The 71,694-nt window shown below is 47.2% G+C and overlaps 1 protein-coding gene and 1 long non-coding RNA gene across 12 annotated transcripts; both read left to right on the top strand.

The window, feature by feature from the left end:
- The first annotated feature begins 437 nt into the window (after positions 1 to 437).
- gria1a (glutamate receptor, ionotropic, AMPA 1a) lies at positions 438 to 60,036 on the top strand. Of its 11 annotated transcripts, none has more exons than XM_023821324.2 (16): positions 438 to 1,344; positions 1,721 to 1,855; positions 19,154 to 19,393; positions 29,122 to 29,306; positions 30,852 to 30,905; positions 35,046 to 35,204; positions 35,346 to 35,513; positions 36,152 to 36,256; positions 36,345 to 36,455; positions 40,069 to 40,275; positions 41,988 to 42,430; positions 52,892 to 53,090; positions 53,220 to 53,467; positions 56,272 to 56,386; positions 58,216 to 58,480; positions 59,475 to 59,610. In XM_023821324.2, the coding sequence occupies exons 1-15, from the start codon at positions 1,263 to 1,265 to the stop codon at positions 58,468 to 58,470; spliced, it is 2,706 nt and encodes a 901-aa protein (XP_023677092.1). In that variant the 5' UTR covers positions 438 to 1,262; the 3' UTR covers positions 58,471 to 58,480; positions 59,475 to 59,610. The 11 variants fall into 11 exon arrangements, 9 of the variants coding, with proteins under 9 accessions (XP_023677092.1, XP_023677091.1, XP_023677094.1 ...); XM_023821323.2 differs by lacking the exon at positions 56,272 to 56,386 and adding an exon at positions 55,641 to 55,755 and having other exon boundaries at positions 441 to 1,344; XR_002839421.2 differs by lacking the exon at positions 59,475 to 59,610 and adding an exon at positions 55,641 to 55,755 and having other exon boundaries at positions 443 to 1,344; positions 58,216 to 58,350.
- Positions 60,037 to 69,903: 9,867 nt separating this feature from the next.
- On the top strand, positions 69,904 to 71,575 carry LOC140593345 (uncharacterized). The gene is made up of 2 exons (XR_011993656.1): positions 69,904 to 70,372; positions 71,003 to 71,575. It is a non-coding gene; the product is annotated as an uncharacterized lncRNA (long non-coding RNA).
- Positions 71,576 to 71,694: the final 119 nt, after the last annotated feature.

Genomic DNA, 71,694 nt, shown 5'->3' on the forward strand with positions numbered 1-71,694 from the left:
GGCGTGTTAAATGAAGGATGAGAAAGATGACGGAGCGACAGACAGGTGGGGAGTGGAGCTGGAACACTGAGGAGGTCAACACTGAAGGAAAGGAGGTCTGATGAGAGGTAATGAAACCAATCAAAGGAAGAGAGTGCGGTCGGGAAAGATTTTATTATAAAACAAAAATGAAAGCCCAAAGAAACACAAAGGGGAGCGATGAGTTTGTGATTACAGCGAGACTGCGGGGCTGTAATCTCCAGCACACCGTGTGTGAAGGATGACATTTTTAGATGTTAAATTTTAGAGCCCGTCGATTTAATCTCTTCAGTCCACAAGAAAGCAATGAAGTTACCGTAAAACTTCCAGGTGTCACGTACGGTTCTGCCTTCCCGTGCTCCACACATCCACTCACATATTAATAGTCACATTTATCGGTCCAGTACATGAACATAGCTGGAGGTTAAAATAGCACAGAACTAGATATTTCTGGTCGTTATTACACAGTCGCGGTGCTGTTTAACTGCGACCTATCTGCTGCGATGCTCATACGGGAGTTTGCCGTGCACTGACAGGACGACGTTAATAATTTAGCATCAACAATGCTGTTTATATTTGTTCACATGAGTAATTCATGTTGTTACATATGCTATAAATTACAATGCATCGAGTTAGGATCGTGATGCGCTCCGATCAGCCGTATGAATACATTTTAAAACACATGGAACCTATCGTCCTCTTTAACATGCCTTTCCTATTATCTACTAAACTGCAGCATATCCTATATAAAATCCTTGGGTGTCGATGAGCATCTTTCCAAGGCTGCGCAAATGGTACATCGTTGGAACATTTTTCCAAAGGGGTAAAAAAAAAAGCAATCTCGCCTCCCGTTCTGATGCTGTAACGGCGTAAGATCAGCCTTAATGGTGATAACGAGAGGAGGTATGTGCTGGCATCAGCGTGCCAATGAGGGGGAAAGCCAGTGTGACTGAATCCCTTACTCGCCCATAATGCGGGCACCCCTGAGTCCCTCTGTCTCTAGGGAGAGGAGCTAGGTCTGGCAGCCACGATTTCTTGGTAGCCCCAGCCAAGGGCATTAGTATTAACAGCGTGAGAGGAGAGGACGAGGGGGTCCCGAGAAGACCTCTCCTAATCCATCCGATCGCTTACTGCCTGTGAGCGCACGTTGTACGGGGAGGGACAATAAGTTTAAAGAAAAAAATCACGGACAGATCTATGGTGGGAATCCGGCTATTTTTCCCTTCGCCAATGCAAAAGGAAATATGCAGCGAAGCTTCACCCTGCTCTGCACCAGTGTCCTGGGGGTGTGCTTAAGTACAAGTTTCCCAAGTAATATCAACATAGGTGAGTAAAACACAAAATGGCAGTTTTACAAGTATGGTAATGGCACGATTTTCCAGCGTTTTAGCCGCTGCGATGATGAGGACCTCCGCCGCGCTTTGTTCACTTTATATCGGCGGATCGAGTCGTGCCTCTAATTGAACGATATCTAGGCTGTTTTATTACCAAGCATGTGTTTAACAAATTTAGTTCATTGCAGATCACGGACTGCGGAATACTATGTATGTATGAATCTATGGATACGTGTTTTGTCCATTGTGGTAATCCTATATATTTTGACGATAACGAAGTGACGCGCACTGAGTGTCGGGACAATAAGACTTTATGTGTAATTCTAAAATTGTGCATATTTTAATGATTTATTTTTATTCATTTTCAGGGGGCTTGTTCCCCACCGGTTCACACGAATATGAGGTGTTCCGATTTGCGCTCTCCCACCACCAGGAGATTCCTAAACTGGTACCCCAAGTGGATATGGTCAATATCAGTGATAGCTTTGCAATGACATATGCTTGTAAGTATAAACCTGATTTTTTCTTTCTTTCTCTTTGGTTAAAGGCAGTCTACTTTTCAGGTCTATCCTACTGCATGAAACTCACTCACGCCCAGACACATGCAAATTAATACAGTGCAGTGGCGACTCCACTAACTATTGCTATTTCCCATTTAATCTGTTGCTTTTCCCGAGTCGCCGTAACCCTATTATAGCAATATTACTGTTCAGTGATCTTGCATCTGATCGGCAACGTCGTATTCTCTAGGTACTTTGCTGTACATGGCTGTAATACTATGTTATTCTACCCGCAGAGCGCAAAAGCAATAGGGAAATACTGTTTTTACATGCACAAGCCACAAAGACCGAAATGTCGTGTCATGGCAGATAGTATTTAATTTCGTTTTCTTTCCGTTTTATGCAATAACCACCTTTGCACAAAGCGATGTAGCCTGTTTTTGACAGCCATATATGAAATACGCAGTGTGAGCTGTTTCCTGACACTTCGGCTGTTTGGTCCGTCGGCTGGTACTTTCCCATGTATTTCGAGAGTGTTTATGCTTATAATTTCCCCCCGATTTAAAGCCACTTAAATTGATATTGATGACAACCCTTTGTTAACCTAATTGCGATAGTCGTTCTCGTTTGCTCAGCCAAGTAAAATCATTACCTATCTGAACCCGAGAAGGTTCGTCAAGCTCGATTCCGTCGGTCTTTAAAAGCTTTCCACCGTTTAAAAGTCAATACTTTAGTGGATTTAAATCAACCTAAAATGGAATAAAACAGTGGTGCAGACGCATTGCTGCTGCTTATTATCACCTTAATAGTTTCTGGGTTGTGTGGAGTACCTGGGAGCGGGTTATAGCCTATGCGCGTGAGGAGCTGCCTTGTCCTCGCGGACTTATTACGGTTTTCTACTTATTGTAAAAACGACATGCCGAAGGAAAATTGCCCTTCAATCTGACATTTTTCGGTCTTTTAACATCTGGGACAAATTAACCGTGTGTCATTTTTCAGTGCTACTCTGAGATCTCACTGAGCATTTTCCTTCTCTGTTGCACATTTTCCACTTTAAACTGTAATATGTTTTAGGATCGATACTTAGTAATTTGTACCAAGGGAAATTAATCGATTAATATAATTAGATCCCTCAGTATCGCACAATATACCGTGCCGTAAAGTGCGCATTCTGCGTATAGTAAAACCTGATGCAGATTTGCTGTGTCTTTATTTGTGTTTTCGGGTAAATGCAATTTGTATTTGTTCTTTAAAGATATAGACAAGCAATAAATGGTTAAGTTTTACGAGATTTGCCAAGTGACAAGATGAGACGTTCCCCTAATCGCGTGCAGATCTCAGGTGTAACACCTGTAAATGAGTTCCGTTGGTGGTGCCAGAGCATCGTCCAAGCCTCAGAAGAAGAGTATTTCAACACAAACGGTAACATAATACTTAAAAAGTACAAACTGCATATTCTGAAAATATTCAAGCTGGAGGTTTGGAGCACCTGTCATGTTGGTCTCGTTGAGAGCCCTTGCAGTTGTTCAGACGGTTTATATAGCCTACCACAAAGCCAGCGAAGATCCCCGCAAAACCATGAATGACTCAGCATGCAGAATGCGTTTAACGTTATGTTACAAATGCAGTTCTCTCTAAAAAATGCGTAATAGCGTAAACACGACACACATGCGGCACAGTGGCAGATATACGTTTGCTATTTGTAGTGCGACCGCATCTCCAGTGCACAATTGTGCAAATAATGCATAACTAAATAATGCATAATGATTTCAATAATACATAATAATGCGTTATAACTAGTACATTTTAAGCCAAGCATTGTGATTAAGTAGGATTTTATATTTTCCTGGTTTGCGTATTGTGGAAGCCCCAGAATCCAGTCAGCATTATAACCTAATAAAACCCATAAGGGAGACAGCGGGTCAAAACCCCACAACAACGCAGGGCCTGCTTGGGGGGCTGGGTGTATGAGGTGTTCCTGCCATCAATGGGGTGTCCTGCCTCCCGTGTCCGCCGGCGTTAATCATCCAGTAGGTTTCTGGGACCGCTGTATATGGAGCAGTAAGTTCAAGCCGGAACTCAGATACCAGGAGTAGATTTCAAACAGTAATATGGACCAACTGACCAGTCCAGCGTGATAACTGAATTTCTTCCAGGAGCTCCGTCAGGCTTGGTGCCTTGCAGGGTTAGCTGACCTGCAAAAAAACATATATCCATTCAGATGGCTGTTGCATGCGTGTTACTGCAAAAATGGAATGCAAACGTGGCGTAAAACAACCTTTCCTAATATGTTGTGTTGAAAAGCACACGGAGCGAGATGGAGTCCGTGTGCAGAGCTGTGATACTGTCATTTGTGGTAGTACAGTGTGATTACCCTGGTCAGTGCCCACCTGTGGTAGGACAGTGTGATTACCCCGGTCAGTGCCCGCCTGTGGTAGGACAGTGTGATTACCCCGGTCAGTGCCCGCCTGTGGTAGGACAGTGTGATTACCCCCGTCAGTGCCCGTCTGTGGTTGGACAGTGTGATTACCCCCATCAGTGCCCGGCTGTGGTAGGACAGTGTGATTACCCCGGTCAGTGCCCGCCTGTGGTAGACAGTGTGATTACCTCGGTCAGTGCCCGCCTGTGGTAGGACAGTGTGATAACCCAGTCAGTGCCCGCCTGTGGTAGGACAGTGTGATTACCCCCGTCAGTGCCCGCTTGTGGTAGGACAGTGTGATTACCCCCGTCAGTGCCCGGCTGTGGTAAGACAGTGTGATTACCCCGGTCAGTGCCCGCCTGTGGTAGACAGTGTGATTACCTCAGTCAATGCCCGCCTGTGGTAGGACAGTGTGATTACCCCCGTCAGTGCCCGCCTGTGGTAGGACAGTGTGATTACCCCCGTCAGTGCCCGCCTGTGGTGCTGGAGCTATGTCACAGGGGCATATAGCAGGTGCTTTAGGCCAGAAGTGACCCTGCTCGCTCTTTATCAGTGTGTTGGCCAGCCTGGAGAGTCTCAGGGCCTGACTGACACTCATTTGTCCTTCTGCATGGCTCTCCAGGGGACTGGTAGAGCAGAATTCCTGCCAAGGTCCAGGCAGAGACAGTGGGGGGCAGCGTCAAGCATCAGAAAAACATCTGACATGTGCCTGAGTGCAGAGGAGATGGGGGTCGTGCAGGGCACCTGGCAGGAGGTGTGGCGGTAGGGCGGTGAGCACCCCCTTTTCCAGACAGAAAACGCATAACCAGTAATAACTCGGAGTATGAGGCAGAGGAAAAGGGGCTCTGTGTGAGTGACATCCGGTGTACGTACAGGAGGAGGCGAGAGGTGGACGAAGGGCTGTGTGGGAAATACCCCCGTTAGGGGTTCTGCAGCTACACGGAGAGATCACTGGGGTTCCCACTTACCACCTGTAGGGGGGGGGGGGACTAGCCACATGCCACCGGAGGGGCGCCTTGTTTGTTTATCTGTGTGTAATTTGTGGAAACATAAATTCAATTTAGAGCCAATTAGTGTTCTAATTAGGGTCAGAAAAGCACTGATATAATTAGAAGAAGATTTTGACGTGATACTTCCATATGAGATGCACGTCACAACGTAAGTTTACAGACATATACACATGCTAACATACATGCATAGATGGGCATAAGTTCGAGCTGTAACCCCCCCCCCCCCAATAATCAAAACCACCCCCCACCCCCAATTCTCAATCCAAAGTTATGCCCTCACATGCATAAGTAAACAGGTGGTAAGATATTAACATGTATAATATAAATGTATATAGGACTGTATTACATGGTAGCTGGCACACTAATATTTAGCATGTGAATGAGGAATGGTGCGCGTGACCAGGCGCCCCTCTTCTCGCGCGCACCGGCAGTGTTCAGCGGATCCGTGAATGGCCGCTTGTGCTGAGGTGAAAAGGAGCTCCGGAAGCCAGCGATGTCCCTGCCTCCCGCTCGGCGGGGCTCTTCCTCTGATCGCCTCCGCCGCCCCCCACTCCCCCCTTCCCGGCACCTGCTGGGTTCGGTCGGCCCCGGGGGGAGGGGAGCAGAAAAAAAATAATTGGAGAAGGCGAGCGGGGGCGGTTAGTGGTGACAGGGTGGGGGCGTTCCTTTGGGAATAGGGGCCGGAGAAATCCAAGCGGGGAGGGGGAGCGAACGGGAAGGTAGCAGGCAGACCTCAGAAATTCCCCTTCATACCCGAGTCATAAACACTCGTTTATTTTTATTTTATTACGCGGCTGCATCACGCTGCTTTATTTGCGCTCTCCGGCTACGGTGTTACGGTGTTTCCGCAGACCCTGAGAGCGCCCCCCCCCCCTTTTTACGCGACGTTCTGGCACCACGTCGGAGTTTAAACAGGGGTGTCATTAGGGATTTATGCAAATGAAAATATTAGTCACAATGTGCCTCAGTAAAGAAATTACATTACCATAATCTGCCATTGAGTATAATTAGAATAGGGCATAATAAATAGAACTACTTCCGTCGAAGCAAGCTGTTGGACAGTTTCCAGCACGCGGCTCATTTTGCTGTGCGCTCGTGTGCGCGCCCGCGTGTTTGTGACGCGCTGGGTTAAATTTGCGTTCCAGCCCTAATGGGAATTTGACAGCGTTTCCCATTCAGACACCGCAGTGCACATTATGTGTAAAATGACTGATTGACAGATCCACGAGGTAAGGTAATTAGCCATTATTTCTGTTAGCCGTTTCCTGTGTAAAGAAAAAAACGAAAATGATATGCATGCATAATAAGCAGACCATTAAAAGGCACAGAGGGCTCATGAAGGGAATATTAGCCAAAATAAATCCTCCCCTCAGGAGGTGGTTTGGGCCTGACGGCCTGACAGGAAAACCACACACTCCATCACAACACTTGGCCCATTCAGCCCTGATAATGAGTTGTGATTAAAATAATTAGTTCTGTTACAGGGACAATCTCTCTCCCACACACAGAGATTCTTACAGAGGCTTTGGTGAGGGGGGGTCTACCTGATGCTGGCCATTAATTCATGCGTTTGATAACATTTCTCGGGGGGGGGGTGAGATGAGGCGAAAGGAAAGAGTGATTATTGTGCATGTGGATAAACATACAGGAAGCTCTACATGCATAGGGACATAGATGCGTATATATCACGTCTGCCCCTGTACAGATTCTTAAATCGCACTCTGACAGTTCTGTGATCCTGCAGCAGTTGGCGGGGGGGCTGTGACAGAAAACCGTCCCAAAAACGTGCCTGTTTCATCTTTCTGCTGCTGCTAGACCTGTGAGAGCCACGCCCAGCCCTTGCTGTGGACCTGTGGAGCCCGTGTTGGTTTTGCGCAGCCCATGGAGTCCTTCCTTCATCAGACGCTATTATTTAATCTATTATTTATTGGGGTGGTATCTAAAGCGATTAGTCTCTGCGGCTGGGCGCTATGAATATGCATTATTAAAGGCGTGATCCGCAGAGGGGAGTCCGGCCTCTGCAACGCTTAATCTAAGCGTGTTGGGCTGAATGTTTCATAGGGGCAGCACAGCTTTTTACCGGGGAGTTCTAATCCTGCAGTTGGCTCTGTATGCCGGGGGTGGGGGCGACCATGGCTGTTTGTGTTGGATGTTGAGTTGTGGTGGGGGGCAGGGTGGACACTCTACCGTTTTACCTGCGGTCCCATCTGGGTGTCGGTGGCTGAATGGCAGCGCGGCCTGACAGCTGTGGGGTCAGTGTAGCCTGCCAGCCCTGTGACTGACACGTGTAAAGGTTCGCAGCTCTCTGCTGGTAACTGAAGGAGCGAAGTTCTGAAGGCAGCCTCGTCTTGCCCAGCGGTGTTGAAGTCCAGAGCCAAAATGCTGTACAAGGAAGCTTTCCTAGCAAGGATGAGGTGGTGTGGGTGCATCCTCTGGTTACTACGTGACTGGTGCTACATGGATGCCATAGAATAAGGTGTGGTTTCTGTGTGTCCTTTGTTTCCATAGTTACAGAATAAGGCATGGTGTGGGTGTGTCCTTTGTTTCCATAGTTACAGAATAAGGCATGGTGTGGGTGTGTCCTTTTTTTCCATAGTTACAGAATAAGGCATGGTGTGGGTGTGTCCTGTGTTTCCATAGTTACAGAATAAGGCATGGTGTGGGTCTGTCCTTTGTTTCCATAGTTACAGAATAAGACATGGTGTGGGTGTGTCCTGTGTTACCTTAGTTACAGATTCAGGTGTTGTGTGGGTGTTTCCTGTGCTTCCTTTCATCCATCCATTTTCTGGAACCGCATGTCCTATACAGGGTTGTGGGGGGTCTGGAGCCTATCCTGGAGGCTATCGGTAGTCAGAGAACAATCATACATCATTCACCAATTGCCAATTTGTTAATTCCAAATAACTTCAGCATGGTTTTGGACTGTAGGGGGAAACCGCAGAACTCAGAAACCCCATGGTGACACAGCGAGTACATGCAAACTCCACACACATGGAGCCATGGCTGAGACTTGAACCCCAATCCCAGAGGTGCTAACCACAGTGCCACCGCACTGCACCCTCCTCTGTTTCCTTAGTTACAGATTCCGGTGTGGTATTGTTGTGTCTTGTGTTTCCTTAGTTACAGATTCAGGTGTGGTGTGGGTGTGTCCTGTGTTTCCATAGTTACAGTATAAGGCATGGTGTGGGTGCATCCTATGTTTCCTTAGCTACGGAATAAGGTGCAGTTTGAGCATCTCCTCTGTTGCCTTAGTTACAGAATATGTTGTGACGCTCTTGTGTTTCTGTAGTTACAAAACAAGGTGTGGTGTGGGCATATCCTGTGTTTCTCTAGTTACAGGATAAGGGGTTATGCTGTAGTAGTACACATGTATGAGGATGACACTGACATGTTCAAATGTATTAAATGAAACACAGCAATGTTTGTTTGCCTCCCCTGTCCCCTACCAGCACTAACTTTACAGCACATTGTAACTCCTGTTTGTTTTTGTAGGAGGGTTAAAGAAAATGGCAAAATGGATAGTTTGTCTGGTACTTAGATGAGCATTGAGGGAGAAAGTAAGAGAGAGAGAGAGAGTGTGTGTGTGTGTGTGTGTGTCCGAGACCAGGTGTGCTTCTATGGGTGCCTGTGTTTGTCTGTGTCATATTGTGCATTAATCTGTAAAAGAAAAAAACATATATGCCAAAAGATGTACATAAGTTGCTGCAATTTTTACCTTCCAGTGAGATTATCAGTAGTGTACCCTAGTCCATGTCCTGAAAAGTCCAGTTTAGGATGACATGGGGCTGCATGCCTCCAGAACCCATAGACTGCAGCAGGAGACACTCCATGAAGATAAAACTGTACAGCTGCACAGCCAAGGATGTCATTGGCTGCAATGAAAATGAGTACCTTTGTCCCTGTTCTTATATATTACAGCTATTTGTTTTTGCCATTAATAAATGAATCAGTGAATCTATATTTAAGTCACATGATTCATCTCTGTGCTGATTTGTAGAACAAACTCCCTTTATGGAAATGAAGGTTTGGGGGTTCAGTCGGGGCCGATCAGGAGGCCGCCTGTGGTTTGTTAGTGGCGTGCCGGTGCCCCGCCCCTGCAGGTGGTGGGTGAGGCCTCACGCCCTGCATTCGGACCGCATGTTCCAGCGCAGAGGGAGCGCGGGGGTGGCACTGGGAAGCGGAGCGAGGGCTGTCATGCTCCTAATTACGGGATTAATTAGGCGTTACGCGGCATTGTCTTTGCTGCGGAGGGTGCTGGCCAAAGCTTGCATCACTTTAGACTGATGCCAGCATCTGCTCTCTCTGTTCCAGGCGGTCGCCGAATCCGCCCCTTTTCTGTGCTAATCTCCGTAAATGAGGCGGCTTGCGGGAGGAAGGGCCGCGTTTATCCGTGATTTGCTGAGGGCACCGCAGCTGCGCGGGGAGGCCTTCATTATCCTGCCCCGCGTGGCCCTGAGTGATGTCATCACAGGCACACGTGCGCGCTCAGCCATCCCTGGCTATCAGCCACGGCCAGTGGAAACGGCCAGTGGAAGCTCTGTCACACGCACCATGTTCCCCACGGGTCGCACTTCCCCCTGCCACCTGCGGGTGTCGGGGCGGCGACGCTCTCTCCCAGCCGCCCCGGCCTTAGTAACGACGGCTGGCTGTGGATTGTCCTATTAGGCTGATGCTGTAATACAATGCAGGCCTGTGTCACTGGCTCTGAATCAAGGCTAAACAGGGCCCAGGGCGTCAGACAGACATCGCTGGAGATGGCTAATTATGCGACGTGATTAGCTAGGACATGATGAGGGCAGGGCACGCTGGATGGTGACGGCCATTAGACTCCTCCAGGAACAGGAAGGACTCGCGGGGGGGCCCGTCCGGTGGTGATGCCCAGGGCCTTCCTCAGAAAATCTGCAAGTGAAATTTAAAAAAATACAGGAGAAGCAGATGTAGCAAGAGGCATTATGGGATGGGGCACTAAACGAACTCTGTCTGTGAATTAGGCTGACCTAGGTCTGCCTTTGTGCAATAGATATGAAGAACTGGGGAAGGTAACGTGTTCTGTATGTATGAAGAAAGTTAAAGTAGTAAAGTATTAATACTTTAAAAATAATGTATTACTGGTATCAGGTGCAGGAAAAAAACACTGTCTTTAGAGAGTCCCTGTAAATAATTGGATTGGGAGTGTCTTTGCCAGTGTAATTTCAGTGACGTTAAGATTGATGCGCGACACATTTATGACAGGTTTATCCATCTGAGGGCCTGAAAGAGAGTAACAGGAATGCCTTAAGAGGCATTCCATACATCTGTGGGATGTATGGAGGATGAATGCAGCAACCTCAGACAGAGCGTGCCCCCCGGACCAAGTAATTGCTCTTCTCACACACAGGATTATGGCCATTTAGGCTGTGATTTTGATTACTGATTCTCTGTGCTGGGTGTGGTGTACATTCCGGGTGGGGCCGCGGTCGCTGGGGGCTCAAGCACACTCTCAGGGGAGTTAGAATCCCAGATTTACTGGAAATGCTGACGCATCCGATTGGAGAATCATCATCGCCGTGGTTACAGTTATCATCATTGTCACCGTTTGTGAGCCCTGCCTTTTGTAGACATGGAGAGTGTTTTCAGAGGAGATGAGATGGTGGCCTGCAGCCTCTTTACCTTTAAGGCATCCATCTGTCAAGGGGAACAGCACCGAAAATGCAATCTACTGGCAGATTGATGATCTGAGGGTGTATTGACAATGCTGAGGCAAACCAGGTTATTACCGTCACAACTTATATGTGTGATATTGACAGATTCACTGAAAAAAACATATGAAACCTATTATAGTGGGTTTGTAATGCAATTATGGGATGTCAGACTCAGCTGGGCATGCCGCAGTTCTGAAAGAAAGCAGCGCGGGCTGCTCTGTGGTCTTGCTGTCATTGCACAGGAGTTTCTTGACTGTTTCATGAGCCCGGTTGCATTTGTCAGCGCAGGTGTGGCCCGTCATTCTCCTGACAGTCTTGCGACAGATTACCTCCGCAGCACAAAGCGCGAGTAAGTGATGCAGCCAGGAGCTTCGGCTTTTTGTCAGAGGCTGGCCGATGGTAGCAAGGTCAGCTGTAGCTTCCTCAGAAGGTTCTCTCAGCACGCTTTCCATGGGGCCGAAGGTGCGGAGAGCGCTTCACAGACGCTGTGCACATTTGAAAAATGTTGCATTGAGATGGAGGAGGTGGGGGGGAGTGTTACATAACTAATAGCGGTATTTATATAAGTACTATGGTATTTTCTCAGCATTTTCAGTAACACTGTTCCGGTATTCCGCTTCACTGGGGGGGGGGGGGGGGGGGGGTAGGTGGGGGTATGTCCCCCCACGATAAAAATTCACTGGGGAGTGGGTGTGTGTACCCCACAAAAAAAAATCCCTGGGGGGGGATTTCCCACAAGATATATTCCACTGAATACCCAATTTTGTCGCCGAGACATTACAGTACTGTGGTATTTTGGGTGTACTGCGATTATTTAAAATCTTGCCAACAAACTTAACATAAATCCATAGTACCACCAAATCCTACTTATAGTGCAGCATTTGGTCACCATTACGCTGATGCAGTGCTGTTAACCCGGAATGTACTGATAAGCAAAGGGAAGGATGTAGCTTATCAATCCTCCATTAATTTGTTTGTATTCCTATCATTATAACTATATAAAAAACAGCTTGGTGATAAAAGTATTTATCTTTCTAATTAAATACTGAGGATGTCCGGCGATGCTGCTTTAGTAAATAGCGGTTTTCACTAGTTTTAACAGTGTACTGTTTATATTTAATCCTGAAGGAAGTGATTTCTTACAAATCACAGTTTCTTTACGCCTGACCTAGATCTGTCCCGGCGGCTGCCGTGAAGCTGGCTGTGTATTTCTGCTGAGGGCCCGGAGTGACACGTCCGGCCCTCTGAAGGCAGCGAGATCTCTTAGCGACAGGAGGTGTCGCTGGGGGGGCTGTAGCCGGCTGAGACGGGCTTGGGGGGGGGTTTGAAAACATGGTAGCCTGGGTGATCAGCATCCTCTGCAGGTCACTACCATTCAGGGACCACGCTGGCCCCTATCTGAGAGCCCCCCTTGGGGCAGAGGGCATGGGGTATAGGGGAGGGGGCATGGGGTATAGGGGAGGGGGCACGGGGTATAGGGGAGGGGGCACGGGGTATAGGGGAGGGGGCACGGGGTATAGGGGAGAGGGCACGGGGTATAGGGGAGGGGGTACGGGGTATAGCGGAGGGGGCACGGGGTATAGGGGAGGGAGCACGGGGTATAGGGGAGGGGGTATAGGGGAGGGGGTACGGGGTATAGGGGAGGGGGCACGGGGTATAGGGGAGAGGGCACGGGGTATGGGGGAGAGGGTACACGCTGTCTCCCATGATCGCTCCTCCGGTTAAGGTTCTCCCCAGCGCGCTGCTCTGACAGTGAGATGAGTAAACGTGCCAGTGGGTCGGCGGGGAGGGCAAAGCCCCAGGCGCCTCCCTTAAAGTCACCCATGGGGACTGTGCGGCTTAATGCGGAAGCCGATGGGCTGCCTGGCACCTCAGTGCCGGCCCTTTAAGGGGATGACTTTTGATTGACAGCCCGGAGATGCCTATAGTGTGTGTGTGGGAGAGACTGCAGGACGCCACACCACACAGGGCAGTCTTCCGAGAACTGCAGCTGGCGTCTCTGGGCAGATACTAACAGAGTCTGTGGTTCATCCCGGGAGGTGTTAAACAGGTGAGTTACTGTAATTGTTGTTGTTTTAATACAGCAGAGCTCTATTTGACCCCACAGGGGGGATGCTGATAAGTTTTGGCATTTCCCATCTTGCTCTTCATGTGACTCAGATAAGGTTTGTGAGAATTAATTCTTAATGGGAAAAAAATACCTGCCATGACCCTTTTTCTTGCTGAAAACAGCAGCTTAAAACCAACTTGTACTGGTCTTAGCTGGTCATGTGCCAGCTCTTACTGCTCTTTGATGGTTTAGCTGGGTGGGTCAGCAGTTGGTGTGACCAGCTAAACCTTCAAACCATCATGCAAAAACATGGCTTAAGCTGGCCAACTGCAGCCCACTTTCTGAAACAGTTGGGTCGCTGTGTAAAATAAATGTGTAAATAAAACCAGAATGCAATGATTTACAAATCATATAAATATCTCATTGAAAATACAACAAAGACAATATGTTAAATGTTGAAACTGAGAAATGTTATTGTTTTATGACAGATATATGCTCAATTTGAATTTGATGCCAGCAACACGTTTCAAAAAAGTTTGGACACGGGCATGTTTACCAGTGCGTTGCATCAGCTCTTCTTTCAGCAGCGCTCTGTAAACGTTTGGGACTCAGGAGACCGGTTTCTGGAGTTTTGAAAGTGACGTGTTGCCCAATCTTGCCTGATATAGAATTTCAACTGCTCAACAGTTCGGGGTCTCCTTTCTCATATTATTAGTTTCATGATGTGCCAAATGTTTCAAATGGGTGACAGGTCTGGACCGCAGGCAGGCCAGTCTAGTACCCGGACTCTTCTACTGCTGCACTCAGAATGCGGTTTGGCATTGTCCTGCTGAAATACACAAGGCCTTCTCTGAAAAAGACGTCGTCTAGTTGGCAGCATATGTTGCAGTAAAAACTGTATATATATCATTCAGCATTAATGGTGCCTTCCCAGTGCAGGCTACCCAAACCACAGGCACTAATGCACCCCCACACCATCATGGATGCTGGCTTTTTAACTGTTCCCTCTCCTCTTTAACCTGGAGGATGTGGTGTCCATGATTTCCAAAAAGAATTTGAAATTTTGATTTGTCAGACCACAGGACAGTTTTCCATTTTGTTTCAGTCCATCTTAAATGAGCTTGGGCTCAGAGAAGTCAGCGGCGTTTCTGGATTGTGTTCAGATCTGGTTTCTTCTTTGCATGGTAGAGTTTAATCCTACATTTGTGGATACAGTGGCAAACTATGTTTGACAAAGTGTTCCTGAGCCCATGCAGTGATTTCCACTATAGAATACAGAGATTTCTCTGGATTCTGTGAATCTTCTAATGATTTTATGTACTGTAGATGATGAAATTCCTAAATTCTTTGCAATATCACATTGAGGAACATTATACTTAAATTGGTGCACCATTTGCACATGCAGTTTTTCACCGAACCTGGTGAACTTCTCCCCATCTTCACTGCACAGAGACACTGCCTCTCTGGGAGGCTCTTTTTATACCCAACCATCTTACTGACCTGTTGCCAATTAACCTAATTAGTAGTGACATATTCAACCAGGTGTTTTATTTTAGCATTACACAACTTTCCCAGTTTTTTGTTGCCCCTGTCCCAACTATTTTGAAATGTGTTGCTGGCATCAAATAGATATTTATGACATATATTGTAAACATATTGTCATAAAACAAAAAAAAATCCTCGGTTTTAAGATATGTTGGTTTTGTGCTATTTTCAATTAAATTAGTTTTTTTTTTTTATTTGTAAATCGTTGCATTCTGTTGTAATTTACATTCTCAGTGTCCCAACAGGAGGTGTATTATAAATTATTCAACCAGCAGGGTTGTTTCTAAGCTGGTCATAAATCAGTCATTACAGAAAGGGATTGAGACTTTTTGAGAATCTGAGCCTGAAATTCAACTGTCTAGTGACTTTACTGGTTATAAATGATTTACCCTCATGGTCCAAGAGAGCTGATTTAAATATGATGGAAAACAAAATGGAAAGAAATGATGCAAATAAGGCACTTAACCAGTTAAGTGCAGGTAGGATAATGCAACCAGCCTGTAATGCAATCTTAACATTTGTTGATGGGAATTTGAAGGACGTACGGGGAATTCTGAGATGTCAAAATGGTGCCTTTAACAATGTCAGCGAACCCAGACATCTGGAACGGGAGAGGAGTGTCACTGTCCTTCAAAAACAACTGTCATGGCATGACACACGTTTCATGGTCACTCAGCTGCATATAATTAAAAATATTTGTGCAATCGTGTTTGGATCAACACAGTATTGTGAAATGCCATTGGAATAAATGTGATTGACTTCATATGGGAGAAAGATGTAGATGTAATTAACAGAGGAGGTGTGTAGATGGGATTATTGTTCCCAAATTTGTATGCAGCCTTATAGGCCCCTTAAATGCAGCCCTAACATAACCACAAAGAGCATCGTGCTAAAGGATTTGGTTGAACAGCTCACAGTATTAAATGTCTTCGCTCTGGTCAAAGACACTCTTTCAAATAATGCTCCCCGGCTGCAGAAGTCATACTGTGGTCTCAGTAAGATGCACCAATCATGTGGGTCTAACACACCTTATAGATGAAAAGTGTTTTCTGCTATGTTAGAATGTGTGTTTTATCTAACATTAATTATCTCCTTTCATGGCTCCTCATCGCTCTTTAGAATTGGCTCAGAAAAACAAGCCCGTCGGACTTTGTTAGCTGTTTGGAACATGAGAGCAATCTGTCTCTTGGTTCCTGGGTCCAGCACTCATTTTACCTAGATTTTCATTGAACAGTCAAATTAACAATTTGAAAAGAGTCCTCTGTGAGAAATAGCATAATTACCCTCCTGCTCACCCCACTCATCTGGAAACCGGCCTTTCATTTTCACCAAACCAGGAACCCCGCCCCCCGCAGTAAAAGCAGCCAGGTGACCCCACACACTGCTTCATTCCCATAATTCACTGCTTATGCAAACCACGGCCAAAATTATTCACAGAAGGCAATTAACATGAGTGCTTTTCAGAAAAATGATCCGGCACGCTTCTGGAACTATTTCTTAGTTCCTCAGTAGCTAAGTGGGACAGCCTCCTCACTGTCGTACTTTTTTCTGAAATTTCAAGACACAACAGTTTCTAAAATATACCATCTGTTAACCAGCATAAACCAGGAGCCCATTTCTGATAAATGGGATCATGATTTAGGCACAGATGGAAGAAAATCTGTCATTATACCATTTTTTATTTAAATTAAGGCCAAATTTGGTTTCAGGACGGGCCTGTCAGGGACAGGGTAGGTGCTGGATGCTGTGGACGAAGCAGCCGGTTATGTAAATGATATTTTATTTACAACATTTTTGTCTCATAACAGTGGTGGCTTGGTATGGGAATGAAAAATAGCAGGATGATTCATGAAACACTCTGGGCAGGAGACGTCACACACCTAGGGAATGCGATTCACTCCTGTGAGCGGAGGATTTATGCCTTAAGCAAACCCCGAAGGATGGCAGTGTGTGACCCCGCGGGCTGAGCCTCCGTGCATGTGGTCAAAAGGTCGCTGGCTGGAGCCTGGTCTCGCCATGTCTGCGTGTCCTTGAGCGAAGCCCTTAACTCCCAGCTCCCTGTGCGCCCCAACAAGGCCCTTAACTCCCAGCTCCCTGTGCGCCCCAACAAGGCCCTTAACTCCCAGCTCCCTGTGCGCCCCAACAAGGCCCTTAACTCCCAGCTCCCTGTGCGCCCCAACAAGGCCCTTAACTCCCAGCTCCCTGTGCGCCCCAACAAGGCCCTTAACTCCCAGCTCCCTGTGCGCCCCAACAAGGCCCTTAACTCCCAGCTCCCTGTGCGCCCCAACAAGGCCCTTAACTCCCAGCTCCCTGTGCGCTGCTACAGGTGGCTGCCCTTCGCTGCCAAGCTCACTCTCACCTACAGAGGTGTGAAGAGAATTTCCCCATGGGAACAACAAAGTATCAATTCATATAAATGCTAAATATCAGGGGTAGTTTGTTGGTTACATTATTCACCTTTAAAATGCTGTAACTATTTCTGGAATTCATAACAGCTCCACCTCCCTTGCCTCCAGAAATGCACCTCTGTCAGAACCGTATGGACATGTCTGTCAGAACCGTATGGACATGGCCCAGGAGCTGATCTGAGGCCCGAGGCTGGGTACAGAAACAGGAATTGGTGTTTCTGTGAGCAGGTCTGCCACGAAGTCCTCACAGACATGATGCCCGTGGACGGGTTATGGAAAGGCTAGAGTTCCAGTATAATGGTTTGTAAGTGTAAGCATCCCAGTTAAAGTCCCAGTATAATGGGTTGCAAGTGAAAGCATCCCAGTTAAAGTCCCAGTATAATGATTTGTAAGTGTAAGCATCCCAGTTAAAGTCCCAGTATAATGGTTTGTAAGTGTAAGCATCCCAGTTAAAGTCCCAGTATAAAGGGTTGTAAATGCAAGCATCCCAGTTAAAGTCCCAGTATAATGGGTTGTAAGTGAAAGCATCCCAGTTAAAGTCCCAGTATAATGGTTTGTAAGTATAAGCATCCCAGTTAAAGTCCCAGTATAATGGGTTGTAAGTGAAAGCATCCCAGTTAAAGTCCCAGTATAATGGTTTGTAAGTATAAGCATCCCAGTTAAAGTCCCAGTATAATGGGTTGTAAGTGAAAGCATCCCAGTTAAAGTCCCAGTATAATGGGTTGTAAGTGAAAGCATCCCAGTTAAAGTCCCAGTCTCAGTACAGTCATTCATTCATTTCCTATTATAGGAATTCCCCCACTGCTGTGTTACTTTTGTGCTGTTGTGAGGCTGGTTGTCTCCTCAGGTCTTGTCATGTATTTTAATGTTAGTGTCGGCGTGAGTGTGAGTGTGAGTGTGAGTGTGACTGCCTGCCGCATCCTCATCGCACCTGGCCCCAGGCGAAGGACAGAGGCTGTGCCGGACAGGGAGCCGTCGCCGTGTTTCTGTCATTCCGGCCCTATGAGACATTAGGTGCCCAGTGGGCAAGCAGGCCGCCCCTGTCGCAGGCCGCCGCAGCTCCGAGCCACCTGACAGGGCCGCATGTCTTGCGTCGGGGCTGCGCCACTCGGGACGAGCAAGTGGCTGCGTCTAAAGCGAGGTGTCCAACTCGGGCCTCATTTACATAACGAGTGTGTCACCGCAATGTAGCGGAGAGCACAGGACACCCTGATGGTACAATGTGTTACACCCGGTGTACCACATTTCAGCCTGCGAGGAGCAGTGCGCAGTTTAGGACAGCTGTCTGTCTGGGGGCGGCGAGCTCCCTGAAAATAGTCCTCTGATACAGCAAAGCATTTGTCAGCAGAATTGGGCCCCCCGCCTTCTGTACCTCAGACAGAATCATGTGCAGTTATGTCACACATAGTGAGCATTCCTGGGGGCTGTAAGAGTGGACAGCATGAGGCAGGGTGTCCCCTGATGATAAAGGGTGTATTTTTCACTGGGGAATGAACTAGAGGCAGCACCGAGGTCTCCGGCTGTGGCGGAGGGGCCACGATGCCCACCCCGAATCACCGGCGGGGTGGACGGCTGGGTCTCAGCCATCTCCGTTCATCTTCCTCCCGGCGCGGGCAGCGACCACATGCCCCACACTGCGAGCTGGGCCGGGGGTAGGGAACAGACTGGAATTTCAATCTGTTTAGTAAACACGCGGGGACCTGAGGCCAACGGAGGCGGGACGAAAATAGCCCTTGAGCGGGAGCGGGCGTGTGCGGGGACCACAGAACAATAGCAGGGGGATTAGGAGAAAGAAGCGAAACGGAGGGGAAGGGACATGAGCAAGCAGATGGCAGACGCTTTGGCCTGACAGGAAGTGATAGCGGAGCTCGCCTGCGTTGGGCCGAGGAGAGAGCAGGCAGAACGGGCTGCTTGTCACCAAAGTGTCAGCGATTCCCTCCGAACATGTGCCGCCCTCGTATATCTGCCTGTGGTTATTCACAGGAATCTTCCATAGCGTTCGTATTTCATGGCGATGTGGTGAGTTTTTTTAGTGGATTATGGGAGAATCAGTCAGCTGAAATGAGCAGACTATTATATACATTGTAAATAGGCTACGGTAATGTTGGATAAGTGTCTGTGAACTGCTGGGCCGTCTGGTGACCCTGACACAGCTCCTGCTAACGGCCTTTCCCCTGTCCCTCCCCAGTCTGCTCGCAGTTCTCCAAGGGCGTGTACGCCATCATCGGCCTGTACGACAGGAAGACGGTGAACATGCTGATGTCCTTCTGTGGGGCGCTGCATGTCTGCTTCGTCACGCCCAGCTTCCCCATCGAAACATCCAACCAGTTCGTGATCCAGCTACGGCCCGAGCTGCAGGACGCCCTGGTCAGCCTCATCGAGCACTACAAATGGACCAAGTTCGTCTACATGTACAGCTCAGACTCGGGTGAGAGGCCCCGACACGGCCAATGGCCTTTCTGCATGTTCCCGCCCTGCTGTCCTGCTTGTTTGTTTTTCTCCCTCTGGCCGTGTCAGGCCGGGCTCTGCCTGCTGGGAAAGCACAGATTGGCCGTTAACCATGGTCTAAAGGTTGCTAAGGATTCCCACCTGAACTCCAGAGCTGGAAAAGGCCTTTCTGTTGTATCCTTGAGCGAAATGCCTCACCTGAATCTGCCCTTCAAAGGAAGAGCACAGCAGCTACTCTGACACTGAGAATCGGGGTTTCCTGCCTCGGTTTTAATGTGGATTTTGTTGTAAGTTTCACATCAAAAGCTAACAAAGCTGAGCTAAGACATTTTGTTATGAGAGTCTCTAAGAGCCCTGATTTTGGGCGTAATTCAGCTGATAACAAACGTGGTTATGTTGTTCTACCTTTGTGTGGCAGAAACGACGCCACCAGAGACTGCCTAGAGCGGCAGGTGAGGTGGGGGGCTCTTACTGACACCAGCGGGGGCTCACTGTGCCTTTGGCCCTCCCATTGACCGTGGCCCCCCCATCATGGCCACGCTGTCTGTGCTGACTGCAGGGCTTTGTCCTGTTAGTCTGATGTGAGATTCAGACAGCGGCACGGATGCATCATTGGTATATTTACCTCGGTGCTGCGCTCCGAGCCCTTCCAGGGACTTGGGGGGTCATTAGCGCTCTGTGACTGAGCGGCCAGCTACCTCTGGATCCATAGCGCTCTTCTGGCTGTTGCCTGGATACAGCGCGGCCATTTTCCCCGGGGTTATTTTAAGCCTTATAAGAAAAACCTTTCCAGTTCATGGTTTGAGTGTGCATTGCGTGTGTGTGAACACGTGTCCCTGCACAGGCGTGTTTCCGCCTGGAAAATTGTTCTCTGGTAAATCGAGATATTCCCCTACCTGCTTTTGTTCGGATTAATTACAGGTTCTCTGGACCCCCGGGGGCTGGGGGGCTGTGGAGATATTGGTTTTTCTTTGTTTAGTTAGCTTCCTCTGTGGGACACAGTCACCCCGTTCTCAGGAGAATAGGAAATACAGCTCGCGTTTTCCGATACAGCATGGCCTGCGACTACGTTTGGGCCTCGAGGAGCCGCCGGTGTGTACGGACAGCACATGGCATGACTGTGTCATCCCCGCATGACTTGGGGGGATGGGGTGTGACTGTGAGGGATGGGTATGCAGTGCCGGGGTGTGACAGTGAGGGATGGGTACACAGTGCCGGGGTGTGACAATGAGGGATGGGTATGCAGTGCCGGGGCGTGACAGTGAGGGATGGGTACGCAGTGCCGGGGTGTGACAGTGAGGGATGGATATGCAGTGCCTTGGTGTGACAGTGAGGGATGGATATGCAGTGCCGGGGTGTGACAGTGAGGGATCGGTATGCAGTGCCGGGGTGTGACAGTGAGGGATGGGTACGCAGTGCCGGGGTGTGACAATGAGGGATGGATATGCAGTGCTGGGGTGTGACAATGAGGGATGGGTACACAATGCCGGGGTGTGACAGTGAGGGATGGGTACGCAGTGCTGGGGTGTGACAATGAGGGATGGGTAAGCAGTGCCGGGGTGTGACAGTGAGGGATGGGTACGCAGTGCCGGGGTGTGACAGTGAGGGATGGATATGCAGTGCCTTGGTGTGACAGTAAGGGATGGATATGCAGTGCCGGGGTGTGACAGTGAGGGATCGGTACGCAGTGCCGGGGTGTGACAGTGAGGGATGGGTACGCAGTGCCGGGGTGTGACAATGAGGGATGGATATGCAGTGCTGGGGTGTGACAGTGAGGGATGGGTAAGCAGTGCCGGGGTGTGACAGTGAGGGATGGGTACGCAGTGCCGGGGTGTGACAGTGAGGGATGGGTACGCAGTGCCGGGGTGTGACAGTGAGGGATGGGTACGCAGTGCCTGGGTGTGACAGTGAGGGATGGGTACGCAGTGCCAGGGTGTGACAGTGAGGGAAGGGTACGCAGTGCCGGGGTGTGACAATGAGAGATGGATACGCTGTTCCAGGGTGTGACAATGAGGGATGGGTATGCAGTGCCGGGGTGTGATAATGAGGGATGGGTACGCATTGCTGGGGTGGGACAATGAGGGATGGGTATGCAGTGTCGGGGTGTGACAGTGAGGGCGCTTGTATGTTAGGGTTCCACCCGGAGGCCCCTTGGTGTTGAGGGGCTGGGGGGCAGCCAGTCCCTTCTGGGCCCCACTAATCGCAGAGCTCACCCCCCCATTGCTGTGGGGAACCAGCCAGGTAGCAGGAGGCCTCCCTCTATCCGTCACTCTCCCCCTATTCGTCTGGCTGCTGCTGGCTTGGGAGCTCTCCAGAGATTGGAGCTCAAAGTGATTTCACAGCTGCTGGAGGAGCTCTGCCCCCCCACCCCATCACAGGCTCCAGAGGACGGAACTCTGCCACAGGTGCTGCCTCTAACAGAGGACGGCACTGCCGCATGTGCTGCCTCTAACAGTCTTTCATTCTCTTCCTTTCTCGTTTATTGTGTTTTAACTTGTGCTGGAAGGTGAAGCAGATTTGAAACCGCACAATGACTCAGTTAAAGCCTTTAGAAGTGCAGGTAGAGAGTACCCTGAACCTTGGAGTTGTTGAAAACTGCCGACAGTTTTTATCGAGCTGTCCATGGTTCTGAAAGCGGGCGGCCTGGCAGATATGATTATATACTCCCTACAAACAAAGTATTCCCAATACATAGACTTTTTAGGATGAATATATTTTGCATTATAATTTAAAAGCTAGCAGAAGTACTATCTTGTCATAGTTGACCCTAATGTTAGTGTAACTGGGTCGTCCACAGCGGACAGACCTGGCTCTCTAATCCCTGCAGTCTTCCTCTCTATGCTAATATTTTCCTCTCAAAACAAAGCTGGCTCCTGTTTAATCTCAGTGTGGATGGGATGGAAATTATGACTCATGGACTGCTTTGATAGTATTGGATAGCTTTTAAGATAAGATAAGATAAGATCACATTTATTAATCCTACAGTTGGCAAGTTTGCATTGTTACAGCAGCAGATGGACAGAGGAGTAACAACAAAAATAAATAATGGAGTATACCATATAGTAATAAAGAAAAACTATATAATATACAAAAATATAAATATATATATGTGACAACGTGTATATTCTTAGTGGGCATCTTGACATACCTAGTAGCACCACAAAGTGGGCATCTTCAGGTGCCTAGTAACATCACAAAGTGGGCATCTTCAGGTGCCTAGTAGCATCACAAAGTGGGCATCTTCAGGTGCCTAGTAGCATCACAAAGTGGGCATCTTCAGGTGCCTAGTAACATCACAAAGTGGGCATCTTCAGGTGCGTAGTAACATCACAAAGTGGGCATCTTCAGGTGCCTAGTAGCACCACAAAGTGGGCATCTTCAGGTGCTTAGTAGCACCACAAAGTGGGCATCTTCAGGTGCTTAGTAGCACCACAAAGTGGGCATCTTCAGGTGCCTAGTAGCACCACAAAGTGGGCATCTTCAGGTGCCTAGTAGCATCATAAAGTGGGCATCTTCAGGTGCCTAGTAGCATCACAAAATGGGCATCTTCAGGTGCCTAGTAGCATCACAAAATGGGCATCTTCAGGTGCCTAGTAGCATCATAAAGTGGGCATCTTCAGGTGCCTAGTAGCATCACAAAATGGGCATCTTCAGGTGCCTAGTAGCACCACAAAGTGGGCATCTTCAGGTGCTTAGTAGCACCACAAAGTGGGCATCTTCAGGTGCCTAGTAGCATCATAAAGTGGGCATCTTCAGGTGCTTAGTAGCACCACAAAGTGGGTATCTTCAGGTGCCTAGTAGCATCACAAAGTGGGCATCTTCAGGTGCCTAGTAGCACCACAAAGTGGGCATCTTCAGGTGCCTAGTAACATCACAAAGTGGGCATCTTCAGGTGTCTAGTAACATCACAAAGTGGGCATCTTCAGGTGCCTAGTAGCACCACAAAGTGGGCATCTTCAGGTGCCTAGTAGCATCACAAAGTGGGCATCTTCAGGTGCCTAGTAGCACCACAAAGTGGGCATCTTCAGGTGCCTAGTAACATCACAAAGTGGGCATCTTCAGGTGCCTAGTAACATCACAAAGTGGGCATCTTCAGGTGCCTAGTAACATCACAAAGTGGGCATCTTCAGGTGCCTAGTAACATCACAAAGTGGGCATCTTCAGGTGCCTAGTAACATCACAAAGTGGGCATCTTCAGGTGCCTAGTAACATCACAAAGTGGGCATCTTCAGGTGCCTAGTAACATCACAAAGTGGGCATCTTCAGGTGCCTAGTAACATCACAAAGTGGGCATCTTCAGGTGCCTAGTAGCACCACAAAGTGGGCATCTTCAGGTGCCTAGTAGCACCACAAAGTGGGCATCTTCAGGTGCCTAGTAGCACCACAAAGTGGGCATCTTCAGGTGCCTAGTAGCACCACAAAGTGGGCATCTTCAGGTGCCTAGTAGCATCACAAAGTGGGCATCTTCAGGTGCCTAGTAACATCACAAAGTGGGCATCTTCCGGTGCCTAGTAGCACCACAAAGTGGGCATCTTCAGGTGCTTAGTAACATCACAAAGTGGGCATCTTCAGGTGCCTAGTAGCATCACAAAGTGGGCATCTTCAGGTGCCTAGTAGCACCACAAAGTGGGCATCTTCAGGTGCCTAGTAGCATCACAAAGTGGGCATCTTCAGGTGCCTAGTAGCATCACAAAGTGGGCATCTTCAGGTGCCTAGTAGCACCACAAAGTGGGCATCTTCAGGTGCCTAGTAACATCACAAAATGGGCATCTTCAGGTGCGTAGTAACATCACAAAATGGGCATCTTCAGGTGCCTAGTAGCATCACAAAGTGGGCATCTTCAGGTGCCTAGTAGCATCAGAAAGTGGGCATCTTCAGGTGCCTAGTAACATCACAAAGTGGGCATCTTCAGGTGCCTAGTAGTACCACAAAATGGGCATCGTCAGGTGCTTAGTAACATCACAAAGTGGGCATCTTCAGGTGCCTAGTAACATCACAAAGTTGGCATCTTCAGGTGCCTAGTAGCACCACAAAATGGGCATCTTCAGGTGCCTAGTAACATCACAAAGTGGGCATCTTCAGGTGCCTAGTAACATCACAAAGTGGGCATCTTCAGGTGCCTAGTAACATCACAAAATGGGCATCTTCAGGTGCCTAGTAACATCACAAAGTGGGCATCTTCAGGTGCTTAGTAACATCACAAAGTGGGCATCTTCAGGTGCGTAGTAACATCACAAAGTGGGCATCTTCAGGTGCTTAGTAACATCACAAAGTGGGCATCTTCAGGTGCCTAGTAACATCACAAAATGGGCATCTTCAGGTGCCTAGTAACATCACAAAGTGGGCATCTTCAGGTGCTTAGTAACATCACAAAGTGGGCATCTTCAGGTGCCTAGTAACATCACAAAATGGGCATCTTCAGGTGCCTAGTAACATCACAAAGTGGGCATCTTCAGGTGCTTAGTAACATCACAAAGTGGGCATCTTCAGGTGCCTAGTAGCACCACAAAGTGGGCATCTTCAGGTGCCTAGTAACATCACAAAGTTGGCATCTTCAGGTGCCTAGTAGCACCACAAAATGGGCATCTTCAGGTGCCTAGTAACATCACAAAGTGGGCATCTTCAGGTGCTTAGTAACATCACAAAGTGGGCATCTTCAGGTGCCTAGTAACATCACAAAATGGGCATCTTCAGGTGCCTAGTAGCACCACAAAATGGGCATCTTCAGGTGCCTAGTAGCGCCACAAAGTGGGCATCTTCAGGTGCCTAGTAGCACCACAAAGTGGGCATCTTCAAGTGCCTAGTAGCCCCACAAAGTGGGCATCTTCAGGTGCCTAGTAGCACCACAAAGTGGGCATCTTCACACATTAATTTGTTTTAATGAAGCTCACACCCACTTTGAGAAAACTTAAGTAGTAGTAGCATTTCCTGCGTCCAGTTTTTAGTTGATGTATTATTGATGCTCGTGAACCACAAGGTCAGTCTTGGTAAAGCAGGTGGTTTGTGTTGATTCCAGACAAATTGCCCTTCCTTCCAGGGCCCTAAATGAGCCGCCAGTCTGGAGCAGAGGCGTGTCCTGTTTCCCCTTTCCTTTGTTGTTTTAATGGCACTGCCGTGTCTAGATAATATCAGTTCTGTTGCTATATCCAGTGCCCCCAAAGGAGACATCATAATCCGCATATTGCTGTCTATCATTTCTATACATAGTGCTTGTCATTTTTTCTGGTTTGTAGAAGGGACATTGTTATTTGTCGATAAAAGAGAAGGCTTGTCAGAGAAAAATAAGCCATTAGTCATTTGGAAGCCAAACACCACTGACATCCCATTCAGAGCAAACCTGGGCCTTCTGCACTGTGCTGCTTGGGGGAGGCTCCAGAGACCCCTCTGCACCAGGGGGGAACCAAATCTAAACCATACGCATGGTTCAGAGACGTGGCCTTCACCCTGACCTCTGCATGTGGTCTGCATAAGCCTCACTGCCCCGCGAAGCACGACTTCGAGCAAAGGCCTTGCCGCAGAACCATGGAAAGCACCCATCTGCTATGAAACAGGGGAAGATTCAAGTAGACGGGAGAATAAAACGAGTCAGCAGCAATGCCGTTTGAATAGCACCATCTGGAGATTGTAGGGATTCAGTGCAGAAACGAGTCAGCAGCAATGCCGTTTGAATAACACCATCTGGAGATTGTAGGGATTCAGTGCAGAAACGAGTCAGCAACAATGCCGTTTGAATAACACCATCTGGAGATTGTAGGGATTCAGTGCAGAAACGAGTCAGCAGCAATGCCGTTTGAATAGCACCATCTGGAGATTGTAGGGATTCAGTGCAGAAACGAGTCAGCAGCAATGCCGTTTGAATAGCACCATCTGGAGATTGTAGGGATTCAGTGCAGAAACGAGTCAGCAGCAATGCCGTTTGAATAGCACCATCTGGAGATTGTAGGGATTCAGTGCAGAAACGAGTCAGCAGCAATGCCGTTTGAATAGCACCATCTGGAGATTGTAGGGATTCAGTGCAGAAACGAGTCAGCAGCAATGCCGTTTGAATAGCACCATCTGGAGATTGTAGGGATTCAGTGCAGAAACGAGTCAGCAGCAATGCCGTTTGAATAACACCATCTGGAGATTGTAGGGATTCAGTGCAGAAACGAGTCAGCAGCAATGCCGTTTGAATAACACCATCTGGAGATTGTAGGGATTCAGTGCAGAAACGAGTCAGCAGCAATGCCGTTTGAATAACACCATCTGGAGATTGTAGGGATTCAGTGCAGAAACGAGTCAGCAGCAATGCCGTTTGAATAGCACCATCTGGAGATTGTAGGGATTCAGTGCAGAAACGAGTCAGCAGCAATGCCGTTTGAATAGCACCATCTGGAGATTGTAGGGATTCAGTGCAGAAACGAGTCAGCAGCAATGCCGTTTGAATAACACCAGATTGCCTTCATCTGGAGATTGTAGGGATTCAGTGCAGTATTACAAACTCCACAACTGCGCTTTCAGGTCCACCCAGAGTGCTGTAATATGCAATACCCAGCACTGCTCCCACCATGAGCGAGCCACCTCATTGGGCTGCATGTCGCACTCCCCCACGGTGGTACGTCTCTACATACTAAGCTCACAGTAACAAGTCACACTATAATACAACTATGTACACCCACCATTATAACAAAAGTAACACATTAATAACTGGAACAAACCGCAATAATTAAGATAATCATAAGCATGCCTAACAAAACCAAACAGCCCCCAGCCCCCCCACACACAAACCGGTCCTCACCCCATTATTCCAGAGCAGGGGTGTTGCCCCCCCCCACACACACACAAACCAGTCTTTACCCCATTAATCCAGAGCAGGGGTATTGCCTGGTAGCACGCTAACCTGTAGCATGCTAATCTGCAGCACGCTAACCTGTAGCATGCTAATCTGCAGCACGCTAACCTGTAGCATGCTAATCTGCAGCACGCTAACCTGTAGCATGCTAATCTGCAGCACGCTAACCTGTAGCATGCTAGCCTATAGCAACCGCTGCACATGATTTCCCAGTTTTGAGTTTGGGCTTTTTTTGTGATTAGTGAATAATGTAGGTAGTCGTTTCTGTCACACAACAGTCCAGTAGTCATTTCTGTCACACAACAGTCCAGTAGTCATTTCTGTCACACAACAGTCCAGTAGTCGTTTCTGTCACACAACAGTCCATTCTTGAAATGCTGCCCCCGCAGGCCCAAAAGGCACACTTGCCATTCTGCTGTTCCCAGATCAGGGCTCTCATTTTAAATCTAATGAAATAATCAAAGGCCATTCTTCATACTCGGATCTTCCTTGTCAGCTCCCTCGGCCCCTGTGTATGTCTCTGCACAGTTCTGTGCCGAGACACGTATTGACTCAGGTTAATTAATACGCGAGTATTACACTCAAAGGTCACGAAGGGATGAAAGGACATATTTTCCCCCCTTCGGTCAGCGATAGAAAGCTTTTCCCAGTAAGATGCATGCCAGAGATATTTACCTCAATAGGCATGCAAAAACAGTAGTTGAACATTTATTAGTGAAGACTTGCTGGAAATGACAATGGGAGAGAGAGTGACGTCCTAAAGAAACAGGAGCCCCTTAAAGCACTTCATGTCTCGGCTCAGGAGAGGTGGGGGGGGGGGGGGGGCAAGGACCCCTGTCTCATGGTTGAAGATGCAGTGACACAATTTCTCAAGCGATCACCTGGAAGGAATCAGCTCCAAAATGTGGGCAAACATTCAGTTACAGCTGCAGATACCTGGAATCGCCCAGAATCAGCCCAGAATCGGCCCGGGATCAGCCTGGAACTGACCCAGGGTCAGCTGGGAATTGGCCTGGAATCACTAGAAATGATGACGTGACATAAACAGTCACCCATTACCATCTGAGCTGATGGATCCCTTGCTGAAGTGAATGGATTTAATGGTCTTCATAAATGTGTCCACAGCACAGCTGGCAGCTGACGTTAGGAGCTCGACAGCAGCTTACAGCATTGGCTATATGCTGAGAACTAAAGGCACATTGCACAGCGCAGCGAGACCGTATGTCACACACAGCCCCCTGCTCTGTCCCTCCTGAATCACTGACTCAGAGTCTAATGGTCATCCTGCCTAGAACAATGTTTCTGTTTTTGAAAGAGCTGTTATTTGATGCCAGACTTTAGATCAATCTCTGTTCTGATCTGTTAAACAGTGTAATTGAATTAAAATCGTGCAGAGTAACACCTTTCCAGCACGACTTGGTAAACTGACAGATTTGTGTACATGTAACCTCCCCAGTTTCATCCTCTCTTAGCAGCGTTTCTTGCTCTCTCTCTCTCTCTCTCTCTCTCGCTCTCTCTCTCACATATTCTCTCCCTCTCTCTCTCTCTCGCTCTCTCTCTCTCACACATATTCTCTCCTTCTCTCTCTCTCTCACACATACTCTCTCCCTCTCTCTCCCTCCCTCCCTCTCTCTCTCTCTCTCTCAAACATACTCTCTCTCCCTCCCTCTCTCTCTCGCTCTCTCACACATATTCTCTCCCTCTCTCTCCCTCTCCCTCTCTCTCACACATAGTCTCTCCCTCTCTCTCGCTCTCTCTCACTCTCTCTTTCTCTCTCTCTCTCACACGCATACTCTCTCTCTCCCTCTCTCTCTCTCTTCCTTGGCCCCGTCCCACTCTCCTTATCAGTTTCTTACCAGTTTGTTCCCCTTCATTAGGACTCACGGTCATGCAGAAAGTTCTGGACACGGCGGCGGAGAGGAACTGGCTGGTGACCTCGGTGAACCTGGAGACCATGACGGAGGCGGCCTTCATGAAGGTCTTCCAGGACTTGGACAAGAAGAAAGAGGGCCAGATTGTCATTGACTGTGAGGTGGAGAGGTTGCTGGCCATTCTGAAGCTGGTGAGCATCTCCATCTTGCCCCCTCCCATGCTTTGCTCTCCCGCCAGGCGTGGCTAAGTGCCCACGAGTTCTCATTACTTGGGGGTGGGGGGACGTCAGCGGTCAGGAAATAAATTAACAAACACAAAATCCACAACAGTCGTAGCCAGCAGTAGGAACAATTGTCCCCCCCTCATCCCAGGAGCCAGTCCATTACCCCGCTTTTCGAGACAGAGCACACGGTGAAAGACTGACGGTTTTCCCCAGGACAGATTTTCACGTGTCACCGCTTCTGTGGCATGAATTAATGCCAAGTGAAGGTGCAGTGAGGGTGGAGGCAGATTCATGTGGATGGTGAGTTAAATCTCGTGTCAGGAAGCACGCAGCACCGCGCTTTCCCCCCTGGTGTCGGCCTGTGGCTCCTTGGTGGACGGTGTCACACTCTGGCGCTTTTGGCGGTATGGGCCTGGCCTCGAGTCAGGCCTAATAGCTACCACCGGGCCTGCCGTGACCGCAGCTTGCCGCAAGAATCTTCTGGATCTGACCTGAATCACAAGAGTAATTTTCTTTTCTATGCAGTTCACTTAAATTTGAGCAAGGCCCTATGAGAGAGGCTTTATGGCATTCCGCTGTCTACAGTCAGGTGACCTTAATATTGGTACTGATTTGTTCCACCTGACTGTATTGATGGTATTGATCTGTATGGAGTGTGATGTTCTGTGACTGGATGCCAGATTGATCTCAGAGTCTAAACCTTGAAGTTCCACCCATCTGATAATTTTTCCTGTTCATTCCACATGCATCAGTACCACATTCTCTTTTTTTTGGTGAACCCCATCTGTTGGCCCTCATCTAACCGCGAAAAGGGATAATATCATAAATGGTCTGTCACATGCTTGGGTTTGTTGGCTGTAAGCGATCTCACGAGCCTCCCAGCTGGCTGCGTTTTGTTTATGGCCTTGTGACGGTACAACTGGCCGAGATCCTCAGCAGGTGTCATTATGGAGGGATGCAGAGTGACGGCGTTAAAAGGCACGCACTCCGCACAGGGACGTTACCGGCGGATTCCCGGGAGGACACTTATATCGCCCTCTGCCTGCCGTACCACCCGCCACCTCGCTCTTCATGTAGGATCCCAATCCGTCACCAAATTCGAAGCTGAGTGCAGCCTCATAGAGAGTGACCATCAAACAGCTCGTCATCACCAGATGCTCTCCTCTGGGCCTCTGCTCCACAAACATGAAATATCTCTGGGACAAAAATTAGCTAATTATCTGTGTAATTCATTTCTGCAATCTAGGCACACAGGTGTCCATGACAGAAATCAGAGGGGACAGAAAATAATTGTTTCCCTTACAGCAATGCCTGTAGCAAATCGCTTCAGACAAAGCTTCTGTTTGGACCAGGGAGTTAGGAAGATGTAACCTGTGTTGGAGAGGTGGGCTGTCATGCCCAGGATGTTAGGGGAGAGGATCCATCTGGTTGCCTGGTTACAAGATGAAATATCTGACTTGATGGGAAAGCCTTAAAGAATGTACTGGGGTGTGTCTCTGCGCTGTCTTACAGATCGCGTCCCAGGGGAAGAACGTGAAGAGCTATCATTACATCCTTGCCAACCTGGTAAGCAGGAGAACATCGCTGCAGCTTCCTGTGTTAATTTCCGAGTGAGGTTTGCACCTTAAAATGCTTTGCAGTGTAACTACCGAGCTGTTATTGAGTGCTTTGGTGAAAAATATATTCTTGTTGGTGGATGAAGTAGGACTGTAAGGGCAGAATGTGAATGTAAATCCATTTTGACATGATGATGAAATTCCTCTGCTGAACTTGCAGGTCACTAGGCTTGGAAGTGATCGGAATTTCACACAGAACCAGGGTGTGCAGAGCCGAAGCCTGACACTGTAAACGATATTAATGGGATGATGATGATAACGGCATCACTGTGTGGCCCTACGCTCGTGGGCGGGGGCCTGCTGGGGGCACAGATCATAAGATCTTACCGTATTGATGAAATTCTTACAGCAGATACAGACTGAGAGAGAACTGCAGCTAGCAGCAGATGCTAACTATAAGCTCATTTAAAGAGCTGCTGAGCGCATGGCATTTTCAGTGCTAGAAGCTTACCGTGTATTTAAATCAAGTGTCCAGAGTTGGCATAAACCAATTTGGCACTGCCACCAGAGAATGGGGGTTTATGGGGGGATTATGAGAGCTTCCTCAAACTCCAGTCACGAGAATGCGGCCTGTGTGAACGAGAATGCGGCCTGTGTGAACGAGAATGCGGCCTGTGAGAACGAGAATGCGGCCTGTGTGAACGAGAATGCGGCCTGTGTGGACGAGAATGCGGCCTGTGAGAACGAGAATGCGGCCTGTGTGAACGAGAATGCGGCCTGTGTGGACGAGAATGCGGCCTGTGAGAACGAGAATGCGGCCTGTGAGAACGAGAATGCGGCCTGTGAGAACGAGAATGCGGCCTGTGTGAACGAGAATGCGGCCTGTGTGGACGAGAATGCGGCCTGTGAGAACGAGAATGCGGCCTGTGTGAACGAGAATGCGGCCTGTGTGGACGAGAATGCGGCCTGTGAGAACGAGAATGCGGCCTGTGTGAACGAGAATGCGGCCTGTGAGAACGCGAATGCGGCCTGTGTGAACGAGAATGCGGCCTGTGAGAACGAGAATGCGGCCTGTGAGAACGAGAATGCGACCTGTGAGAACGAGAATGCGGCCTGTGAGAACGAGAATGCGGCCTGTGAGAACGCGAATGCGGCCTGTGTGAACGAGAATGCGGCCTGTGAGAACGAGAATGCGGCCTGTGAGAACGAGAATGCGACCTGTGAGAACGAGAATGCGGCCTGTGAGAACGAGAATGCGGCCTGTGAGAACGAGAATGCGACCTGTGAGAACGAGAATGCGACCTGTGAGAATGCGACGCCCTCAGGAGTGTGCGGTGCTGAAGGGGGAACCGGCCCAGGAACAACGAGAAAGGCTGCTATGGGGCTGGCCAGGAAGTGATGGGGGAATCGGGTCCCACCGTCACCAGCGGCCGCATCGTCACTCTGATTATGTCGCGTGTGGCAGCTAAGCCAGCTCATGTGCCTGAAGTTCCTAATTTTTTTGTTTGATATGAGATTTAGACCAATTTAGTCCCGCTGAACTGCAGATGGTCTGGTCCTGCTTTTGTTAGGCACTCCAGGCTATGGCATTTCTTAGATACGCTGACAGGCATCACACGTGGCCGCGCGATCTGCGGGGTCTGCGGGAGCCACAGATGCAGACAAACGCTGGATCATATGAATGCGTTTATTCTTATGTTATGTGTACGTGCACATTCCTCAGGCAGCCCCGGCTTGCTAGCATGCTGGACTTTAGGGCTAACAGGACGGACCGGCCCGCAGTAATGGGCAGAACAGGGCTTCTGGTTCCAGGGCAAGCAGTTGATGCTGTTTTTAACGTCCTCACTTCACCCGATGTCTGAGAGGCACCTCTGCCATTCGTGAGATTGTCTGCATCCCCACCGAGAGGCGTATATTAGGGATGCTTGGTTAGCTTGTGATGAAGGTAGCTGTGCTTCGTTAATGACGTAATAAGCCCTGAGGGGCCCTGCTTTATCTGTAACTAAATTCAATGCTCATGCTTGGAGTGAGCCTTCAGTTTGAAGTGGATTTATTCACACATTTACCACAACCTTTGTGCATGTAGATCCATAGTGGCTGCTGGGGTTGCATTTCAATGACTGGTGGAGTATTGACCGCTCTATTCGAGTGACTGTCTGTTCCAGCAAAGGGTGATGGTGAAATAGGACCTGTGACATGCGGGCACAGACATCTCCCCTTTAGCAGGAGTGCCCGTGAAGTCAGTGCCCACCTCCTCCCAAAGTCGAACAGAAGTCGCACATCAGTTCAGTTTTTGGCTGTGAAAAAAGGAATTTAGCGTCAGAGTTGCTTGATCTACTGCGAGAGCGCTGGTGCTCCTGCGGTCCTGCTGACCCCATGGATATGCCTATTCTAGTGCTTCGGAAGGCCCTGCCACAATTCGACAGACATGGCAGCCTCACGACACGCACAGATCAGCAAAGGAAGGCAGGCTTTGGTTTGTCTGCGGTAGGCAAATGTTCCCGTTCAGTTTGAGGCCATCTGATGTACCACAGAAGGCATGTCGATGTCACAAACCTGATTGTAGTGCTCTACTACTCAAGAGTTTCACGTAGGGATATTATTTGATGTGTTTTTATTTATATATCATGTTTTACCTTCTGTGGAAGTGTTTGCAGACTCCCTGTAGCTTCTGCTGATGTTATAGATGGTCTTGGGGTGTGGGCAGTGTTCCCAGTGCGGCATCCTTCTCAGTGTCAGCGAGGCATGAGGGGGAATCATCCAGCTTACGAGAGCCGCAGGGCGGGAAGCTACGGTAACTCTTATCGGCCCCGCCCAAGAATATCCTGTCTGCATTTCAGCCAATCCGGTGGGAGCAGAAGACCTTTCATTGGGCTGGGTTTCCTGATAGCGTCCTCCACTGGGTCCGTGAAGATTCCCCTATGCTGCCACTAAGATGTTTGCCAAAGGAATCTCAGCCGAGATTCATTATTAAACCAGTATTTGTTTTGTGGATCTGAATTAATGGAAACGGCCGTGGGCCACATCTGGCACGGCTCCTGCAGAAGGCTCCCCGCTCCTGCAGAAGGCTCTCCACGGCAGACTCTCGCCAGTCTGTCCTAAGATGCTCTCCTGCCGCTCGCTGGGGAGGCCTGCCTTTGCACACACCGTTTGTGTGGCTGCGGGAGGGAAGTTGCTTCCAAATGTCTTACTGATCCTCTTTCGTGGTGCCGTGGAAAAGGCTTCATGAAGGGAGACTTATTTTATGACAGTTTATTTTATTTTGTTACATGTTGTTACATGTTTGGTATATGGCTCTTATTTCCTTCTCTACCTGTATATCTCATCTCCCAGGTTTTGATTTTAAGGTTTTTGTTTACAGTTAATGCATGCCTTCTGAGATAAGACACCCCCTTTTTGAACGAGTTTAACCTTTTAAATAAACATTTTCATTTTTCATTTCTTTAAAAAAGAATGGTAAAATGTTTTATTACGGGACACTATCTTAAGAATACAGTACAGGCCGTCTTTTATTCCTTAATGCAAATGTTATTTGTGACCACTGCACTTTTTTATCAATGGACCCAAGTATTAATGAATATGATTCTCAGAACTTGTCATGCAGATTTTTGGTTTGTTTGATAGCCACATGGATACACTTATTGATTTCCGAGCGCTGTAGGGATTTTGCCGCTCCCAGAGTTGTTGCAGTCTGATTTGTGGCCTGTAGTTACTCACTGGGCTGTAAAATTAGTTATGCTGTCGAATCTGTGGTCTGTAGTTATTCATTGGTCTGTAAAATTAGTAATGCTGTGTGATCTGTGGTCTGTAGTTACTGACCTGTAAAATGAGTTATGCTGTGGAATCTGTGGTCTGTAGTTACTCATTGGTCTTTAAAATGAGTTATGCTGTCTGATCGGTGGCCTGTAGTTACACAGTGGTCTGTAAAATGAATTATGCTCCCTTTTGTGGGTTTTTAGCATCTTTGATCAGATGAATGCCCCTTTGCCGAAGGTGATAGTTTAGTGTGTTAGTCTTGGTAATACTGATTTCATAGTTTGGATTTAGAGATTTCCTGCATTGCGGGGTGATTACAATGCAGCTATGACTCCTGACTCTAAAGTATTTTGCTCTAGACCTGTAATCTGCAAGACTACCTCACGCTTCTTAGGGATTCATGGATATTGACCTGACCGAGTTCAGGAACGGAGGCGCCAATGTGACAGGCTTCCAGTTGGTGAATGACACAGACCAGACAGTCAGCAGGATCAGCCAGCAGTGGCTGGAGTTTGACAACAAGGATGCCAAAAACATCAAGAAGAGACTTAAGGTGCAGTGAGAGCGTCGTCTCCGCCACAACTCTCTCAATCATACAGAAGCTGTGAAATCAGCTTTCCCTTTTCACCACACCCTCTGCTGGTTGTCTCCTGGCACTGCATCAGGTGTCGTATAACCCTCTCCCCTTCCACAGTACACCGGGGCCCTCACTTATGATGGGGTTAGCGTGATGTCCACCGCCTTCCAGAACCTCCGCAGGCAACGCATTGACATCTCACGGAGAGGGAATGCCGGGGACTGTTTGGCCAACCCCCCCGCGCCGTGGGGTCAGGGAATCGACATCCAGCGGGCTCTGCAGCAGGTGGTGAAGGCTGGGCGCTGACTGGGGGGGGAGCTTAGACAGGGCGGTCAACACTGAATCTGGAAGGAAGCTTCTGTTAGCTTTTAGAGTGAAAGGGGTGCCAGGAAATGCGTATGGATGGAAGGGAGCCTTGACTAAAGGTGTTTAGATGACGTAGTATAGACTGTAGTATAGTAAATATTGGTAACATTTTAGAAAATGACTCAATGGGAACAACAAGCTCAATGGGATGAAATAATAATAATGTTTTACATTTTGGTTTTTTATCTTTTTGTCTGTGGTGATAAATGGCTTCATTGTCTTTAAGTTTCATGTATGCATTTTATTGTATGCAAGACTTATCTTCTGTACTGTGTTGAAATGCATATAAATGAATGATTTTGACTTTAATATTAAAGTAGTTCTAGTATTGTTAATATTTGTAAAAATCTTATGGTGTTATGCTATTGGAATATTCATTGTCTCTAACCAAGAACAAACCAAAGAAAAAGTACATTTTCAGTTTATGAGCACAAATTTCTGACATTATGGTTTTATTTAGTTTAAGAGAGTTAGATGAAATACTTGAATGGATGGATGGACGTATGGATGGATGGATTGAATCCAATTCAGGGTTGGACAAGGGTGTTCTGTTACAGGTCCGGATAGATGGTTTGACCGGACACATTCAGTTTAACGAGAAAGGGCGCCGGACAAACTACACCGTCAGTGTGATGGAACTTAAGCCAACGGGACCCAAAAAAGTAAGTCCAGCACTGGTATATCTTACCGGAAAACACCTGAATTTAACTGGCTGCCAAGATCACATGTCCTTTCTTTTGGACATTGCAGGTGGGCTACTGGAATGAAGACGAGAAGTTTGTGAGCACAGCGACATACATGCTTGGCGGGAATGAATCCTACGGCCTGCAGAACAGGACCTACATAGTCACTACCATCCTCGTATGTCTCCTGCTCCTTTTGTAGCTCTACTCTGCCATATTACAATAGGATAATTATATATTGTTCATCTCCCTTAGAATTTTGGGTAGTTCTCGCATATCCTCCCTTGCTGGCGATGACACACTAGTGGTTCACCTATGTGGAAATTTTGGCCCATGTCAATATATTTTTTGTCTAATATTACCAACACCGATATCAATAACCAACTACCCTCTGAGGCATTTGTGCTGGCGGCGAAACTTACCGAGCTTGCTTGTGCTAATTAGCGAAATGATGTTGTGTCATTTTATTCTCTGTGGAAAATGAAAGATCAGTCTGCAGGCCAGATTTAATAATGAATTAAAAACATGTTGTGAGCTAGATCTTGCCTTTGGGCTGGTACTGTGAGACCTTTTATAAGTGGCCAATAAGCCAAAGTCCTACACTACAGAAAAGAAAAGATCAAAGGCAACCATCCATTATTTCAGTGTTATGTCTTTAGCTCAGGTGAATGTTGATTAAATATCATCCGACACTATCAACCAAGATTGTCGAACTGATCTTGATTTCAAATGAATATTAGCCGATACAGATATATTAATCAATATATTGTGCATCTCTTAGACACAGAGGATAAGTTTTGGCATGAGCGAGCCGGGTCAGTCATCCCTGGAGAAGAGGAGGTTAAGGGCCTTACTCATGGGTCCAGCAATGACAGGCTACAGCATTTGAACCTAACAAGTGGAGCTACACGCCTCCTCTAATATTACTTCTGTATAAGGGTCATATTCGGATAGACAACTGAATGTAAGACCTGGTCATGCCAACCTGTGCTAATGGGCTTGATGTCAAGGCCATCATGCCTGGGAGTGAGTGGCCTTTTTCTTTAGAGCAGTGGTTCTCGGTTCTGTTCCTAGAGGAACCCCTGCCGGAATGTTTTCGTCTCATCCTGGGGAAAAAGGCCCCAGCTGGCTTCTGCTTGAGCTGCGGCCCCATTGTCCTCTGTGTAAAAAGCAGAGCACTTCACATATCTTTGAGAATGCAAGCCCCGCCTCCACCCCAGGACCAAGGGATACCTCTCTGAGAATGCAAGCCCCGCCTCCACCCCAGGACCGGGGAGGTTACCTCTCTGAGAATGCAAGCCCCGCCTCCACCCCAGGACCAAGGGATACCTCTCTGAGAATGCAAGCCCCGCCTCCACCCCAGGACCGGGAGGATACCTCTCTGAGAATGCAAGCCCCATCTCCACCCCAGGACCGGGAGGTTACCTCTCTGAGAATGCAAGCCCCGCCTCCACCCCAGGACCCTGGAGGATACCTCTCTGAGAATGCAAGCCCCGCCTCCACCCCAGGACCAAGGGATACCTCTCTGAGAATGCAAGCCCCGCCTCCACCCCAGGACCGGGTGGATACCTCTCTGAGAATGCAAGCCCCGCCTCCACCCCAGGACCGGGTGGATACCTCTTTGAGAATGCAAGCCCCGCCTCCACCCCAGGACCGGGAGGTTACCTCTCTGAGAATGCAAGCCCCGCCTCCACCCCAGGACCGGGAGGATACCTCTCTGAGAATGCAAGCCCCATCTCCACCCCAGGACCGGGAGGTTACCTCTCTGAGAATGCAAGCCCCGCCTCCACCCCAGGACCCTGGAGGATACCTCTCAGAGAATGCAAGCCCCGCCTCCCCAGGACCGGGAGGTTACCTCTTTGAGAATGCAAGCCCTGCCTCCACCCCAGGACCGGGAGGTTACCTCTTTGAGAATGCAAGCCCTGCCTCCACCCCAGGACCGGAAGGTTACCTCTTTGAGAATGCAAGCCCCGCCTCCACCCCAGGACCGGGAGGATACCTCTCTGAGAATGCAAGCCCCGCCTCCACCCCAGGACCGGGAGGATACCTCTCTGAGAATGCAAGCCCCGCCTCCACCCCAGGACCGGGAGGATACCTCTCTGAGAATGCAAGCCCCGCCTCCACCCCAGGACCGGGAAGATACCTCTCTGAGAATGCAAGCCCCGCCTCCACCCCAGGACCGGGAGGATACCTCTCTGAGAATGCAAGCCCCGCCTCCACCCCAGGACCGGGAAGATACCTCTCTGAGAATGCAAGCCCCGCCTCCACCCCAGGACCGGGAGGATACCTCTCTGAGAATGCAAGCCCCGCCTCCACCCCAGGACCGGGAGGATACCTCTCTGAGAATGCAAGCCCCGCCTCCACCCCAGGACCGGGAAGATACCTCTCTGAGAATGCAAGCCCCGCCTCCACCCCAGGACCGGGAGGATACCTCTCTGAGAATGCAAGCCCCGCCTCCACCCCAGGACCGGGAGGATACCTCTCTGAGAATGCAAGCCCCATCTCCACCCCAGGACCGGGAGGATACCTCTCTGAGAATGCAAGCCCCATCTCCACCCCAGGACCGGGAGGATACCTCTCTGAGAATGCAAGCCCCGCCTCCACCCCAGGACCAAGGAGGTTACCTCTCTGAAAATGCAAGCCCCATCTCCACCCCAGGACCGGGAGGATACCTCTCTGAGAATGCAAGCCCCGCCTCCACCCCAGGACCAGGAGGTTACCTCTCTGAGAATGCAAGCCCCGCCTCCACCCCAGGACCGGGAGGATACCTCTCTGAGAATGCTCCCACCAGGTTCATGTTTCTTGAATGTCATTCTCCATACATCATCCCGTCTCTCCCCACTGGTGCGCAACCAGTAATCCAGCCGTTCGATGGAAGGTCACTCCATTTTTGACACAGCATCGGGCTTTATTCATGACAGATATCAGGTCCGGCCCTCAGTACCTGGAAATGTCTTTAAGACCAGTGCCAGGGGAATGAGCTTTGCTGAATGATGTGTGGGCTGCATCCTCGATGGGGCTCAGGTGGAATTGATTTAGGATGAGAGGGTATGATGTTGAAAGATCCATCTCACCCAGGGCTAAGTGTCTCAAGGTGATGATCCTGAAAACAAAAGCAATCCTTGTGAAAGTGGAGCTCCGTGGAATCTTAGTCCCACATCTCGAGGGACTTCCAGGCAAAGGTGGGTGCAGAGGCCAATACCTCCCACTTCCTTTAATGTCAGGTGATCTCATGGACCAATCAACACTGTCCTTCAGAATCAGATTTGCAGTTTTTTTTTTTTTTTTTTGTATTTCTCATGTAGAAATCTGTTTGGCATAATGTGCTACCTGGTATTACATGTCCATCTTGGTGCGCTACATTTTACAGGTAATTGCAGCAGGCAGGAATGTCTTTCATTATTAAACTTGTTTTTTCAACTTACCTGCCCACTGGTGATCCAACCACAGCAATGTCTTTGAGATGCTCAGTCTCAGCATGATAGCACAATCGAGGTAACCTTTGGGTCTACGTACAGAATGGCCTTCAAGTGAACCCCAGCAGAAAAGCTGATGCATTGTTTCTACTTTGAGTGATCTGTCTTCTGCAGTTAATTCGCGTTAAGAATGATTTTGTGAGCTTTTGCTATCACTATTCTGAAGCCATCATTAAGCAATACATAGTTTGCTAAAAAATATTGGCAATTTAATTTGAATAGCAAGTTCATTTGGTTATGGAGTACGTTGCACCAATCATTGTTAGATGAAGAATAAAAGCTGTGATTATGATTCATACCTTTTTTGATATTTAGGAGTCTCCGTATGTGATGTTGAAGAAGAACCACGAGCAGTTGGTTGGAAACGACAAATACGAGGGCTACTGCGTGGAGCTGGCTGCAGAGATCGCCAAGCATGTCGGCTACGGCTACAAGTTGGAGATCGTGGCCGACGGGAAGTACGGTGCTAGAGATCCTGACTCCAAGATGTGGAACGGCATGGTGGGAGAGCTGGTCTACGGCGTAAGTGCTTCCTGATGTGTCTCCGATGGATTCGTAGATCACAGGCATGATGATAGCAGCTGGGAATGAGTATTGAGCAAATGAGTACATCTGCTGATGATACGGCCATCGATATCTCATGATGGACACCTTCTGTATGATTTCCATTGATGTATGCGGCTCAGCGCAGGGGAATGAAGCTTCATTCTCTTGAGAAAACTGAGGGTGGGAAGGACACGATGTGTGGATGGAATATTTTAGCTTTGTTTTTTAAACAGCCTAGAGACTATTGTGCAGAAAACACTCCCACCTGCGACAAAAGAAAGGAAATCAACAGGAGAATGCAGTGTATGGTTTGTGAGGTGTTTGCAATGCAGATAGACCCGTGCCATCCTCTAGTGGGCAATCAGAGAGGCTCAGCAGGCAGACGTCTCCAAGCACGAGGGGAGTTCAGCGCTCCGTGCTCAGCTGCCCCGTTCTAAAGCATCGCATTTCTCCATTAGCTAGACAACCTCACTCAATGCCGTTTGATATATTTTGTTATTATGAAGGTATCTGCTAGTGCAATGCCGTTGGCAGTAAATGATGACTTAACTTGGTTTGTTTAATAGATGTTATGAAATATTTGCTAATTGAGGGACTTTTTTTCCAAAAAATTCTTGTGGCATAAGCATAAAAATACATCTTTAAAGCAGTGACCTAACAAAGAGCACCATAGTAACATTCTCCTTTATTCCTAAAAAGAAATCCCAGTCTGTCCAAACTAAGTTAATAGATCTTTACTAATGGAATTTCGGCGCACATCAAAAACATTTTTCTGAGGTCTTTCCTGCAGTGTGTTTACTCAGGATGTTCCTCTTTTTGGTTATAATTGAAATTCATATATTCACAAAGACAGCTTAGGAATATGCACATCTGTCATGAATTCAATGAGCTGTCTGACTTAGTTTGGTTAGAGTTCTGATGGATGTTTCTTGGATGTAAAATTAATCAAGTGAATAATTATTTCATGTAGTGCTGGTGAGTTTATAAAGGTTTTTATTATCTTTAATTTTAATTTTAATTTTATAATTTTTTTTTTTACCACGGTATGCGTTGGTCACATATGGGACATAAGTTTGTTTATGTTAAATGAAGTCTAGCAACTTAACATGAATGTTCCTGTTAAAGTCAGTTTCGGTTCAGTTGGTAATATGATTTATTTTATTCATTTCAACTTTCCATAAGTTTCAAAATCCCACAAGTACGTATTGGAGTTTAGCATCGTTTAAATCCTCTGCTGTAGGTTTGTGGCACATTCTGTACTCTTTGACGCGTTGCGATTCTGTGTCATTGTCGATGCAAAACCACAAACCGAGAGCCAAAGAGAATCTAATTAGGGTATGAAACCATATTGTTGACAAATAACTTATTGTTATAAATCTCGGGAGGTTTGGTGATGGTTTCACTTGTTTCTAGATAACAGGAGGTAGGATGTCGGAAGGTACCAGTGCAGAAAATGGGAGCTGTTGGCTAAAAGTCTATATGTATAAATATAGGCGACCATAGGTGTCATCCCTCCGGAATGTTCCGTAATCTATGATACAGTGTACCGATACGTGTATATCCCAGATAGATGCAAAAAGCAGAGAACATAAGAATGTGTTTCACTTCGCACTATTTGTTCAGCATCGTGATCTCTGTCCATTGCCGTCCGTGGTTGACTTATTTTGCGTTACATCTGTTTGATACAGAAAGCCGACGTGGCGGTGGCTCCGCTGACCATCACCCTGGTCAGGGAGGAGGTCATCGACTTCTCCAAACCCTTCATGAGCTTGGGAATCTCCATCATGATCAAGAAGCCAACAAAGTCCAAGCCGGGCGTGTTCTCCTTCCTGGACCCACTGGCCTACGAGATCTGGATGTGCATCGTCTTCGCCTACATCGGCGTCAGCGTGGTTCTGTTCCTGGTGAGCCGCTTCAGCCCCTACGAGTGGCACGCCGAGGACTTCGAGGAAGGACAGGACCAGCAGCAGAACCAGCAGAACCAGGCTTCTTCTTCCGGCCAGCAGGGCCAGAACCAGTCACCACAGAATCAGCAACAGCAGCAGGAGCAGACTAATGAATTCGGGATTTTCAACAGTCTCTGGTTCTCCCTTGGTGCCTTTATGCAGCAGGGGTGTGACATCTCGCCTAGGTGGGTTAGTTATACAATCGGCATAGATATAACCAGAGAATACGGCTTGCGTGCTATATGATCTTTATGGTTCCCATGGATACCACGGTGGAATTTTTCCCGGTTTGAGAGGAGAGTATAATATGTTTTTCAAAAACTCTGTTGAAAAGCAGGAAATGAGCCTTTGTTGAAAAAGTGTTTGATGTTAAGCTTCAGAGTCTTCAATGTCCTCCAAAAGCAGAAAGTGTAGGGGGTGGTCCACACACCATAATGAGGTGTCTTTGGTTCGGTTAGTGACAGAGGCTGGTCCTCGCTGTCAGGACCTCCCAGGAAGCAGTGCTCGTGCCAGGTAATGCGTGGTGATGGCAAGCGTGACGTTAAAGGGCTGCTGGCAGCTTCCTGTCGCTGGGCAGGCGGAGCTGGGCCTCAGCCCAGGGCCCGCGCATGCCCACCACCGCCGCAGCAGAGCGTGCCAGCATGCCGACATGCAGTGACCCATTTAACAAGCTCTGAGTCACTCTGCCCGTCTTCTGCCACTTGCAGTAGTTCACCGGACCTTTTACCGGCTTCAGCAGGTCGTCCGTTATGCTCATCTGGGAAACCTGGATGGCCTCGCTTTTACGTAAATATTTACACCGTCTCCAGAGAGAGATCGTCCAGCAGGCGCACACTGATCATCGGGAAGTTCAACAATTTTCCCACTGCGCCGGCCTTTCTTCCCCAAACCCGGCATTATGTACCGTGTTTCCAGGTCGATCGCAGGAGATGATTAATGGATGATGCTTTATTTCATTGGTGGCTGATTGCAGTTGGGTGGCTGGTAAAATGTACCCAAGGGAAGGTCAGAAGCTAATTCCCGGGCTGTTTTCCGTTGCCAGTCCGCCCCTGACATGTACTTGCTGTGGTGCAGAAAGGCAGGAAGCAATGGCTGTTGTTTGACCGAAAAAACATGGTGAGATGTTTGTGCCACTTACACATAACTGTACAGTTCCGCTACCAATTCATGTGGTTCCCATGTTCCGCCAGAGACGTGAAAGATACATTGCTAATCCCCCCACTGATTCAGATCCTAATTAGGGACCTTCATTTGTGAGACTGCAGTGTGGTCTGACCTAATTTCTCTCAGGAACTATACCATCTTACAAAGGCAAAACACCATAACGTAATTTATCAAAACTGACTTATCACCGAAGTTGGGTCTCTTAGGCTCTGTTTTATCTCATGACAAAATGGCTTAGTTCAACTATGCTTGGTTTGGAAGAAAGCGCCATTGTTTACCTACCTACTACACATAAGAATGGACACTTGAAAAACTTGAAGCCCTTTTTCTCAACTTCAGCGTCAGCATAGTTCTTGTATTCTGCCTTTGGGGGGCAGTATTGGGGCGGGGCAAGAAGGGGGTACAGCTCACCGTATGTGCGTCTGCGTGCACACAGGGCTGTGGCACGTCGATGTGGGACGACGGAAAGCGAGCCCCCACCCTGCAGGAGCTCTGGCTGCCTGCACACCTCCACTTTGGATTGACACCTGTGGCTTTTTGTCAGAATTCGTTACTGGCTAATTGAATCAGGCCGACCTCACATGATCCCCGGCAGCGTCCTCAGTGTTCGGCTGATGTTATTACCGGCCTGGCATTTATAGGGGCTGCCATTTTGGCGTGATGTCAGCTCTTTGTATTTTTTTTGCGCTAAGGGGAGTCGCAAAACTCCATAAAGAATTGATTTTGGTTGATGCTCGTGATAAATGTACAGTTCTGCAAGGTAGCAAAATGTCAGCACCCTAACTCTGCATTTTGGGGACATATTTTCCTGTGTAGTTTCTGGTTGAAATATATGAAAATGAGTCTGGCCCCGTTGTACATTGATAGAATTCCTTACTGAGATTTGGCCGTTGACATGACAGACCTGCTATAATTTATGGTGTCTGTACTATGCAGGCAGGAAGACGTTGTCTTAATAGCAAATCTGACAGACAGCAAAGCATTTGCAGTCTTTGCTGACAGAGTAAAGAAATATATGAAACAAAGCAACAAAAGCAATACTGTGTAGACATACAGGAAGATATCATGGCCCCCCGAGTGATTAAGCAGTGAATTTAAGCAGTGATTTCTCACAGTATGGATGGATGGATGATTGCCTTTGATCAGTCTCTGAGGTTTCAGTTGACTTTCTTGTATTACTGGACATCACAGTTCCTGCTGGCACAAACAGAAGTGTCCGTGTCCCTTTGGCTTTCGGATTATCTGAAGGCATTACTCCCTTCACAAATACCCATAAGGCTGTGGGGCGGTGAAATGCGGGGCACTGGCTGGATGATTGCGGGCAGCCACTCTGTCTCTCTGCTGATATCTGTTTGTTCCGCATCCCAGCTGCTTTCTCTCCCCTTGACTGTGGCGATGGCCAGGCAGCACCTGCACTTCAGCTTGCGCCTCACACCGTCCTCTTCACAGCTCAGTACTCTTAATAGGCCAGAGGGTCCCGCTCCCAGGTTCCCCCCGCAGTCGGCAGCCAATGCAGGTTTGTGTTGCACAAACACAGCACATTTCCGTAGCTAGCCAGGTTAGACAGGTCTGGGAGGCATGAGGCATGTTCTTGTCAGATTTTTCCAGAGCAAATGATGCTTGGAGCAGCGTGGATCCCTGTCGTCATGCTGTCGGCTCCGACAGTCCGGTGTGCGACACCCCGCATCCCTGCTCCATAGCAATCGGGCAGACCATTTTTCCTCTCCGTTCTCCCGTATGTCGATTCTGTTGTTTTTGCCCATCTCCTGTCACTCCTTCCTCCTGTCTGGAGAGCCTCGTGGGTAAAAATGTGGGCTCTCGACCAGGAAGTATCTGGTATCATTCCCAGGAGGGGCATTTTTAGCAGGACACCTGCTCCAGGAAAAAATCCTCTACTATGTAAATGGAGAAAGTATGCAAACATAAAATATGTTAGTGCCAAGTGAGGAAGACAAAAATAATATAAGAATATATTATGTGTCCCTGCTCTGCTACTCTCTTGTCACAAAATGTTTGATGCTTAAGAGTCAAATCAATATATATGAAATAATCCCATGAAATCTATTCGTAATAAGTAGCTTTATAAAGTTTTACCATGTTGATATTTGAAGAACTTTTTCCCTCCATTTCTAATCTGAGTCGAGTTGTTTATGTCATGTCACTGACAGCTACGCTAATCATGCTCACAGAAAAGCACTAGGAACTTAAAGAGGCTGCTGTGATTGGTGGAGTTTTCCTTGGGGATACTGCTTTGGCAGTCAGGCACAGTTTCTGGACTTCAGTCCCAAAGAGTAAAAGAGAGCCAAGAGCTGAGAGGAATACAGAATGGACCAAAGTTACCTTCAGCAGGGAAAACAGAAGTCTGTCAAACCTCAGTTGCTCTTTGAACTAGAGAGAGCTGTGTGTGTGTGTGTGCATGTGAGCATGTGTGTGTGTCTGTGTCTGTGTGCATGTCCCACAGTGCAACAGGCGGACCCATGAACCGTTGCAGTAATCCATCTGCCCGCGGCAAACTAGTCTCTAAGGACTCACGCTTGGCTGCACTTAGGAAAATGCAGCGGCCATTTAAATGGCACCTGGCTTCGGTTGCCCCTTCAGGCTGGCCTAGGAAGCATAGGGCCTCACCACCAGATCCGTCCTGGAGAAGCGGCCGGTCCCCGTCTGCATGGGTGAGGCTCGTACTTCGGAGGGATGTGCAGGTTCGAGTGTATACTGCTGGCACGTTGCAGGCTGTGGCAGAAGGTCAACCTCCTTCCAAGGGGTGGGGGGGGCTCACCGGGATCTGCTGTCGGCTGCCGGGGTGATTTATTCGCCGGCATCTGCCAGGCAAAAGTGCCCTAGGATCCCCCGTGGGCGGCTGGACATTTAGTTGTGCGAAGGCGCTGGGTGCCGCCATGCCGCTTGGTGGGGGATGTGGCGATGCTGTGTGATGCTTGCATGTCAAATCCCTGCCGTCTCCTTACTGAGCCTTAATTTAAGCTTGGCTGTGGTGCGGCTGGTAGAGTGAGCTGCGGAGACCAGGCCCTTTCCTGCTGAGATCCCCACTGGATAGCAGACGCCGATATCAGAATGAATATTCGAAAGGGGAACTTGAGGTTTATTTTAAACCTGGCCGCCAGTCTCCTGCTGTCGTTATAGCAAAGTCTCTCCATCACATTAAACCCTAACAGATGTATTACTGAACATAGTATTACTCATATGGATATTAGTGCACCTGTCTTCTGCCATTGGGCCCCCACCAAAAGACAAACCTGTGAGGACACTTACCTCTAGAAAGATTTCTGTGAGCCTGTCCCATGACTGTCTGTGACGTTGTCTTGTGCTCTACTCAACATTGCTAAAAACGACCTTTTACATTAAAACATAAACCACAGGGGCTTGTTGTGAATCCGCCTTGGCATAGCTGACGGATGAGACGCTGTGTGTGATGCTGTTGTTGGTAGCCATGTTTCTCCAAAGAGAATCAGAAAGGACTGTTTAGGAGTAGACTGAGACTGATGGACTATTTAGGAGTAGACCGAGACTGATGGACTGTTTAGGAGTAGACCGAGACTGATGGACTGTTTAGGAGTAGACCGAGATTGATGGATTTAACTGTTAAACTGAGGGTTAGGGTTAGGGTTAGACTGATCTGCGGGTTTCCCACTGAAGCAAAGAAGCACTCCCTGTTATTCCTGGAAGAGAGCCTAGGACTCGTCTGCCCCACCGGGCGCCAGGCGACAAACCCAACAATAAAGCCCTCTTTCCACTGATCTGTGGTTCAGCTTGGTGAGTGGAGATCGCTGCCATGGCAACAGGGAAGACTTTACTGGAAAGGCACTGGGACTTGGTGCTGAGTCCAGCCGGGCCATGCATGTGTGTGCGGGGGAGGTAGGGAGTGGAGGGGGGGTCCTTCATGTTGTACCGGAGAAGAAAACATTGATGAAAATACCTGTCCTTTGTTCTCAGTGTCTCCTCTCTGCCCACTGTGAAGTGAGTATGTGGGGCATTCAGCCTGTTCACAGGGCCGTGCTCTACACTGAGTATAAATATCAGAATTAGGTTTGAGGTGAACATCAGGATCTACTGTGGGAGAAAAGATACATCTACATTTAAGCATTTTTGAAGCATTTTCTACTTAAACTTTTCAATTCATTTTTTATAGCATATTTTCACAACATTACATTGTTTCAAAGCACTTTACATTATCCCTGCCCAAAGCCCCCTGTGAGCAAGCCAGAGGCAACAGTGGCAAGGAAAAATCCCTAGAAGAAACCTTGGGAGGAACCAGACCAAAAGGGGGAGCCCATCCTCCAGGGGGCAGCAGAGGAAGCCCTAACCCTAACCAGACCCAAAGGGGGAGCCCATCTTCCAGGGGGCAGCAGAGGAAGCCCTAACCCTAACCAGACCCAAAGGGGGAGCCCATCCTCCAGGGGGCAGCAGATGAAGCCCTAACCCTAACCAGACCCGAAGGGGGAGCCCATCCTCCAGGGGGCAGCAGAGGAAGCCCTAACCCTAACCAGACCGAAAGGGGGAGCCCATCCTCCAGGGGGCAGCAGAGAAAGTCAAATGAGCTGATTCTGAAATCAACTTGACTTTATTTTAAAAATTAATGAATTACTGAAAGAATCATCAGAGGTCTTTAACAGTTAAATTACAAAGTGTGATGCTGTGTATTTAGTGTGTATTCAGGCCATAGAATATTATTCTGAATCAATGAAAATAATACTGTCAGGATTTTCCCCAGCACAACACAATGTCCATGTGGAATGCTGTGATGCATTTTGGGCTACAGCACAACACAATGCCCATGTGGAATGCAGTGATGCATTTTGGGCTACAGCACAACACAATGCCCGTGTGGAATGCAGTGATGCATTTTAGGCTACAACACAACACAATGCCCGTGTGGAATGCAGTGATGCATTTTGGGCTACAGCACAACACAATGCCCGTGTGGAATGCAGTGATGCATTTTGGGCTACAGCACAACACAATGCCCTTGTGGAATGCAGTGATGCATTTTGGGCTACTGCTTTTGGCATTCTGTTAGCATTTAAAAAAGTTAAATGTAAAGAAATGGATAAGAAACGTTTAATCTTGCTTTGTAATGCATACGATTACCAGCCTTCGCTCGGGGCATCATTGAGTGCAGATTGCATTAGCATAATTACTGGCCTCTTCATGAGAGGAATGTAAATATTGACCTTTACGAACAACGGACAGATTTTTGTAATTTCTGAGCCAAAAACCATTTGACCAAAATCTGATTACAGTGTCTGTAGGGTGTGACTGAGTATTTTTCATGAACTACTCCAGCTGTAATGTCCTGCACTGGTTTGTCAAGTGAAATTTTTCCACTTCTCACTTCCTTTTTATGTCTTCTGATCGGCGGCATTCCTGAATTAGAAGAGTCAGTTTTAGAGGCTGAGTCTGCCGTGGGAACCCCCCTGCATCATAGCCTGACATCCTGCGGTTGAAACTGTAGGGAAATACGATGTTTGCATGTTTCTGGCTTGTCATTCCCCTGTCATGCGGCTGCTGACATGAGACATGAATTTCTTGTCCTGCAGTGTGATGATTTCTGCATGGCGTCCATTTTGAAAGTAGCTCCACACTTCATATAGTCTTAATTGCCAATGTAAATTTTCTAATGGAGTCACACAGCAGTTCTTATGCTGTTCAGATAGTTTTGTGTTTTGTCTAGCAGGCAGAGCAGTATAAAAACACATTTCTATAATCGATGTAACACCAACAAGAACAATGGTAAGTGCATCTGGTGTCAATTTTTTTAATCCTGGCTATTATTATTTATTAAATTGCCAAGGATTTTATGTCTTAATTAATCAATTAATTCCTTAACCAGTGTTTTACACTTGGCACAATCATTCACCATGCAAATTGAATATTGCATTACAATCTGCGAAGTACCTCATAATTAAGGGCCATTTGATTTACTGCTGCGTGCAAGATTAATTCTCACTTGCGGAGAAGGATTAGAGTGGAAACAAGAGACATCGAAAATGTTGATATCTCTTAAAACCTTTTATCTGATAAAAGGTTCAGTGCTGTACTGCAGTGAGGGGGTTAAGGGGATTGTCTTAGAGATATTTGTAAGGGAGGGAAATGCTGTTTGTGTTAAATGCTGATAAAATGTTGTGGATATACAGACATGGCCAGTATGTTCTAGAACAGTGTTTTTTAAACTGGTCCATAGGTCCAGACAGTCCATGTTTCTGCGAGGGAACAAAAATGTAGACTGTCTGGCAGGTAACTGGGAGGAAACAAAAATGTAGACTGTCTGGCAGGTAACTGGGAGGAAACAAAAATGTAGACTGTCTGGCAGGGAACTGGGAACTGGGAGCCTCAAATTAATAATGTGCACTTTGAGGTGGAAGTCAATCAGTCCGCGACCGCAATGTGGCTGTGGGAGTCACTCACTAATGTCGTTTTGTTCTGGAGCATTATGGAAGCATCACACAGCAGTCACCTGACTGGCTCGATGTTTACGGCGGCTTTGGCGGCTGGGATCCTTTCTGTGACATGTAGCTGTGTGCTGATCAAAATCATCATGATGCCAAATGAGTGCCACATTAACAGCAGCATGGTACTCGGCAGAGTAAAGGCGCCTCCTCCCTTACTCACCCTCACCTGAGAGGAGAAGGCGCCTCCTCCCTTACTCACCCTCGCCTGAGAGGAGAAGGCGCCTCCTCCCTTACTCACCCTCGCCTGAGAGGAGAAGGCGCCTCCTCCCTTACTCACCCTCGCCTGAGAGGAGAAGGCGCCTCCTCCCTTACTCACCCTCGCCTGAGAGGAGAAGGCGCCCGGCTATCTGCTGTCCTTCGGTAGTGAACCTCGGGGTGTGGCCTGGCTTTCGGCGCACCGCTGAGGCCTGGGATGGCGGGTTCTCCACCGCACGCCGCAGAACCCCAACGTCAGCTGAGGCCAGAGTGATCCATGCAGCCGGCAGCATTCACTTTTTCTCCTTGATTATTTTTAAATATGGGGGACATATTCTGTTATGGGACCCCCGGTTGAGTCAGGCAGCAAAACCACTTTCACTGCTGTTTTCTTCCCCGTGTAATTTTATTCCGTGTTTCTCTTTCCTGGTAGCGTGGGCATCGTTCCATCATTCGAGGAGGAGAGTCTGAGCTGACAGCTGCTGTCAGCATCTCTGCTGGACTCATTAGCTGATCTTATTTATTACTTTAAGAAAATATAAAAATCATCTTATCAGCGTGCCACAGATACTGGGGAAACAATATTATGCCCCTGAAAGAACTGAAAACTGCATGTAAACATGTAATCTCTGGTAGGCAAACTTTGGGAATATTTAAAAATTTTTATAAATAATTTTTAAACAAGAAACAATTTTGAAACATTTAATTTCATGGTCAGTTCCTTTTGATGATGGACTGAAAAGTATATCTCATGGATGTGTAGTGAGTTTAATAAATGTAAGTAATATTACTTGGGTTTTCATGCTTACTGCAGCCAGGGATGGGAAGCAGGTCTTGCGTTACTGCGAGCCGGTCTTTGGGTCTGGCCAGCGGCCGTCGACGGTTTGCAAGCTGGAGTACAACTGTCACTCGCCTCCGTGCATCGAGGAGAGCTTAAGACTCAGGGCGAGTCGAGCCAAGGCAGCGTGGGAGCGACAAGCACATCGTAGCTGCTCCAGCTGGGAGACGGGATTGGGGAGTGTGCCAGCCACGCAGGGGGGTAGCGGCAGATACGGCTTATTGTTTTGTCTTCTGCTGCGCGCTTTGCATCGCTGGCACGCTTGGCAGACTATCTCTCCGGGGCCTAGTCATTTTTCAGGACCTCAAAAATTCTCCTCCGCATGAAAGCTGCATTGTTTCCGAGGGATTCGCAGCGGTCGGTGGGGGTAAGTCGAGTAATCCAGATTCTGGACTCAGAAACGTCCCTCTATAAGGAGATCTCCCTTAGAAACTTTTGGCTTCCTCAAGGTACCTGCTAGTGCCTGAGACAGGGGGGAGACCATTACCTGCAATCGTTTACTAATCGCTGACGGTTTCTCTAGCTAGCGAAAGACTACCTAAGGCATATGCACGGAAAGAGCTCAGGTTACTGAAAGTCGGAACGACCAATAGACTTTACTGAAGTTCTTTTGTATCATTGATAGCTACCAACAGATAATAATCGTAGCCTTTTTGGAGAAATAGTCATCAAGTAGCCTTGGAGCCACTGCGAGATAAATAACATCACACTGTACTTTTAGAGTCAAAATCGCAACTCAACTGTTAACTTCCAAGAGTTGTGAGGATCTGCTTCTTCTTCTGGAGAAAACAATTGTTTTTGCTGATTTAAGGGTTTCCTGATTTTTCGGCTCAAGAGGTATATTTAGAAAACTGCACATCGACGGCTTAGTGTCAAAAATTGTTGTCTCCATTTTGTTCTGTGTTTGCTAAGGGCCCTGACTCGATCTCTGCATTCTCCCTTAATTGCAGAGAGAATAATTACTGTAAATAAAGTTGTTGTTTGGCCCACTGAACTCATTTTATTCTGGTAATTAAATAGACTGTTGCGCTAAACCAAAATACCTTGTCAAGTTGGTCTTATTTTACGTTAAATGAGCTTTTCTTAGTTTGTGATATGCCAGGATTTGTCACCAAGCCTGTTTGCGCTGTTGTTTGGCGCACACTTCAGGCAGACGCAGGAGTCCTGGGGGATTACAAATCAGCCATTGTTTTTTTTAAACAGGCAATTACAGCAGCTGCTCTCTCTGCAAATCAGGGCCCCCGTAGGTATTAATCCCAGCAGTTAATATGCATGACGTTTGTCAGACGTTCTGTCTGTTTCCTATCTGAGTGAGATTCATTTAGGGTGGTCCGCTGCTTTTGTGATCACCCTTATCGAGTGTGAGCACATTTCGCGCGGACCAAGGGCCGTGTCCAAGGACCAGTTGGGTGATGAACCCATTTGCGATGCGGCGGCGGTGAATTAGCGATTGGAATGAAGTGGGTAAACGTTTTGTGTTTCACGTCTAAAACTAATCTGGTGGAGTATTTATGGAGTGGCTTTGGAGCTGCTAATCACTAGAAGCTTGATGAATATTTGAGCGGGAGAAGGTTACTTGGCTATTGGGGCACTTTGAGGAGATATCCGGGCAGCTTTTCATCTTAATAACTGCATATCAATTGATGTTTTTATTGCCGAAGCTTAATTTATTTTATAAGGAGTACATATGTCAAGAATAATGGCTCCATTAGCGTGATTTATTATTTCTCCTGGTAGTCTGTCCAGGATGCACCCCTGCTTTGTGCCCTGTGCTACCGGGGATAGGGTCCAGGCCTCCCCTTGATCATGACCAGGATGACCATTTGGAAGATGGATGGATGGATATTTTTTCTTTGCAGAAAACCTGGACTGCATCATGAGAGACTGAGTGTTACACAACTAAGAAAGCAGAGTCTTCAGCTCCAACAAAGGCAGGTCCTTTGAGAGCCATAATGTTCTTTCTCACTACACTGTCGATCACTCAGGTCTCTCTCCGGCCGCATCGTGGGCGGCGTCTGGTGGTTCTTCACCCTCATCATCATCTCCTCCTACACGGCCAACCTGGCGGCCTTCCTCACCGTCGAGAGGATGGTGTCGCCCATCGAGAGTGCCGAGGACCTGGCCAAGCAGACGGAGATTGCCTATGGAACCCTCGATGCAGGTTCCACCAAAGAGTTCTTCCGGGTGAAGATGCCTTGTGAACTACATTAAGTCCTCAATTTTTAACTTAAGCAAACAGGCTAAACTTAGCACTCAGTGTCCCAGTAAATCACATTCCTTTTGGTCTCCTCACCCTGTTCTGTTGCCCATCAGAGGTCAAAGATCGCTGTTTTTGAGAAGATGTGGTCCTACATGAAGTCAGCAGACCCGTCCGTGTTTGTGAAGACGACGGACGAGGGTGTGCTCCGCGTGAGGAAGTCGAAGGGCAAGTACGCCTACCTGCTGGAATCCACCATGAACGAGTATATTGAGCAACGGAAGCCATGTGATACCATGAAGGTGGGAGGTAACCTGGACTCCAAGGGCTACGGGATCGCCACCCCAAAAGGGTCCGCTCTAAGGTAAGCATCCATGCACTAACAGCATTGCCATGTAGCCACTACGTAACTTACACAGTCAATCATCAACTAGAATCATGCATTAGACTGTTAGTTATTATTGTTATTCTGTGGTGAATGGGGTTGCAGGAAAGGTCAGTATAATATCTAGTGATTGTTAATTAGTATTTGTAAACAGTTTATTTTGTTTTTTGCCATTTGGGAAATTAACAAATCAATTTAAAACTAGCTTTTCAGTTAAGTTCCAGTCATTATGGTCTTGATGATGATGAATGAATGACCTGTATCTTCCTTCACCACAGGGTCCTTATGCTACTTGCCACTCAGTCTGTTTTTGTTGCCACATTCTGTTGAAAGCTTCAGCTGGCATAATCAATGTGCTTTGCGCAAGCTGACGTGAGACATGTCACGCGAGCACCGCCTTCCCCAAAATGACCTGCCTCCGGACGCCTCGCCGTCACGTCCCCCAATGTTACGGCTCGTTTAGGTAGCAGAAGCCGCGACTAGCCTGCTTAAGGCCTTCATTGCCCGTTCCCTTGATTGATTTTACATAAACAAACAGGGCATATGAAGTCAAGCAAGGCTTGTTATGGAAAGGTCAGCCTCTTATAATTCCATTATGCAGCTAGAGTCATTTTCAATAATTAATGTGTAACATTTAATGCTAATCTAAGGTGCGGTTCTCTTGGGAAAAGACATTAGCTGAAAAGCTAAAGGGTTGCTAAAACATAGTGTAGGTAGTGACTCGTCCATCAGTGCCACAGAGCAGAGCAATGGCGGCTGCGCGCTGGGGAATTGACCTGCCTTGATATGAAGAACAGAAGATGAGAAAGGAGGTTGATTGCATAAAAATAACCTGGGAAATTTTTAATAGCCTTTCCCCAGTTGTGAGATAACCTCCCTGGGAGAAGACCTCAAAGAAATTGCGCAGTCTTTTGTAATGCACGTCTTAAAGCCCGTACCGTGAGAGGAAGGTGACACCCCATTCTGGATGTAAAAGAATGACTTCCAGCGTATCGCCCAGGGCACAACTTAAATTAGATTTAATACCCTACTGCTATCCCTACATTAATGGAATAATAATGGAAAATGAATTTATAAAAGTGTAAATCATCGTCAGCTGGGTGCTTGAGGGACGATCGCACATACGCTCCCTGTGTTTCCGGGCTTCTTTGGGGTGTGTGACATACATTTGCGGCACAAGGCACAGTCAGCGATGGCCGATACTGACAGAGGAGTCTGCAGCAGCTGCAGAAGTTGATTGGCAGTGAGGAGGTGTTGTTGGAGTGCCAGCCATCTCCATCTAATGGCACTAGTGGAGTGCACTGGATATGCAGATGTCCCAGTCCGTCTCGGCACCTGCGGAATGCGCCTTGTGCATATCTGATGAACAATGTGACGTAAGGCTACCTGCTACATGTGATTATTGTTCTGTAAGAGTCTTCTTCTTGCCTATCCCCTCTAGCCATGTTTGACTTGTGTTTCCCACCAAATCCCATTCATATCCCTTTTAGTTGACAAAATCATCTCACCAGAGCACTGCCGCCTCCAAAGTAGAATTCCCATCAGTTCTCCTAAACTCGATGTGGATCTTCATCACTCATAAATCCTCTTCTTTCTTTCCGATTTTCTTGGGATAAGAAAGAATTCATGGGTTTTACCTAGGAAGATGGTCAGTAGGCATGAGCCTGCTATGTGCAGGCAGGCCATAGCAGCAGAAGGTCAGAGTCAGGAAGGGCAGGATATCTGCGAAACCCTCTTTAAGGTCACCTCGTGACCCTGTTAGCGGTGGTCTTCGCTTTGACGGGACGGTCCCAGGCAGGCTTCTGCGTCAACTTTGTACCCATCAAAGGAAAACCACAATTAACCAGCAAAAGCCAAAAAACTCAGCAGGTTGCTGGTATCTGCCCTTCTTAAGAGACCTCGTCCTGCATCTTGCTCGGTAAAACCCATCTCAAGAAAAAGGCCACTAAGCATTATTTTCCATTTTGAAAAAATTAATTGTACTTACGTTCCACAACACACCTGCTTTCTCAGCTGTCAGATACGGCCACAGAAGCAGAGAGTGTTGTGCTGAGAAATTATGATACTAATAATTTTGACCAATAATGCTGCATCTCGCCGTAACTCGCTATATCTCGGTTGATACTGACCAGTATTATTTTATCATTTCAAGAAACCCAGTAAACCTGGCAGTGTTAAAACTGAACGAGCAAGGCCTCTTGGACAAATTGAAAAACAAATGGTGGTATGACAAGGGAGAATGCGGCAGCGGGGGAGGTGATTCCAAGGTCAGCCCCAGAATGAACCGCTCTGCGGGTAAAGCACAGTACCGGGAGGGTAACCGGCACCCAGAGTCCGCCAGCGCTTTGGCTGCTGCCCCGGTATCGGGCCGATACCGGGGAAAGCACAGGGCCCCGTTTCACGGCCAAAATCACCCTGTGATAAATTCACGACAATGGTGAGAAGACCAGCGTCACGCAGCAGCATGTGGCCTTGCACGGACGACACGGAGCTTCCCTCCGATGAGCTCCTGGCTTGGCCACGCGCCGGCAGGGTGCCCGTTACCCAAAGTGATACAGTAATACACATCTGGCAGTAGGGAGGACGGCAACTGTGCTAGATGGAGTATTAACACATATCACTTTGACGCCGAACTGTCGAATTATGACTGTGATATCTTTCCTTCTTTTTTATTTATCTACCGCTAAGACATTTGATACGTTTTTATGGGTGAATGTTTAACATGTGCTGAATAACATAAAATAACATGGATAATGTTATTTATGTTATTTCCCTGACTGAAGAATCCCCGTAAACCTCGCGGTGTTGAAGCTCAATGAGCAAGCCGTCTTAGACAAACTGAAAAACAAATGGTGGTACGATAAAGGGGAGTGTGGAAGCAACGACTCCGCAAGAAAGGTCAGTCCACCAGCTGGTCCCACCTAACATCCTAGATCACTTATGTACCTTTAGGAGGCGCCCATGTCCCCCCCCCAAGCCCCTCATCCCTGCTCCCCCCAGCACATTACGCATTGCCACCTCTCTCTCCAGTCTGTCATTTGCCTTCCAGAACCATCCGAGCAGTGTACAGATCCCCAGTCAGCCTTTGTATTGTGTCCCGGCGGTTCACCACGAGAGTCCCGCCGGCAGATGTGGTGCAGGAGAGAGGCTCCGGAAAGGGCCGGTGGCGGGGATTGGCGATGTGCCAAGTCAGCCTATCTCTGTGAATTATTTAATGAGTTAAATGTCATGCCGATAATTGGCTTGTCCCCTATCAGAAGCCACTTAACGTTTGTACATTGCATGGGAGACCCTGGGTGGGATAAGGGTCATTTTATAGAATGGGAGGGACATAGGTGGACAAACTGATTAAAAAAACATGGTTTCAAAGTTTATTTTAAAATTCCCTTTGCTTATGAATGCCAAAGCGCCAATTCCCAGCTCCGGGGTTTCTGGTGCAGCTACTGGGCATTATTTATGCGTCGTTATCCTTCACTCTGGTTCCCACAGTTCTGCAGGAATGGCAAGCACAATTGTGGAAGGGGTAAGAGCCGGTCCAGAGGACAATAAGCACTGAACATGAAATTTTCATTTTCTAAGGGCGCTGTGTAAAATCTTCGGCAGTGCCCAGTTTTAATGTGCACATAACCAGAAGGGGAACCATTTTGGTAATTTTATCAGAAATAACATTTCCATGGAATTAACGCATCCCAGACCGAACAGAATGACCTCAGCTGTGATTTCATAAGAGACCATCCATAATGCATTGCATCTTTTCCGCTGACTAAAATTGAACATATAAATGAGTAAATGTCAGACTGGAGAGAAAGGAGTTTCTTTCAAGGTCCCTTATCCTTTTATCACTGCCCCCCCAGTCCTCTTTATGATATTGCTCCCCCTCCTGTCAGAACAGCCATTTGCATGCTTATTGGACAAGATCCTTAGGCCCAGGACAAGGTGCCCAGAACCGACTGCATGAGACTAGTGATGGCCACGCCCTTTGCTGTGACATCACAATGGTCCTGTCTCACTGCGTGATAAATACCAGGAGAGCCTCCCTTCCCTTTCAATACGGATTACACCTTCAGCTGGAGCCTCCAGCAAGCCCTCCCCCTAAACCAGTCGATACCGGCCTCTCTTTAGCTCTTGTACTGTCCCGCATGGTCGCAGCCAGCGTCCTAGACCCACAGCCCTGAACAATAACATATATATCCTTTAACGACAATATACAGATGCATTAATTGTTTGGAGTTTGTGTCTGTCTTTGTATACCTTGTTATGGATGGGAGATTGATGACATTAAGAATGGCGAATGATTATTGGGCAGTATTCAGATGAGATGGCCTGTGTATGAGCTTAAATCCAGGGCATGTTTGCATGATTCTCTTGCATTTGTGACTGAAGTAGCTAATTGTTCTTCAGAAAATAAACAGACCTTTATTAAGTTTACATAGCCAGCACAAAATAATAAATGTTAAGATATTTCTCTAAATTTAATTATTGTTATTGTATTTGAAAAAGTTTTTTTCTTTCTATAATTCAGTGTGTATTTTTAAAAGTGAGGTAACCTATTTTGTTTATCTGTTTTAAAAAAATGCAGTGCGTTTAACGTTAATTTTGATTAGCGGCTATCATATTGACGGGTCGTGCATGCATGTCTGTCTCAGTCTGTGCTCGTTTCTGCATGTGCATGTGGAAGGCCAGGCACGTCTGAGTGTCTCTCTCACCCGCTGCCTCTCCGCCCACAGGACAAGACCAGCGCTCTGAGCCTCAGTAATGTGGCTGGGGTCTTCTACATCCTGATCGGTGGGCTGGGCTTGGCCATGCTGGTGGCCCTGGTCGAGTTCTGTTACAAGTCAAGAACCGAGTCCAGGAGAATGAAGGTGTCCTCACATGCCCCTCAGGCCTCGCACTGCTCGCCGTTAGACACCGCGCTCACTACTGCCCCCTATACAGAGCTGCAGTGTTACAGCCTGTACGGGATGGACAGTGTTAAGATCTAAGAGCCACGGGGTAGGAACGATGACTGCCACCGGCCATCCCGACCCACTCACGGCTTCCGTCGCTCGCCCCCCCCCTTTCCCTCCGCTGACCGTGCTGTGTGCCCCCAGAGCGACGCACTGTGCTTCACTGTCCACACTCTAACACCTGAGGCCCGTCTGCTCCATCCCTCGATATCCCCGGAGCTTGTCGTCAGGGCAACCGCTGCTCTGTTGCCATGTGCCGCACTTTTTGAGAGAAAAGCTTAGGATGCTATAAGAATTTACATTTTTGACTCAGTTTTCATGAGCTCACTATTGTTCCGTTGACACAGCAGTAGACTGGGGGTGGGAATAATGGAACTACTGATTCTTGATCGGTTTGTGCGTTTCACTGTTACTGTGACCATTATCCAGTTAAACTTGAAGCAGTCGTCTATGACTCTGCATCGACCAGCATCGTAGGCTAGAGTCTGCAGTCACTAAAGCTCTGTACGTGCAGTTTTTTTTTTGCCTCTGTTTGCTAAGATAATCCCTCTCTTTGGAGAAGATGAGTGTCGGACTATCATCGGATCGCTATTTAACACATTAACTGAGAGCCAGACACTGTGCACGTCAATGTGTGAGTGCGACCTGCAAAGGAGGGGGCTCGTGAGAAAGACAAGCCCACTGCACGCAGCGAGGTGCATGACGAGTTTTATCGGGACAAACCGAAACGCGACACAGGCCAGGGGGCGGGGGCCGTGACGCGCAGTCAGACTGGGGTGTCCGGGGGCATTTCAGGCATACAGATAATGCAATAATTAACAACGCAAAATGAAAACATGCTGGAATCCATCTTATCATGTGGAAAGTACTAACTGTCTGCCATGCACTAAGTATTGCTTAAATGCATAAGTAACTGTTATACATTTTATGAGCTGACATGCTCCATTTATTATCATAAAATGTATGGTACGTAAAGATGCACGGCAGGGACGCATCCCGGCGCGCAGCAGCTCACTCGCACATCTCCATCCTGTCTGCAGCAATCCATCAACGACGCCATGCGCAGCTCCACCTTGACGAGGATGAGCGGCAACGGGAGCGGCGGCGAGAACGGGCGCATAGTGACGCACGACTTTCCCAAAGCGATGCAGACTCTGCCCTGCATGAGCCACGCGGCCGGCATGGGCCTGGGCACCTCGGGCATCTGACGGGGTGCCCGCAGGAAAACGTCCAGCGGCCCGCTGCAGACATACTGCCAAAAGGACTCACAGACTGCTCCTTACAGACTGCTCCTTACAGACTGCGTGGGATTAAAAAGAGAAACATTTTCTAAGGAAAAATCATTTGTAGAAAAAGAAAAAAGAGAATGATGACGCGCTGCAATAACTACGCCTCTGGACTTTTTACGTAAAGTGTACATTTCTGTGAGGTTCAAAAGAACAAAAAGGAAAAATATATTATAAAGTGACACTTCCGCTGTGCCAGTTATCTAGACCGGTTTACTTCAGTCGATTTGTGCAATATTTGGTTATTATCAGTAATGTCGTTTGCCTTATGTTTTTTCTGTAAAATGATTGAATTAAAATGGTCATTTTTGCACAACAGGACTAGTAATCCCTAATGGTATAATGGTGAGCAGCCCGTCTCCAGCTCCAGTCTCACACCGCTGTTGTCTGCAAGCCACGGGCGGGGGGGGGGGGGGGGGGGGGGGGGGGGGGGGGCGCAGTGCTCTGCAGTGGAAGCTGTCTGCCAGTGGACACCTTGCTCCTTTGTGTCCATATAAACTGAAAGATAATTCTTCTTTAAATGGACCCACAGTTAGCCAAGCTGGCTGTAATTCAGATTAAAGCTGTGCTCAGTGTGTATGTTTCATTCATAAAGTGTTATAAGGAACATATAGACAGGCTCCTTTAAATTAATTCTTCATCTTCAAGGCTGCTATATCTTCCATTGACTTGGGATACCTCATTATGTTTTTAAGATGATGATTCTATCATTTTAATTCTCTGAGTAAGAATTAAATCAGTACTATTATGGAATACCATATACAGTGAAGCTGAGATCATACATTTTTGTAAAAGGTGTCTAAAAATTCCTGTGCCAGTACTCTGCAGATTTTTTTTAGGGGACTGAGATGATTGCAGTGTGTAGACCTTTGCAGTGAAAGACATTCTCATCGGGCTGGTCTTTTATAATAGCTCATGCCATGCTTTTATTTTTTGTTGTGGGGGTATGTATGTTTTAATTTGCTACCAGGTATATCTGAACATAATCTGTGCTTAGGAGACCCAGGGCTTCTTAAAAAAATGAAAATATTTATTAGCCACAAAGCAAAACCAAAATGCACTACCCCCAATTCTGCATTTAAATTAGCCTGGAGATGTTTCACTTGTTTTATATTATTTTAAGCAAGCATCTGTACATAGTAATATCTTCGGGATTTAAGCAGATTTTTTTTAAATTTTCAGTTGCTATGTGTTTGAGTCACGAGTCAGAAACACTGCAGAATGCTTTGCCATGTCAATATACCATTCAAAATTTGAATTAAATTAAAGGAGATTAAATCATATTTATGCCTCAAAATGCTACTAGCTTGGCATTCACTTGGAATTGAGCTCTCATATTGCAGTTTTGCTTTGAATGATCTATTTTCGGAGGGCAGGCTGATAGTGATGATGCGTGACCATTGTTAGGTCCATAAAGGACGTGAGACCTTCATATCCTGCCTTAGTCCACCTGCTGAAGAACGTCATCCACTGTGGTGACAGTTCATACGCTAGACAACAGTACTTGTGTCCAGTTTGTTTGCAGTTTATTAACAGATGTGCGTAGACTGAATTTTCCTTTATGATACCATGCTACACATGGAGGAGAGGAATATGCAGTGCTATTTACTGTGCAAGTTTTTTTCAGTATGAAATATTTACTATATTTGTGATATAGAAGGTGTTTTATATGTTTAAAATGAATTCCACACAAAAAGATACATGTTAGATATGTTTTAATTTTATTCTGTAACGTCCTGATATTCTGACAAACAGCATGTGAATTCCCGCAGTAGGCTGTAGGTTTTCAAATCATGTGCATTATGTCGCATATGTTATGATCATACTTGCAGCGGAAGTTTGTTTGGCTGTTTGGGGAGCAAATCAGTCACCACTGGCTGACATAAATTCCGGCATAAAATCTTAAAATGATCACCTTCTTTCAAACGCTGTCCTTCCAGCAGCGCACTGTGCAGCTTTCACCATCCCTTGAAATTGTTTGTCCAAAGATGACGGTCGTCTCCTGCTTCTTACAGAATTCATCTATTCCCGGCACAAAAATGACAGAAGTCCTCATTCATGTCATCTAAGAAGACATTTTTACCTTAATGAATTTGTAAAAGAACAAAAGCATTTGTATTAGAACGTAAAGCTGCTAAGAACGTTTTACACAATGATGTGTTTGATGAACTGATGTCATCGTGTATAAATATTGCTTTAACATCCATCCATCCATCCATTCATCCTGGGAGGGTCGCAGCCTGGAAGGGTTGCCAGTCCATCACAGTCTCTTTGACATTTTAGGTTGGATTTCTGTTAAGTCTCATTGACACTGTAGTATTTAAAAGGACATTTGCTAAGTATGGCTTTCTGATATTTTCCTTCTAACAATTTTATGTCGTAACTTTATTTCTGTGTCTTATTGTCGCTTATTTTTATTACAGATTTTAAAAAGTACTGAAACAGTGTGTTCTGAACATCACAACATCGTCTTTTTTTATAAATCACGACAGCAAGATGTGACTTGAATTAATACTGGTGAAAAAAAAAATCAATAAAATGTTCATAAATAAATCAAACCTTTTTTAATTACATTTGCCCCTATTATTGATTCTGTACGTGTCTTAGACCTGGGACTAACAATGCGTAATGACATTGCTGCAATCGGGGTATTTACAGAGTAAATGTATGGAGTACACATGTACAGAGATGTACAGAGTAAGTCGTTAAATACTCCTGAAAATGCAGCTAGACTGAATGTTGCATAATCTATAACAGGGCTGTTCAAATCACGGTCCTCAAGGTCCAAGCCCTGCTGATTTCCCAGCCTTCCTTTACCCGTGAGCCAGGTGTGAAGCCTCTGGCCAATCAGAATCAGTAATTATTAAACTAACTACTGGGAAGAACTGAAAACAAGGCCTGATCTAAAAAAGCCAACTTTGCATTGCATACAGGGCAGTCCATTTTATAATTATCCTGCTTAGGGTCTTGGGCAGAGCAGCCCATTCCTACACGTACATCATGTATTGCACATGGGAACCTTGATAAAGTCAGAACCAGGGTAGGAGGGAGGCATTAACGACAAAGTGAGCGAGAGAGGGAGAGAAAGAGAGAAGGAGCTTCAAGTCAGGAGCAGGGTAGGAGGGAGGCATTAACGACAAAGTGAGAGAGAGAGGGAGAGAAAGAGAGAAGGAGCTTCAAGTCAGGAGCAGGGTAGGAGGGAGGCATTAACGACAGCTAAGAGCTTCAAGTCAGGACCAGTCGGGAGCACAAACATTTTTTTAAAAAGCATGAAGAAACGTCTGGTGCTGCACCTGTTTGTTTATTATTTTGTATTGTTCAAATTAAACCTTTCCTAAGAAATACCACTGTAGTGTAGAGAGTTTGCCTATCCAGTCTACATGTGTTTTGTGGATTTGGAAAAGGCTTACGACCGGGTTCCCCGAGGTGCTCTGTGGGGGGTGCTTCGGGAGTATGGGGTCCGGGGTCCACTGTTGTGGGCGATCCGGTCCCTGTACGAATGGAGCAGAAGCTTGGTCCGCATTGCCGGCAATAAGTCGGACGTGTTCCAGGTGCGTGTTGGGCTCCGCCAGGGCTGCCCTTTGTCATCGGTCCTGTTTATCATATTTATGGACAGGATTTCTAGGCGCAGCCAAGGCGTCGAGGGTGTCCAGTTTGGTGACCTCAGGATTGCCTCGCTGCTTTTTGCAGACGATGTCGTCCTGTTGGCTTCATCTGCTGGGGATCTCCAGCAGGCACTGGGGCGGTTCGCAGCCGAGTGCGAAGCGGCAGGGATGAGGATTAGCACCTCCAAGTCCGAGACCATGGTTCTCAGCCGGAAACGGGTGGTTTGCCCTCTTCGGGTTGGGGAAGACGTACTGCCTCAAGTGGAGGAGTTTAAGTATCTCGGGGTCTTGTTCACGAGTGAGGGTAGGCGGGATCGGGAGTTGGATAGACGGATCGGAGCGGCGTCTGCAGTTCTGCAGGCGCTTAACCGATCCGTCGTGGCTAAGAAAGAACTGAGCCAAAAAGCCAAACTCTCGATCTATTGGTCCATCTTTGTTCCTACCCTCACCTATGGTCATGAGCTATGGGTAATGACCGAAAGAACGAGATCGCGAATACAAGCGGCCGAAATGAGGTTTCTCCGCAGGGTGTCTGGGCTCTCCCTTAGGGATAGGGTGAGAAGTTCGGATATCCAGGAGGGCCTCGGAGTAGAACCGCTGCTTCTTCACGTCGAAAGGAGCCAGTTGAGGTGGTTTGGACATCTGGTGCGGATGCCTCCTGGGCGGCTACCCGGAGAGGTTTTCCGTGCCTGTCCTACAGGGAGGAGGCCCCGAGGCAGGCCCAGGACTCGCTGGAGGGATTATATCTCTCGGCTGGCCTGGGAACGCCTCGGTGTCCCCCCCGAGGAGCTGGTGGGGTTAGCTGGGGAGAGGGAGGCCTGGGTGCCTCTACTGAAGCTGCTACCCCCGCGACCCGAACCCCGGACAAGCGGAAGATGATGGATGGATGGATGGATGTAGAGAGGATCAGTCCTTGTGCCTACATACCTGAATGGCTGCTTTCCATCTAATTGTTTGGTCACCAATCCACACTTACAGAACTTGATGATTTGATGGTGAGGTTTATTCACTAACAGAAACAATGTCCCCACTGTGAAGAATCCAGTCAACAAGTCATTTTACATGAAAATGACAGTATTAGTAACACTTATGTAGCAGCCTTGATGTTCCTTGCTGTCATCACCTGAGATTGTCGGCTAGTTGTAAACTAACAAACATGTTGCTGTTTCTCTCCGGTTTGTGGTGGTACACCGCTGAACATGACCTTCTGACAGTGTGGATGTGTGCCTGTTGCCTGTCTGGCACAAATGCTGATTGTTTAGATTACAGCAACAGTGAAACACACACAAGTATAGCCACCTGACACGTGAGCTGGGCTGCCATAAAGGGGGGAAGTCAGGACGATTCCGAGGGTCCCTGAGTGGTGCTAAAGCTATTTGTAAGATAAATAGATTGGTCTGAATTGATGACCTTTCATGGGGCCCAAAATCTCTAATGGCACCCCAGCACATGAGGACCAAAACAATGGGTTCAGCATTTCTGAGCCACTTCTACAGTAGTCAGGTCACTTTCCTCACAGTCACTTCCATGCTAGTCAGACCAACTTTCCTCACAGTCATTTCTACAATAGTCAGGCTACTTTCCTCACAGCCACTTCAATTGTAGCCAGGGTGCCTTTCCTCAGTCACTTCTACGACAGTCAGGCTGACTTTCCTCACAGGCACTTCTACAATAGTCAGGCTGCTTTCCTCACAGCCATGTCAATGGTAGCCAGGCCGACTTTTCTCACAGTCACTCCTATGACAGTGAGGCAGACTTTCCTCAGTCACTTCTATAACAGTCAGGCAACTTTCGTCACAGCCACTTCTACGGTAGTCAGGCCACTTTCCTCACAGCCACTTCTGTCGTAGTCAGGCCAGCTTTCCTCATAGCCACTTCTATGGTAGTGAGGCCGCCTTTCCTCACAGTCACTTCTGCAGTAGTCAGACCAACATTCCTCACAGTCACTTCTGCAGTAGTCAGGCTGATTTCCTCACAGCCACTTCATTGGTAGCCAGCCTGTCTTTCCTCACAGTCACTTCTACAACAGTCAGGCCGCTTTCCTCACAGCCACTTCAGTGGTAATCAGGACCCCTTTCCTCACAGTAACTTTTACAGTGGTCAGGCTGCGTTCCTCACAGCCACTTCTGTCGTAGTCAGGCCAGCTTTCCTCATAGCCACTTCTATGGTAGTGAGGCCGCCTTTCCTCAAAGTCACTTCTACAGTAGTCGGGCCACCTTTCTTCACAGTCACTTCTATATTAGTTGGGCCGCTTTCCTCACAGTCATTCTGGGAGGCTAGAGTTTTCTTAGGTAAAAAAGAAACAGTTTAAAATATCAAGAAGTGCAAGAAGTGTAGAACTCTGCTAACATGTAGAACTGACCTACGAATACATTAAGGTCAATCTGTCTCCTACTATTGATATCTTGAGCATGTCACTGAAAAATTACAAAAAATCATGATTGTCATCACAGGAATAATCTGAGTACAGGCCACCATGTTCATCTCATGTCAAAGCTGCAGGTCTTACAAAAATATTAGTATTATGTGACATCACCTATCACATGACCACACACCTCCCATTTCCCGATACCTATTTACTGAAGTTAACACACTGTAGAACACTTTCACAGTATACAGCCATAAGCATGAATGCAAATTAAGTCTTTAAACAGCAAATAGAGAAGGAGGATGTGTAGAGGTAAACCATTTCTCTTTACATGTGAATGGGAAGTACACCAGTAAAAAAAAAAAACGACCTTTAAAAAGCCAGAAATAGCTTCCTGTCATGAGAAAGAACATCGACTCCCCTCAATTTCCACAACACATTTTCGGTGATGTCACCATTGGCCAAGTGCACCATTTCCTGCTCAGTCTGCCTTGTCCATCACATATGATAACCAATCATTTCCTGTGATGGACCTCATTGAAATCTGGGCTTTTTTTCGAGACAGCTTTTTATTTTTTTAAGGAGTCACTGCTCATATTGGTTTTTCATTTGCAATATAATGAGCGTGAGGCATCTCATGCGTTTGTAGCCTGCAGAAAAAGACTGATGAAGTGATTTTGTATTTACCACGGTTTTTGGCATTCAAGCTTCCCGCAATTACCGGGGAGAAAGGAGCCATCTGCATGGAGGATGCCTCCCAAAAGGATGAAGCTCAAAAAAAGGGGATGGCTGCATTTATCCCACTCCGCCGCTCCCATCGGAAAAATGGTGCCACTGAATTCATCGAGTCACAAATGACATGTGATAAGGCTCTTTCTGCAGCCTCGGAGGCCCGATCCCTGCGTGTGTGTGGGCCCTGTGCGTCGCATATCTCACATGCTGTGTTAAACCATGCAATCAATGACATTAAGGCACAAAAAGGCGGCAGAGCTTAGCAGTCGGTGGCAATGGCTCCCTAATTACCAGTCATTTCTGCAGTATATTTCGCGGCAAATGGCCACAAAGTTCTCCGATTGCCTCAGCGGACTCACAGAGTTAAGATTGCATGCTAATCCATTTTCCGTGTCGCTTGTTTATTCTCAGAAACAGCCATTTTCTAAGGTTATCATGCTATCGACGTTGTGCTACTGATGTAGAAAACGGGCTTTAACCTCACCCTCTGTTAAACTGCTGATGCACTCAGTGAGTGCAATATCAGCCGATACCAGTGGTTTCCAGCATCTTATTAACATGCAGTTCTTTTACGCAATATTAGCTGGAGCTTCCCTAAAAACTGCCATCTTCACCCTGTGATGTGGATTTGTCTTCAGCCATGATCCAGGTTCGGTCTTCCCCATTCTCATTCGCTGATTTAACATCCTGTTATACCCGTAACATGGTAATAATCAACCAAAGAACAGCGCTTAAGAAACCTGGAAGCATAACTGAACCCGAGAGGGCCTTAATTACGGGCTGCTGTGGATTTCTGTGAGCCGCGGGTCCTCATTAATGCTCCGCCGTGAGCCCTGGGTATGCAGGTGACGGGCTGCCCCTCCCGAGCCCCCATCAGCTGCAGCACCTGGCCGCTGGGAAGCCAGCAGGGCAGAGGGATGCCCTCCACACACGTGGGGCCCTACAAAGACATTTCTGTTCCGAGTCTCCCCCTTCTTATTGCCTCTTCAGCCCCCCACAGCCCAGGCCCCTCCCCGCCTCTCCTCACCCAGGTTCTGTATTTCTCTCTCCCATCACCTGCTGGGTTCGAAAGCTGTGACACTATACTTGGTCCAGGGGCTGGACTTGCTGACTGACAGCCTGATGTGGGGATGGTGTGATGCACATGCTCTCCTGTTACGCAGGTAACACACCTGATCCTACAGGCACCACCTATCTGTGAGGAGCCAAGGCCGGTCGCCCCTGCAGCACTCAATTCTGCAGCTAGGTGGCTCATCCTAGTAGCCATGTCAGCTGCCCCAACCCTCCCCCCCCCTCCCTATAGTTAACATACAGACACAAACAAAACAACTCATTCAATCTGCAGAAATCTCTCTCAGGCTTCGGGGTCCTAACCTGTCGCTCTCACTTAAGCATGCAGTTGAATTCAGCTACAGTAGCTCCTTCTTACAGAGTACTACACTATTTTCAAACTGGAATCCGTTGGTTTTTTTTTCAGGACAAATTCCTGAAAGTGATTCAGGGAGATGGTTCACGGTCCACGGCGAACCATTTCCAATTCCACTTACCCACTGCCCTCCACTGTACGGCTGGTTAGTTTCACTTAACGACTTGTTGAGAAACGACTCGTACATGCCCAGCTCTGGGTCTACGACAGTCAGGCCGACCCTGTACTGAGCTTGAGCGATGATACCGGTTTGATGTCCTGATTTCAGCCGCCCAGAAAAACTCCACATTTATGCTTTTACCTTCATGTGGACGTTTCATCATTTGTAATACAGAAGTGCAGGGTTCCTTCTTATTTTAGCAACACAGGACCTTTCCAATAGTGCAATATGTGCGCAAAATGACCATCAGCATTTCTACCATAAAAGGGTAATGCTGCTCCTTAAGTTACTTTTCAGAAAGCAGCTCAAATGTAACCTTTTTCAGGATTGTTTCTGTCACCTGCTAACACGTCAAAATAACATGACTGGCCACTACCGTCATTTATAAGTTGGCGACTCTTACCATTAGTGCTTTTTACAGTTGTTTGCTAAATATTTATAGTTATGTACAAATTCCTTTATAATTAACATACAACTCTCTCATAAAATGGGACAAGAAAATATGTTCTATGAAATAATGTCAACCATAATAATTTAAACAGCAATATCTTCTTAGCCACGGAACCTGCTCACTGCTACATTTATCAGCTGTGACTAATAGGTTATATATATATAACACTCACTGCTTACAGCTTTATTTATTGCCTGAATTAGTATGTGGTAATTTAAAAAAAAAAAAAAAGATTCACCCATCCATCCATCTTCAATCAGCTCTTATCCAGCACATGATATAGCAAACCTGTATCTCACCCCAGGAAGCTCCGAGGACGGCACGTGCACACACACCATGGCTGGTTTGGGGATACGAATTCAGTGCACGAAAGGAAATCTGGGAAAATACAGGGAGAACGTGCAAACTGCACGCAGTGTGGAGGGCAGGAATCGACCAGCCGGAGTTGGAGGTGTCGGGCCACTGTGCCTACTCCTGTGCCATCGGGCCATGCTCTATAAACAATTTATACAATTCTCAAATTAATTATGAATAATTTAGAAGTTATACTGCTTCAACAAGGGCCGAGGGAATGATTCTTCTGCATTTTTGATTCCATATGGAAATTACAAGTGTGTCGGAAAACAGTGTCTTAGTAGAGACAGATGTAGGCTGCCAGTGAGCTTCCACTGTGTGGGCAGAAGGTTTTCTGTGGCCAAATCTCATTTACAGGCCTGAGTCATCCAGCCTCACTTTGGCTGTCAAGCGCCGTGTCATGGCTAACAGTCAGAACACGAGAAGGAAGGTCTGCCTGAGCGAGGACCATCTGAGAGAGAGGAATGATGAGGTCTGTATTCATCATGTACCGAATAGCCCAGGAAGCCTGGCTTATACAAGCAATACACAGCCGTTTTATACTCGCCAGCACTGAAAATAGGTCAGCAACCAAAATAAACATGCATTGTAAACGTAGTTGTACTTCCACCAATCTGGTGATGGTGGTGCTACTGCACATCACTGCACTGAACTTAACCTCTGTTAAAAGAGTGAAAGTTTCTGAGTTGGTCCTAAGGTGGCAGGATTACTGGGCCATGTCACTGCAAAGTCTAAATGATGACATTCACAGGAATGAAAAACGGCTACAGTCTCTCCTCTGCCACTGGAAACACAAGGCGCTTCATTACCATTTTGCAGTCAAAGGAATCCATTTGAAAGCTTTTCTCTTTGGTTGTTTTGTGTGCTTCTGGGACAGCGTTTTTATTTTGGAGCGTGCTGCGTGAATTAAAATGTCTCAAAACCACTGTAATAAATCTGTTTGATCAGTCATGAAATGTAAAGTGATAAAATCAAACACCTTATTTAAGAGCAAGGTTAAATTTGTCATAATGAGCAGGACCACAAGGATATTGTATAGTTACAGCTTTGAAAACAGAAAGCCATCAGTGACACCATGAGACAGCCCACCAAACATGAGACGTCCATCAGACGTGCAGATCATGTCTAGATGGAGTCGGTCGGTCCAGAACCATATCTGGATGTCTACACAACGTGCAAATCAGGTGCAGTATCTGCACGTCTAACTCTGACCCCTCTTGGGCGTAGATATGTAGTTCAAGCTGAACGTCTAGGTAGGCGACTTTTGGAAATTTGTAGACAGATCGTCAATTCCATGTAAACATTGTCAGCGTCAATTCTGGTGCCTATTGTAGCTCATGCTGTTGTAATTTTAATGTTTTAAAATGTCCAAAAATAAACTGCTACACGTAAGCAAATCCCATAATCACAATTTGCCGATGCACGTCCGGTGTGTGGTTTGGCCAAGTTCTGTTGCCGTAGCGCCAATTTTTTTTTTTTAAAAAGCCGACACCGTCTTTTGCAGTAAAACGGTTGTGAGAAACTGCACGTCGTTGTGGACAAGTTTAAAGTTTAAGGTAAGTAGTATTTAGCATTGTTTAGTTGTGTACATTGTTTAATAATCGCATTGCTGACTTTTTTGCAAACCAATATGTCCACATAATTAATCTGAAGGTAAGACACATCTGTACATATGGAACTCCAAAGTGTTCAAAAGTATTATGAAATACAGCTCATTATTGTGAAATATATTGCATTCTGTTATATAAATTTACTTATTGTGAAATATGATTTCATATATTTTTAGCGCTCTTGTGAGCACAGAACGACTTCCATTTTGCAGTAAAGCGGGAAAAGTAAAGTTAAAAGTATTTCATCATTCAGCGTCATGAAATGATGAAATAAGGCATCATGAAATGATGAAAAACGGCATTATGAAATAAATACTGATTTTGAAAAAATATATATACATATTTCACAATAAGAAGTAGTGCTAGGCGATAAAACGATCTCGATTTTTTTTATCGATAAAAAAATGAGGATGATCACGATGATACACACAGACTATAAAACTCGATCAACCAAGTTGGCTCCGTTTTATAGAATGCGCTGAGACAGACAACTTGATGGCCTATCGAGCAGAGGTTTACTGAACGCTAGCAAAACAGCCAAAAAAGAATCAATGGGTGCGTTCTACTTGGGCTTAGGTCTGTCTGCAGCTGACGCGACGTGGAACGCGATCTGCCGGCGGCTGCAAGGGTGGAGTATAAACTGACTGCAGCCAAGTCGGACTACTTATACTCCTCGTAGTCTGTGACACCTGACTGCAATGGCAGCACTACCAGAAGGGTGTAGATAAATCTATACAAAAATCACCTGCATGCACATTACTTCTTTTACAATAACCAACTCCTGATACAAACTGTTAGCAGTGAAATTAATAATAAAATTATTGTGTATTGTGGCTCTGTGTAAAAAGATAGCTGCCAGGAAAATGATCAAATACATGTATTTCAAGGATTCAAAGTTACTATTGTCATGTACTCAGTACAATACAATTCTTACTTGAATGCCTTCTCAGACTGGACGATTAAACCAAATAAAGCAGCGCAACATCACAGTAACTATGTGTATTGTGTATTGAGTGAATTATTGATGTTTAAATTCACTTAGTTTTTGGTTTAGATGTATTTATTTTTGCTGTGATGTTGTAAGACACAAGGAGAGGGGGAGGTGTGTTATCATCTGATCTGATACTCCCAATAAAAATGTATTAAGAATGCTGTGTGAGACTTTTTGTACTGAATTTGCTTAATGATACTAGGTTATTGGGGTGAAACATAATATGATATTAGAATATATAGTGGGGATTATTTTGTAATGAATAAAGCTGTAAATA

Source organism: Paramormyrops kingsleyae, chromosome 10 (assembly GCF_048594095.1).
Source record: "Paramormyrops kingsleyae isolate MSU_618 chromosome 10, PKINGS_0.4, whole genome shotgun sequence".
Lineage (NCBI taxonomy): Eukaryota > Metazoa > Chordata > Actinopteri > Osteoglossiformes > Mormyridae > Paramormyrops > Paramormyrops kingsleyae.

Excerpts from the sequence above, each read along its gene's own strand:
- gria1a (XM_023821322.2), top strand. The coding sequence starts at position 1,263 with ATGCAGCGAAGCTTCACCCTGCTCTGCACCAGTGTCCTGGGGGTGTGC. Across the intron at positions 1,345-1,720 it reads CCCAAGTAATATCAACATAG|GGGGCTTGTTCCCCACCGGT; the intron begins GTGAGTAAAACA and ends ATTCATTTTCAG. Across the intron at positions 19,394-29,121 it reads CATGTACAGCTCAGACTCGG|GACTCACGGTCATGCAGAAA; the intron begins GTGAGAGGCCCC and ends CCCCTTCATTAG.